Source organism: Elaeis guineensis, chromosome 6 (assembly GCF_000442705.2).
Source record: "Elaeis guineensis isolate ETL-2024a chromosome 6, EG11, whole genome shotgun sequence".
NCBI classification, from domain to species: domain Eukaryota; kingdom Viridiplantae; phylum Streptophyta; class Magnoliopsida; order Arecales; family Arecaceae; genus Elaeis; species Elaeis guineensis.
Window position 1 is genome coordinate 59,838,487 of NC_025998.2, and position 72,089 is coordinate 59,910,575.

The following is a 72,089-nucleotide window of genomic DNA, read 5'->3' on the forward strand; positions in this document are numbered from 1 at the left end:
CCAATGTTCAGAAATCTCTCACTGTCTCCAAATCTCCTACTAACTTGAAGTCCCTACAATAAATTGCAAATATTAATATGACTACTAGTATCCAATACCCAGGTTATTATATCAAAAATTGAGAAGTTACAAGGTGTTATCATATAAATATCTTGTCTAGCAACCTTTTGCTTCTTCTTTGGCTTGTTTGGGTGAAGAAAAGCTATGTATTGAGGATAGTTCTTCTTCCAATGACCTTGCTTCTTACAATAAAAGCACTCTACCTGATTTTGGTCGACCTTGAACTTGAATTTCTGGGTCTGACTCCTAGCACTTTATACCTTTTTATTTTTTTTTCTTAAAAAAATGATGTCCACTCAAAGAAGATCCTCCCACTACATTCACCATCTCTTTGTGGAGCTGGTGATCCTTCTCAAAAGTTTGTAGCAATCCCAACAGACTGTGATAATTCACTATAGACTTCATCATTCGAAAATGACTGAGAAATGATAGGTAGAATTTGGGTAAGGAGTTCAGGATCACATCCTCCCCAAGCTGTTCGTGAAAGAGAAAGCTAAACTTGCTCAGACACTCAATCTGTTTGATCTTGTACAATACATGATTGGTGACTGACACTCCCTCCCTCATCCAAGCATTAAAAATGACACAACTGGTCTTGTACTACTCAACATCGTCAAGAGTACCAAAAGACTCTTTCAACACCTTGAGCATATTTTCTAGCTGAGCTTCTTCAAATTTTTGGCTGAACTCATTGTTCAGGGTAACCCGTATTATGCAACGCACCATGATGCGGTTGTTGAGCCACTTCAAGTAAGTATCTTGAACCACACCACGAGCATTAGGAGCAGGCTCCTCAGGTGCCAGATCTGTAATGACGTACAAGATCTGCTCGTGCTCTAGGATAATTTTTAATTTTTAATACCAGCTATCGAAATTGGCTCCCATCAACTTCTCACTATCCAACAGTGATCGGAGCGACAAGTTTGAGGCCTTAATGTACAAAAAGAAAAATCAAAATCTAATCAGTATATGAATTAATTAAGCTCAGAGATATGGATTTTAATCTAAAGATTCTCTCACTATTTTATACGAATTAGTAACCTCTACCTCCCACTCAAGAAATTACCTTAATTTTTAGGGGTACTAGAATCCACACAGACTGCACACGAGCCCGACTTTGGCCGACTCATCCATATGCATCTATGGGTAGGTTCTTTAATCAATAATTTTATCAAATAATTTTTAGTAATTGATTTAATCTCAAATAATTTTTCAATTGACTTTGATCTTCTCTACAAGCCCTGGTTAGGTCCAACCATTAACATGATCATACATAGGAATCTAACTACCAAATGATCAGGTCTGACTTTGACCGACTAACCTGATCACTTACTAGAGAGACTCGACTGAGTCGTCATATTATGAATGATAATTCTAATAGTACATGAATACTAAGCCTTTGAGCCTTCAATAATCATCATACTAATGGATCCATTATCATCCAACTTAATGGGAGGCTATGATTTAGTTATCATCATAACTATCTCATTTTAGAGACTTAATAATTTAGAAAATTTAAATTATGAATTAAGAGAAGAGAAGAGATCAACCAATAAACCATAATCCTTCCACTGACTTCACCCAGTCATTGAATTGGATTAGGGTCATACTGGTTGAAATGGTACCTAAATTAGTCACACTGATCAATTTTAATGGCATGGGTCAACTCGAATCACTTAGTGTGATCTAATCAAAACATAATCTATCAAATTGGCTAGATAAGTGAAATCGATGGAAGGGTATGCTAAGCTTGCCTTAGACACCATCAAAACAGTCAGATAAGTTTCTTCCAATTAAAAACCACCGATCAAAATGCCAAAATTATCTTAGACACTAATTGATTAATTAATTTTGATTTGACCAACCTAATGACTCGAATTCAACCACTGAGCCTCAATCAAGATCTATTTGATCTAATCAAAGATATGAACTTGACCATCTACAACTATTGTATTGGTTCTAGAGAAAACTCTGATTTAATCTAATTCAATATTTGGTTAGATTTAATCAATTTCTCTACATGGTCCATTAACTCTTTGATTCTAACCTTAAGTCTAACCCAATTAAGAGGATCTGATTTGAGCTAACTCATGCCCCCATGTTTTATGCAATGTTATTAGATCTTAAATCATAATTCTAGATTTAATCGATTCTACACTTAATTCTTAGTTAAGTTCAGCATCAACATAGGTTTAGGTTAAGTTTTTGAAAATATTTTTCTCATGTAAATATTTTACATTAAATCATAAAATCTTTTTAGATCACATCTAAACTTTTTATAGTCTCAAATTAAAATAATTTTAACTATTAAGATTAGATATTATTACTTTTATTTACAACTTGTATCACATACAATAAATCCTAAGATTTCAAGATCTAGTATTTTGCAGAAAGATAAGTTCTTCTTTTCACTTTCTTCTTCACGGGACCTCACACTAGCACCCCTACACGCCATAAGAATACCCCATTAAATGAGAGAAGAGGATCATATAACCCTACTTGCTCCTATGACTGGATGGTCTAGTGATTATCTAATCCGAGTACTTTGCTACTCGGATCATCTAATCTAATATGTACAAGGCTGATCAAATATCAAATTTGAAAATAAAACTTATTTAGATCTAATCTAAATAACATAAAATCATATCTAAACACACAAGATATCATATCATAATGAACAATAGCTCTGATACCAATTGAAGGAAATACTGACAGTTCTATGCATGCAATTTTAAATTTTTGTAGCAGATCTTGTTAGATTAAATGATCTAACCTACATTATATTCACAAGATCTAATCTAAACTATCATATCAAGACCTATGATATAATTTAATATGAGTTTAACATCTAAAAATAAAAATCAGCATAGATCATATCAATGCTGCTGATTAGATCTAACCCTTAGATCCATCAAAATCCGATCTAAAAAGTTCAGAACTCATTGTCGAAGCATGGGTTGCTGATCTCCACAAATGTATCACGTGGAAAAGAGTTTTTTCAGATTGTTTGCAGCCACACAAAGGTGTCCAGCCTCTACAGATCGTCCACACGAAGAATAGATACTGATCAAGCTCCTCAGGAGTGCTAGCTCACAAAGATCTTTGAAGGCTGATCTTCTTCTTCTTCCTTTGATCTCCTAGATGCTCTAGAGAGGAAGAAAATTAATGGAGAAAGAGAGAAGAGGAGAGAGCAATTTAAAAGAAAATAATTTTCAACTTGATCTCATATTAGGCGTCCAACTGTTGGACCCCCTTTAAATAGATAGGCATTAGGGTTTTGGGTCAAGAGGGGGGCGCCAAAAACTCCATGCCATATCCATATGGGGGGTCCCATATTCTGTCAATCTTTGTGATGGCATGAGAAAGAAATTAGATCTCTCTCATGTCTTTCAAAAATTCCTACACACATGAGGAAATTAGTTTTGGCACCACCCATCTTTCCATACAAAATCGATCTCTTCCCATCTTATCTCCTTATCTTTAATTCGGATCGTATTCAAATCAGAAAGGAGATAAGGATCATGACTCATCATGACTGCTGCCCTCCCTCTCTGCGCCCTCTCTTCTCACACCCAAAAATCTCATGCAAATCCTCTTTTGCATGTAGAAAATGGCATGGGTCCAGGACATATGCAAGGGAGAAAGAGTCTTTGTTGGCTGGGACTCTTCTTTTCTAATTTGATTCCAAATCAAATTAAATCTGATTTGAACCCAATGAGAGGAAGAAATCTAATCTAATTAAGAACCCAATCATATCAATAAATTTCTAACCTAATTAAAAATTAGTTGAATTCAAATCTTGATCAAATCAGAAATAATTTTTTCTTGCAATTAGGATTGATCACATCAAACCCAATCTATGTCAAACTGAATCCAATTCAATTAGACTTAATCTGAGCCTCTTTGATCAATCAAATTGAGTCAATTAGCAATCTAATTACTAATAAATCCTCCATTAATAGTGGAGTCTCAGTCCAGTGGGCTTCTAGAGTCCCAGTCCAGTGGGATCTTCACCAGAGTTCCAATCCATTGGGATCATATAATTCATCCTTTTGATCTAAATACTCAAGATAACCTAGGATTGAACTGTCAATCCTAATATAGTCGACCACATTGTATTTTAACCTTTTAAATTTATCACATAGATTATCCTGATCAAGATTTTACTAAATTATAATATACTAATGTATTAACTCCTACTTATTCAACGGGGCCAATCCTATCTTGACTCATGCATTGATTTTATAAGTACTTGACTGCATCTAAAAATCTTTCATCACTAAATTAAAAATTCAGATGGTCTAGCACCAAAGTACAGTGAGTTGCTTACAAGTTACTTTGGTGATCTCAAGTCAGAGGAACACTTATACCCATATCCTTTGCGAGCTACTCTTGATAGTAGAGTGCTTAGCAATTGATCATATTCAGTGTGAATGTACTCCTACATTTCACCTGCATGTCACATCAGTGTCTTTATACTTCTTGGTTAAGGGAACAACCAACCCATATAGCATACAATAACCTATACTTGATATTGTTATCATCCTATTAATAGTATATCATTTAGTCACGAACATGCTTTAAGGACTAAATGACAAATCCTTCTTTGTCGATTAAATATAGTCCTAAGAACTTCATTACAATGTTAGAAATTATGTCCTAAAGCTAATCATCTAAGTTATAGATGATTGTGCTCCATACATGTATATGAATTATAAAATGATAAATATTATCTGGCAAGATTCATAATAAGGAATATATCTTCCTAAATAAAACTTATATGTTATAATAAAGTCCTTAGAGCTACTTTCAAAATGATAAATGAGGATTTATCATATAGTTCTCAAATCTTACTCATAATCAAATGATATAATTATTATAAAGATGATAATTATATCGAGTATAGATCATTGTGTGCCATATTAATTGATTATCCTCTTAACCAAGATGTGTGGTGACACGAGTATGACATATGGATGATTTGTAGGAGTATATTTCACTGAGCGTGACTACTTCTGGAGCACTCTGCTGTCAAGAGTTGCTCTGATGGGATATGGATATATGTATCCCTCTGACCTGAGGCTGTCTTGATGACTGATAAGCTTGCGATGTTGTCGTTAGGATATCGTGCCTATCAAATTTAATTCTAACTTCAATAAAAATTAAAACACGTAGAAAGTAACAAGTCGGGTTGAATTAACAGAGAAAGTAAGATTTTGATTTGAAATCTTTGATTTTATAAAAAAAATAAAATTTTAAAAAAAGTAATTTAAGTTGAAAATTAAAAATTAAAAGTATAAAAAATAAATTTGATACTAAGATCTACTATTTAGATCCTAGCTTCTACTTGTAATAAAAATAAATAATAAAAATTTAAAGAGTAAAAAATAAATTTGTACTAGGATCTACTAACTAGATTCTAGCATCTACTTACGATAAAACTAAAAGGTAAAAATTTAAAAGTATAAAAAAATAATTTTTTTATTAATTAAAATAGAAATTTAAGTATAAAAAATTTAAAAAAATAATAAATTAAAAATAAAATTATAATAAGGATCTGAAGTTGATCAGCACAGCTCCATTGGAAAGATGGTTGATGATCTCTCCTTCTTTCTTCATACTCCGTAGAGCGAACCAACTTCTCTTCTTTCTCCCCTTGGATTCTTAAATCTATCTAATTTTTTTCTCTAATTTTTTCTTGCTTTTTCACTGATTTTTTCTTTTTTTTACTTTTATTCTCGAATCTCTTATTTATAGGTGAATTTTTTATCTTTTTCTGATAGCAAAAGGAGTCCTAAAACCCTTAGAAAATGTATAATACTCATATAAATTAATTCTGGCCATTAGATCTTCAATGGACCATCCAGATCAGCCCAAAAATCAACGTTTAAGTCCTTATTAGGGTCGAAAATGTTTCCATTCGATCATGCTTCAATTTATTTTTGACCATCGATTAGTACTCAAAAATTCTATTCAAAGTTGGAAATGACATTAGCCATTGGATCAAGTCTCAGATGGAATTTCAGTCATCCGATCATGCCCTAAAATCCTTCTTTCAATCGGTAACAAATGTGGACCGTTGGATCTAGTTCTGAATTGATATGAGCCATCGGATCACACAAATAACCTTCCACCCACCTGTAGACCACACTAAAATGCTACGAAATTGTTCCATGGACCGCACCATCGCTTCTATGAAATGAGCGATCGGTCCACCGTGTACTGAAAGCTATAAATTTTATTTTTTAAAGTATTTTTGCTTGATTTTCACTCCAATTTTTACCTAAAAAATTAAAAAAATATGCATTAAATTTTTCAAAAATTTTTCATTATTTTGGTGCTTAAATTTTTAATTAAATCAATATCTATTTTTTATAAATATGCTCTAATTTTATATTTTTTAAAATTATCTATTTTTATAAAAAAATTAATTTATTTATGAAATTAATTTTTTTAGAAGATGTTAGCACCATAAATTATCAAAAATATCTAAAATAAATATAAAAATATACCACTTATCATACCCCCCAACTTGAACTTTGCTCATCCTCGAGTAAAGAAAGAATTTAGAATTAAGTACCATTTAATTTAAAATTTCAAATTTCATCAAATAATTTTCAAAAAGGGTCACTGATGTCCAGTAGAGCCTGAATGAGGTATGTCATTGGGGTATTAATACTAATCAATATAAGAGTTAAACTAAGAGCACTATATATTTTTTAAATTTTTCTAAATTATTCCTACCTTTATCTCCAAATCATTAATCTTCATATGGATAAGTATATTGTTATTTTCATCCTTTATTTATTAATTTTTTTTTAATATTGTACCATTATTGAGTGTCTTAATCCCTTAAACTTTCTATTTGACCCATGTAATGAGTTTTCAGCTAATGACTCCCAAACTAGGTGGCTTTAGGGCACTAGGTATAGAATACCCCTCAGACCTATTTGCTCGAATCAAACAGGCTATGAGTTAAAACTAGCTTTACAATAAAGCTTCTTTGCCCTTCATACCTTTTGACACAAAACTCAATGCTTGTTTAGGCAAAGAGGTCCGATTACTCAGCATGAAGTACTTGAAAACTTCTTTTTTATATCTATATATATATGAAGAAATGTATAGTTATCTTATACAAGCCCATAAGAAGTAAACTCTTCTTCGATGCTAATAAAAAAATTTAAAAATGCTCAAAAAAAATTATTTAAATTCTAAACTTAACTCTTTATTGAGTTTTTTTAATACTTGATCCCTCAATATCTCACAAACTCTCTAGTCTATGCATCAATTTTTTTTAAAAAAAATTTAGTTTAATTCAATTCTTAAGTATAATCAGGTGCTTAAATACTAAATACTAACTTACTTGAGGACTTAAAAAAAATTAAAAAATTTTATTATTCGCCCCCCCAACTTAATCGACATTATCTTCAATGGAGTAAAAAAACTGAAGGATGCATGCAAAGAGAAAGAAAAAGAGAGATGTCACCTGATCCAGAAGTCTTTTTCAAAAGGTTCTCCCCCAACTTAGCCAAAATTATCTTCAGATCCCTATAGAAGGCACAAAGTAAGACTTGATTAACCTAAATAAAATATAAAAAAATAAAAAACAAAAGTTAAAACTAAAACTGGGTTGCCTCCCAAGAAGCGCTAAGTTTATCTTCTTTAGTCAGACCATGTCGATTCTCTTACCTATCCCGTGTCAAATATTGAATTGATAAATTTTAATAATTTTGGATTACCAATCTCAAGAAGATGGTCTATAATAAATTTTAATATTTTATTATCAATCTTCAGAAAGTATTTTACATCCTCCTTAATTTTAGAAAGATAATTCACAAACCTATTCACAGACCCTTATTTGTTGAGAATTTCTCCTATTTATTTTTTTAAAATGCTCATAAATTGAGTTTTTAGGTTAAGAGTTGAGTTTTAAGTAATGGGTGTTGGAAGGATGTCACTTGATTCTAAACATGTGTACTCAAGTATGATCAAAGATGACTTCAGTTCTAGAGGGGATGATGATTCTAAAGTGGAAGAATCGGCTTCTAGGGCTGAAGAAAATGAGACTCTTAGTGAATATATCTCGGATAACTCATCCACTCTCTTCTCTTTATCACTTAGATCAGTATCAGTACTGGGCTCAGGTTCTTCTATTGGGTTAGTCTCAGTACTAATCTCCTCTTCTAAATTTTTTTTTTGGCTAGCATCAATACTAGCCTCTTTCACCTGATCTTAGTATGGGTCCTTAAGAATTCTATCACTTCTAAGCTCAGAAATTACTTTATCATTTTCAAATTAGAGATTCTTAGGTGGGACATTAGATTGATGACTAGGTCCAGATGGTTGGTGGGTTGTTTTTGAAATTCGATATTGGTTGGCTCGATAATTGACCTAGTTCTCTCCTCATGGAAGACTCAGCTAACTGACCTATTTGTACTTCTAACCTGATGAGAGATTACTATTGGATCATAATCATTTATTGAAGTTGCTTAAATCTATCGTCGGCTAGAGGGATCTATTGCGGAGGTGGGTATGGAGGCTAATTGTAATAGCATGGCTGAGTAGGCTAACTAGACTGACCTCTATTATAAGCATAATTTTGGTATTAGGGCCTATTCTAAAAGTTTTGTACAGAAAAAATTTAGGTCTGAGTCTAAGTCTGTTGGAGTCTCCAAGAAAAATTTGGGTGGTTCCTTCAATCTTGGTTATATGCATTTAAGAATGGGTCATTGACAAGATTGGAGTAATCTTGAGCAGCTTGAACTTATTCTTCAATGAAAGGTGAAAACTATGCAGTCGTAAGAATTCACTCACATGATGGGCTGGGCTAGCATAGATAGAACAAATTTACTGATAATTGGAAGGTTGTATGTATTGCGCAGGAGATTGTAGACCTAAGGCTACGTATTTATCTATAAGAAGATCGACTTTATCTAATTTTTGGGCTATCAGGTTCAAATCAACCTTAGGAATAAAATTTGAATGTTTGATCCTATAGAATGATGAAAATATCGATGGGTGATAAGTGGAAGGAATAAAATATTCTTTTATCTGTCTAGATGATTCTTAGAATTTTTAGCCATTTGATTATTAGGTGTAACATGGATCAGCCGTTTAATTTCAGAATTGGGTTCAACTAGGTCAAAATAAAAAATTATACCATGCATGTACCAGTGCAAATTCTAATATGGGATTGAGTTTTTTTTTTTTAAGAAGAAGGAGAAAGAAAAGAGAAGAGAAAGAAGGAGAGAAGTTCTAAAGGTGAGATCCTTAAGAAAGCTCTAGACCTAAAGATGAAAGATGAGAAGAATTAGTTGTGGTTGAGTGTTAATTGTAATCAAATTAGCAGATAATTAAATCTAGACACCTACGGATTTCTTAGACCTAACAGTTTGATGTAAAGTAGCTTAGCCTAAATACAAATTGGGTTTGTTCTCACTTCTTTCAACTAGTCAGGTAAGAGGTGGGTTCATGGGGGTCCCCCCATTGCTTGCCTTAGACACCAATTGAATTGGCCAGGTAAGCTAATGGAACCAATTAAATAACCATGAGTCTACTTAGACTAAGCCTTTGTAACCTCTTGTCTTAGACACCAGTCTCAAGTGTGAGTCCAAACTTACTTTGTACTTGACTTCACCACAATACTCAAACTAAACTCAATTGATCCTAGGGTTCAACGTCTACTTGATTTTAGTTTGGTTTGGATTAATACAGGATGCTGGTTGGTTGTTTTGGGCTAAAGAAGTATGATGAAATCTCCATCTTATCTTGTTATGGGTGTTGTCCTTAAATTGATTTGAGATAAATATGCACAATCAATTTCAAATAAAGGATTCTATGCAACTAAATTAGATGCATGAAATTAATCAAACTTGAAAGCTTATCTTGTCTCCAACTGTTGGTGCAAAAATCCGCTTGCTCCGGAGAAGCTGGAGTCGGGGAAGTCACGGTCGCCGCCGGGACCTGCAAAGGAAGTCTAAACCAGAGGTGGGGTTGCTCCGGCAAGACCCTCCGATGCTCAAGTCAGTTCTCTGCCTCAACAAGAATGGAGTGCTCTAACGAAGAATTTAGCAGAGTTTTTAGATGAAAGATGAAAGCTTATCGAATAACGTATCTGGAGCCCCCCTTTTATAGGCGGAGGGGGCAGTAGCCTGATAGTGACATCTGTAACCGTCTGGCAGTGGGCTGCCCAGGGTCAGGTGGAGTTTACTGCGAAGAGTAGTGGAGTGGACCCGTGGCTATCACCGGGGTGTGCCACGTGGAGTCTACCGCGGGGAGTGGAGCGGCGTCTGTTGTCGCGATTTGCCAGCGGATGGGGAAATCGCGTGGTATCCGTCGCAGGAAGTGGAGCAGGATCGTGGCCGTTATTGTGGCCTGCCAGGGAGTAGTGGAGCTGCGCGAGACCCATCGTAGGGAGTGGAGTAGTGCTGTGACCGTTACTGTGGCCTGTCAGGGAGTGATGGAGCTGCGTAGGGTCCGCCGCAGGGAGTGGAGCAGTGTTGTCCGTTACTGTGGCCTGCCAGGGGGTCCAGACTTGTCGGTCGAAGTTCGGTTGGAGTCGGTAGCGAGGTCCGGTATCCGTAGGAGTTTGGGCGAGGTCTTCCCGCAGTCGGAATAGGAGACAGAGTCTGGCTTCCGTAGGAGTCCGGACGAAGTCTACTTGCAGTTAAAGTTAAAGGCGAAGCCCGGCTCCCGTAGGAGTCCGGGCGGAGTCTTCCTGCAATTAAAGTTAAAGGCGAGGTCCGGCTCCCGTAGGAGCCCGGGCAAGGCTTACCGGCAGTCGATGTTGAGGACGGAGCCCGGCTCCCGTAGGAGTCCGGGCGGAGTCTGTTTGCGGTTGAAGTTGTTAGCGGAGTCCGGACGAAGTCTGTCTGCAGCCATTGGAGTCGAGGACGAAGCCCGACTCCCGTAGGAGTCTGGGCGGAGTCTTCCTGCAATTAAAGTTAAAGGCGAAGTCTGGCTCCCGTAGGAGTCCGGACAAGGCTTACCGACAGCTGATGTTGAGGACTGAGCCCAGCTCCCGTAGGAGTCCGGGCGGAGTCTGTTTACGGTTGAAGTTGTTGGCGGAGTCTGGCTCCCGTAGGAGTCCGGATGAAGTCTGTCTGCAGCCGTTGGAGTCGAGGACGAAGCCCGGCTCCCGTAGGAGTCCGGGCGGAGTCTTCCTGTAATTAAAGTTGAAGGCGAGGTCCGGCTCCCGTAGGAGCCCGGACAAGGCTTACCGGCAGCAGATGTTGAGGATGGAGCCCGGCTCCTGTAGGAGTCCGGGCAAAGTCTACTTGCAGTTGAAGTTGTTGGCGGAGTCCGGCTCCCGTAGGAGTCTGGACGAAGCCTGTCTGCAGCCGTTGGAGTCGAGGATGAAGCCCGACTCCCGTAGGAGTCCAGGCGGAGTCTTCCTGCAATTAAAGTTAAAGGCGAAGTCCGGCTCCCGTAGGAGTCCGGACAAGGCTTACCGGCAGCTGATGTTGAGGATGGAGCCCGACTCCCGTAGGAGCCCGGGCGGAGTCTATTTGCGGTTGAAGTTGTTGGCGGAGTCCGGCTCCCGTAGGAGTCCGGACGAAGTCTGTCTGCAGTCGTTGGAGTCGAGGACGAAGCCCGACTCCCGTAGGAGTCCGGGCGGAGTCTTCCTGCAATTAAAGTTAAAGGTGAAGTCCGGCTCCCGTAGGAGTCCGGACAAGGCTTACCGGGAGCTGATGTCGAGGACTAAGCCCGGCTCCCGTAGTCGTCCGGGCGGAGTCTACTTGCGGTTGAAGTTGTTGGCGGAGTCCGGCTCCCGTAGGAGTCCGGACGAAGCCTGTCTGCAGCCGTTGGAGTCGAGGACGAAGCCCGGCTCCCGTAGGAGTCCGGGCGGAGTCTTCCTGCAATTAAAGTTAAAGGCGAAGTCCGGCTCCCGTAGGAGTCCGGACAAGGCTTACCGGCAGCTGATGTTGAGGACTGAGCCCGGCTCCCGTAGGAGTCCGGGCGGAGTCTGTTTGCGCAGATTCTGCTGAGGACTTCGGCTGTGGGTATTTTATACCCAACACCAACGATCAACAAAAAAAAATCTAAGATGATGAATGCTTCTAACAATTAAGTTTCTACTCTTGTCATACAATTTTTATTAGATTTATGTGGGTGAATTTTAAGTTAATTTAAAAAAATAATAATTAATACTAAAAAAATAGTTAGGGTTAAGGTTAGGATTGATCTCACCAAGCAAAAGTGGAAGCTTTCTATCTCTTTTTTTTTGAATTTTTCTTTTTTTTTTGCATAAAGATAAAAAAATAAAAAAGTTAGTAAGCTATTTTCATAAAAAAATCAGACATCAAAATTGGTACCTTCCCCGACAACGGTACCTAAAATTGATAAACTCACGATATTATCGTTAGGAAACCGTGCTTATCAAATTTAATTTTAATTTTAATAAAAATTAAAAATATATAGAAAGTAGCGAGTCAGATCGAATCCACAGAGAAGATAGGATTTTGATTTGAAATCTTTGATTTTATAAAAAAATAAAATTTTAAAGAAAGTAATTTAAGTCAGAAATCAGAAATTAAAAGTGTAAAAAATAAATCTGATACTAAGATCTACTATTTAGATCCTAGCTTCTACTTGTAATAAAAATAAATAATAAAAATTTAAAGAGTAAAAAATAAATTAATACTAAGATCTACTAACTAGATCATAGCATCTACTTGCGATAAAAATAAAAGACAAGAATTTAAAAGTGCAAAAAAATAATTTTTTTATTAATTAAAATTGAAATTCAAGTACAAAAAAATTTAAAAGAATAATAAAATAAAAATAAAACTATAATAAAAATTTGAAGTGGATTAGCATTGCCTCATCGAAAAGATGGTTGATGACCTCTTCTTCTTTCTTCATACTTCGTAGAGCGAACCAACTTCTCTTCTTCTTCTCCTTGGGTCCTAAATCTATCTAATTTTTTTTTCTAATTTTTTCTTACTTTTTTTGTGATTTTTTCTTCTCTTTACTCTTATTTTCAGATCTCCTATTTGTAAGTGAATTTTTTATCTTTTTCTGATAGCAAAAGGAGTCCTAAAATCCTTAGAAAATGTATAATACTCATATAAATTAATTCTGGCTGTTAGATCTTCAATGGATCGCCCACATCAGCCCAAAAATCAACATTTAAGTCCTTATCAGGGTCGGAAATGTTCTCAACCATCCGATCACACTCCAGATTCATTTTCAACCATCGATCAGTGCTCAAAAATCCTATTCAAAGTTGGGAATGATGTCAACCATCGGATCAAGTCTCAGATGGAATTTCGACCATTCGATCGTGTCCTGATCTTTCTTTCAATCGATAACAAATATGAACCATCAGATCTAATTTTGAATTGATTTGAGCCATCAGATTGTGCACATAACCTTCTGTTCACTTGTAAACCACACCAAAACACCACAAAACTGTTCCATAGATCATGCCATCACTTCTGTGGACCGAGCGATCGGTCCACCATGCACCGAAGGCTATAAATTTTATATTTTAAGGTATTTTTGCTTGATTTTTTTTTTTGATTTTTGCTTGAAAAATTAGAAAAAATATGCATTGATTTTTTTAAATTTTTTTATTATTTTAGTGCTTAAATTCTTAATTAAATCAATATCTATTTTTTATAAATATATCCTAATTTTATATTTTTTATTATAAAAAAATTTAATTTATTTATGAAATTAGGTTTTTTAAAAGATGTTAGCATCATAAATTATCAAAAATATCTAAAATAAATATAAAAATATATCACTTATCAGTGACTTGCAAGCAACTCACTATGCTTTAGTACCGAACAATCTAAATTTTTAATTCGGTGATGGAAGGTTTTTGGGTACAGTCAAGTACTTGTGAAGTTTGAGTGCGAGTCAAGATGGGATTGACCGCTCCAAGTAAAATTGAAGATGATGCATCACTGTGTTTCAATTTAACAAAACTTTAGTCAAAGTAGTCCTAGTAAGGAGTCACAAAATTTTTGAGATGGAGACATAATGTGGACCACTCATCCTGGGTTGACAGTTTAACCCAAAGTCATCCTTGAGCATCGAGTGTCAAAGGGATGAATTATATGGTAACTATATCCACATGAGTTTTAGAGGTTGTTGGATATACATTCGGCCTATCCGGATGTCAGGAACCATTACTAGATGGTAATATCGATTAGTACAAGAATTATTCTTATGCTACCGACTTAGGTTCGAACTTATAGGATCACACACATAAAAGTACCGTCTGATCAAATGGCTGATCAATGATTATGAATCGTTGAAGGGTTTAATTATCAATGTGATTGATGATTAATCTTTTGCAAAGGTTATAATAAATTATTTACTAATGGTTGGTAAATTTAAGAAATAATTAATTAACAATTTGATTGTTATTGGCTTAATTTGATTGAGTAATAGGGATTGGATCAGATCTAATTGAATTGGATTCAGTTAGGTTTGCTTCGGATTGATTGGATGCATCCCTATTGGATAACAAGACTTGTTCTAATTGATCTTAGGGATGCAAATCAAATTTTGAGTTGAATAAAATTTAATTTAGTTTGATATAGACTTTGATTGGATCAAACTATATTAGATAATAGGCTTAATTGGATAAAATCCTATTAATCAATAACTTCTCTGATATCCATTAAGAATCAATCCCTGAATCAATGGAGTTGTAATGTAACTAATTCTCTAATTGGATTGAGATCTAATTGGTTTCATAATTGAGTTATGACCTAATTAGTTAATTTATTATAACTAATTCCTAAATTAGTTAGGATTGGATCCAAGAATTAGTTAGAGTTTGATCAAGATTCATGAGTCCTATTTGGAATAGGACTGAACCAACTCCCTCCACCCATCTATTTAAGTCTCCACACCACATCTCCTCTTCACTGTGGAATATCTCATGCCCCACATAAGGTACCACATCCTCCCCTTTCTTCCATGTAAAAAAGAAGCCATCCCTCCTTTTGGTCACCAAAAAGGAGGGACGTCCAAGAGTTGGTTTAGCCCCATATCCCATGCATCTAAGCTTCCTTCCCAACCCCTTTGAAAGGATTTTGTGAGGTTTTTGCTGCTAGTTCTTAGGCATCAAAAAGGGCTTCTCTTACTGGTTCTATAGTAGAAAATTGGAGAAGAAAAGTTCTTTCTAACAAGAGAAAGAGAAGGAGGAAAAAGAGTCTTCTTTCTTATGCGCAGCCTTGGAGAAAAAGTTCTTCTTCTAGATTTTTTTTCTATTTTTTTCTAGGATGAAAATCAGATTGGATCTGATTTCTAATATGAAAATTTAAAGAAAAAATACTAAAAAAATCTAGTTGGATTTTTGGGACTTTTGGAGTTCTAGATCAAGGAGTAAAAGGGAGAAGAAGAGAGAAAAATGGTTCTTCTCTTCGGTCTCTCTTTTGGGTTCTTCTAGAGCTTAGAATTTTATATGATTTTTAGTATAAAAATTAGATTAGATCTAAATTTTATCATAAAAAATTAGAGAAGAAAGGTTCTTCTTAAAGGTATAAAAGGAAAATAGAAAAGTTCTCTTTTGTGCATGGAAGAATAGAGAAGAAAGAGTTCTTCTCTTGATCTCTATCGTAGAGATCTGCTATGTGGATCCAAAAAAAAAAAGAAAAAATTTTTTTGTTCTTTATCTTTTTTATGTTCCTATTAGATCAGCTAAAATATGGTATCTTCACGAGCTCGCACTCCCAAGGTCATCGATCAACACATGAGCTTCGTTTGGATACCTGTAGAGACCGGATATGTGTGTGGCTATCGAGCATTATAAAGAACCAATACCATAAATTTTGGATATGATGTGATAAACACTTAATTTAAATCATTTAAAGCAAAAAATTATATTTAATTTATTTTATTTATTAAGAATTTGATGCTTTTTTTTATGTTTTATAAGAAAGGTGATCGCCGATACAAAGAGTCCGATTCGCAGATCAAAAAGACTCAAGTTTGAAGAAAATTAGACTTAAAATAAAATTAAAATAAAAAAAAGATGCATATGGTATTATAGAAAATGAAGATACTATGCAAGGAACTCAAAAAGGATATAGACATCATTTTAAAGAAACAAAAGTTTCTTTTTGTAAATCAAAAAAGAGCATTTCCTAACAGCTAGCGCGGCGGTGCGGGCGCGGGCGTGAGTGGGTTTATTATTCTAAACTTTCTTGTATTTCTTTATATGCAATAAAGATTATGCTTTTTATTTAAATTATCATGAGTTCTTTATTTGCTCTCTTTCATATGCTTTTATTTATGCTTTCCTGTTAGATTAATATTATGACCAACTTTTACTTTTCGGAGACGTGCCATGATCTACGGGTATGGGGCGTGTCGAGAAAAAAAGAGTTGTTTACCAAGTACTTTTTGGAGACGCACCGTGATCTATGGGTACGAGATGTGCCGAGGAAAGATAAGTATTTTTTCTAAGATAATAATTTTTTCCTTTAATTTTCAGATCCATCTGCCATCCATCTATTCGCCACTGTGTCCGCCAGCACAACTCTCCGCACACCCACCATGCCGCGTGCCCACGCCCGCACCACCGCACTCACACTACCATGCGCCCGCACCCGCACCGTCGTGCGCTCGCGCCCGCACTGCTGTTAGGAAACGCTCCTTTTTGATTTATAAAAAGAAACTTTTGTTTCTTTAAAATGATGCCTATATCCTTTTTGGGTTCCTTGCACGACCATTACAATACGCAATTACAAGTGAGACCATTATGGAGAAAATCCACTTTAGATAGGGCGTCTTGGTTCTCAGGATGTGACCGAGGATTCGTTCCTTTCCCTAGTATCTTCATTTTCTATAATACCGTATGCATCCTTCTTTTATTTTAATTTTATTTTAAGTCTAATTTTTTTCAAACCTGAGTCTTTTTGATCTACGAATCAGACTCTTTGTATCGACGATCACCTTTTCTGTAAAACATAAAAAGAAGCATCAAATTCTTAATAAATAAAATAAATTAAATATAATTTTTTGCTTTAAATGACTTAAATTAAGTATTTATCATACCTCCAACTTGAATTTTGTTCATCCTCTAGTAAAATAGATATATCAGCATTGTGTACCGACTCGGTCTTGAATAAAAAGTTAGGTTAGGCATCCCAAAAGGTAGATGATACCTGGTCAGACCATTAAAGAGATACTTCATTGGATTATCAATTTGACCCAATTAGTGGCTAAGTATTAACTAAAGAAATTTCAAGAGCTTTTCTTTCACCAACTCTCCACTTTACTCTTTAAATCCTCTAACTTAATGTGAGAGAGGTTTATTATCTTCTTGCAATTTAGTCCCCTTATTATCCACTATTTTTTTTTTAACATTGCCCATCTTTTTATGTGAACCACAATACTTACTTAGGCGAAGGGGCCCGATTATTCAGTAGGAAACCAATATTTTTTTAAAAAAAAATAAAATTTTAAGAAGAATTTTTACATACCTCGACCTTTCTACCCAATCTCTCATGAAGCAGATTCTTTATTGAGATCAGTAAGAAGAGGGTTGTAGAATCACTCCTAAAATTTGATCTAGTCTAAACCCTATCATTCATTGGATTTTCTTAATAATTTATTCCTCAGTATCTCTAAAATTATCTTGACTGTTAATCATTCATTGATTAGAATACCTAATTGACTCTTAATCAAAATAACATTTAGATACACAAAACTAATTATTTCTGACCATACTCGAGGATTTGATTAATTTCCTTTCCCCCCCCCCAACTTAATCTACATTGTCCTCAATAGAGTAAGAAAGCAAAGAAAATAAAAGGAGAGAGTGCACCTGGGATAATTTTGCTTCGAAAGTTGAAGATAGCTTCATTGATTAATAAGCTCTTGTTCTAAATTTCTGCAGCTGTAGTAAAGTAAAAAAATATGAAATCATTGGGTTGCCTCCCAACAAGCGCTAAGTTTTACGTCTTCAGCCAGACGTCAAGTTAATTATTCATTATAAAGTGGATCACACAGATAGATGGTGTCGATTCGTTCTTTATGTGCAATTTCATCTACATATCGCTTCAGACGTTGGCCGTTTACCTTAAATGTATTGTTATTTTGGGGGTCATGAATTTCAATTGCTCCATGTGGGAATATTTGTGTGACAATGAAAGGTCCATCCCATCGGGATCAAAGTTTACCGGGAAAAAGAAGTAACCTGGAATTGAAAAGCCATACCTTTTGATTTAGCTCAAACAATTTTCTAGAGATATATTTGTAATGAAATACTTTGGTTCAAGCCTTGTAAATTCGTGAACTCTTGTATGCATCATTGCGAAGTTCTTTCAGTTTATTGATTTGCAACCTTCGATTAGAACCTGCATTCTTCATATTAAAATTAAACATTCGTATGGCCCAAAGTGCATGATATTCTAATTCAACCACCAGATGGCAAGCTTTGCCATTAACTAGTCGGTAGGGTGACATACCGATAGGAGTTTTAAAAGCTGTACGGTAAGCCCATAATGCATCATCTAAGTGAAGAGACCAATCCTTTCTTTCGGGCCTAACCATCTTTTCTAAGATATGTTTAATCTCCCTATTTGACACCTCTACCTAACCATTAGTTTGGGGGTGATATGGTGTGGCCACTTTGTATGTAATATTATATTTTTTCATAAGTGCTTCAAAATGTTTATTCGTAAAATGAGTCCCCCCATCACTAATGATCACCCTTGGAAAGCCAAATCGACTAATGATGTTTCGTTGGATAAAACTAGTTACAACTTTATTATCATTAGTCTATGTAGCTATTGCCTCCACCCATTTTGACACGTAATCAACTGCCACCAGAATATATTCGAATCCAAATGAGGCTGGAAAAGGTCCCATAAAATCAATCCCCCAAACATCGAAGATTTCTACTACTAAAATGGGAGTCAACGGTATCATATCCTTCTTGGATAAATTTTTTATTTGCTGACATTGCAGACAACTTCGGCCAAATTCATGTGCATCTTTGAAAAATGTTGGCCAATAAAATCCACTCTGCAGTACTTTTGCTACAGTTTTTGTTCTACTAAAATATCCCTCACATGCCGAAGAATGGAAAAAAGTGAGAATGCTTTGGAATTCACTCTCGGGGACATAACGGCGAATAATTTGATCAGGACAGTATTTGAATAATTCAGGTTCCTCCCAGAAATAATGTTTAATTTGCGAGAAAAATCGATCTTTTTCTTGTTTTGTCCCATGAGAAGGTACTTGTCCTGTTGACAAGTAATTGACAATATGGGCAAACTATGGAGGACAGCTAGAGGAGATTGCGAAAAGTTGTTCGTCAGAAAATTTCTCTTTGACCTCATCTATGCCTATCATGTGTTCAACTAAGATCCTGGAGATGTGATCAGCTACCACATTCTCTAAACCCTTCTTATCTCGGATTTCCACATCAAATTCTTGTAAAAGAAGGATCCATCTGATCAAATGCGGTTTAGTATCTTTCTTTGAGAGGAGATGTTTCAGAGCCGCATGATCTGAGTAAACTAGAACCTTAGACCCTAACAAATATGAGCAAAATGTTTCAAGGGTGAACACTACTGCTAGTAGCTCTTTTTCTATTGTGGTGTAGTTTAATTGGGCATCGAAAAGAGTCTTGCTAGCATAATAGATTATGTTGCCCAGCTATGCAACCCAAGAGAGGGGGGGGGGTGAATTGGGTTTCTAAAAATTTTAAGCTTAACTAATGACTTATAAAAATGTTTGTCAATAGCAAAATGAATGAGGAGAAAAAACTTTAGTTCAAGATTAATTGCCTAAAGCAAGAGAGCAAGGAAATAATGAAGAGTTAAAGAGAAGCAATTATGCACACCACAAACACAATGATTTATAGTGGTTCGGTGCCAACCTTGCACCTACATCCACTCCCCAAGCTCCTACTTGAGAATTCCAATCCACTATACTTATATTCAACCCGAATATAAACGTCGGAAACTCTGACACTAGCTATCCCAAGCTAGTCCACTTGTTTCCCGGGTACAAGCCAACCCAATACACTCCGATTTCAGGTTCGGATCAACCATCCCTTGTTTTGGAAATCCTCCAAAACAAAAATAACTACTCAAAATGAGTAAAATAATTTATAGCACAAATAAGTACAAGAAAAGCTCCTTTAATGAGCGAATATAACTATAAATACACTTTACTCAAGAGAAGAAGCCCCTTTTTGGATTTCCTCAAAGTGGATGAAGAATTGATTGAGCGCTTGAGGAGTTGGTGAGCTTTGATTGTTGGCTTCTTGAAGGCTTTAAATGAGCTCTTGATTAGGGCTGAAAAGTTGGCTTGAGAAACCCTTTCTCTTTTGAATGCTCTTGAATGCTCTCTTGAATGCTCTTCAAATCTCTTTCTTTCTCTTCTTAATGTCTTGCAAATCTCTTCTTTGTTTCCCACCTTTTGAATCCTTTTATAGCTTTAAGAAATAGAGGAAAATATTCTAGGCAGAAAAAGAGCCGTTAGAGCACATTAAATGAGCATTAAAAGCACTTAAAACGGGTTAAAAACTAGTCGTTGCGGAAAAATTCCGTCGCAGGGGTCGACTCATGAGTCGACTCATGCCTCAGGGGTCGACTCATGAGTCGACCTCTGTTGCAACAACCAAAAAATGAGTTTCTGTAATTTTTGGCCCAAAACTGCAGAAGTCGACTCATGAGTCGACTCATGCCTTGTGGGTCGACTCATGAGTCGACTCACAGGCCGTGCCAAGCCAAAAATTTAGCGTGCCAAACTGAAAATTCAGCGTGCCAAGCTGCTCATTGTGCCATGAGCTGACTCATGAGTCGACTCATGGATTTCAAACATTCATAACTTCAAAAATACAAGTCCAAAAATAATAAAATTTTCGCCAATAGATCACAAATCTTTTGTTCTACCAAATGATACTATTAAATCAGGGTTTTGGTAAAATTATGATTTTGCCCCTGAAGAGCACAAAGACATTTTCAAATAAAAAATATTGGTACCCCTTCAATCTGCTTTGTAATCATCAAAATCAATCTAGGAGCAACAATCTCTCCCTTTTTTATGATGACAAAATACTTGAACAAAAGCATTTATGTGAATCATGAATTTTAAAAGGATGCATTTGCTTGAAAAGAATATTGATCCTTTTGGCATGTGATACAAATGGTCATATGCATAAATAGTTTGCCCATTTGCTTAAAGATTTGAAAATTTGCTCATTAGATTATGTGATTTTGGTGTTAGAGCAGAAAATTTGTTTTTGTTATCAGAGCAAGCTGTATCTTGAAAATTTGCTCATTCTCATTTGATTTTAGTTTTAGTATCAGAGCAAAAATAATTAGGTGTGCCAATGCATGTCTAAGAGTTAATTTGGAAAGTGTATCAGAGCATTTTAAATTTAAGATGTATCAGAGCAAGTAAGAATTTTAAAGCATATCAGAGCATGTTTAAAGAAGTAATTTTAAAGGTTGCTCATTTGCATTGTACTTAGCAATTTACTCATTGTATTTTTCAGTCATTTAATAATGTTACTTCTGATATTGTTCTTTAATTTCTCCCCAATTCATTCATTTTATTTCAAAGAATTTATAATTTTGCTTTTGATGGGTTTCTTTTTCTTTAATTTCTCATAATTTGTAATTTTGCTTTTGATGGGTTGCTTTTTCTTTAATTTCTCCCCCTTTTTGACATCATCAAACATTGTTAACTCCCCCTCTTTTTCTGAATATGTTTTCTCTTTAATACTTTTAGTGCTAATCATTGATGTTTGCTCCCCCTTAATACAGCAATCATTAACAGCAATCATCAACAAAGAGAAGTTGTTTCAACAAAGAGAAGATATATAACCAAAAGATGATTGACATCATTACAAAGAGTAGATATATAAGTAAAAGATGATTAAAACCATAATTATTTCAATACAAATTTCATAACATAAAAGTCAACTAGCTAATGTCATTACATGGCCCCAAAATACAGATCCTAGAAAGAACAAGAGACTAACACCTAGGATCTAGTAAAGATCATGATTGGATGGATCGGAGTCATCAGAGATAGGATGAGGAGATGATGGATCTCGACCAGAAGAACATCCTCTACCCCGTCTGCCTCTGGCACGAGCAGGTGAGTGAGATGAACTAGGAGGCTGAGAACGCTGCGAGGCCAAGGACTGGACAGAAAGAGTGAGTCTGATGGAATCAAGAACGTTCAGTGCTCTGGAAACAGACTGAAGTAGAGCAGTGAACTGAGTGGATGCATGCTCACTCGAGCCTCGGATCTCTCTCCTCAGTAACTCATATCCACCCTCCAGTGCACCTCTGAGCCTGCCAGCCTCTGCAGTAAGGTCTGTGACCTCAATAGTGGACTCCTGTGGCTGAGGATGGGCCAAGGCTAGGACTTGCCCCTGCAAGTCAAGAACTCTCCCAGTCAGTCTCCAAACAGTGTCCTCAAGCTGCTGAATCCGGATAGACTGATCTGAGATCAACTGAAACACAGTGGAGATATGGGGAGTCATGGTCTGATCAGATGAAGTGGCCCCTGGTGTAAATGTAGTAGTGCTCCACTGTCTAGATAGCAAGGAAACCACATGCTGTGATATCTGCTCGATCTGATCATCAGCTAGTCTGAACTCTGAAGAAGGTGCACTGCTCTCTGGCTGATGTACTGGTGTGGGCCTCCTGGTGAACTCTGAAGGGCCAGCCTCTGGGTCTGAAATGAACTGGATATCTGGTGATGCTGCCCTGAAGTCATGGATAGGAGATGATGGACCTTCTTCTTCAGCTCTGTCTTCTACTCTGTCCTCAGCTCTCTCCTCAGAACCCTTGATCCAACCACCATCAGTTTTTGTAAATCACATTCGGTGCAGAGTGTGTTGGTTGAAGGTGTCTACATGAGAAAGCTTAGTAGATGCCTCCCCCTCAAAGCTAACTCCAAACCTCCTAAAAACTCGAGTAAGGGTCATACCAAAAGGCAAATGTGCCTTGGATCTGTTCAGTGTCTCTCTCATGGCCTCAATCATTAATGCCGGGAGGTTCAGGGGGGTTTGAGTGATAACATGAAACATAATACAAATATCTCTGCTGGAAAGTAGATCATGCCTACCACTCCTAGGGAAGAAGAGCTTTGTCACTAACTGATGTAAGATTCTCATCTCAATAGATAAAATTTTTGCTTCCAATTTATTTAAACTCCCTGTGTAGGTTCCCCCTAGAATAACACTGATCCCCTCTTCCTTTACTGGGAGTTCCATGTAAGAGTAACCCTCACAGGGCAAATGTAGTATTTCTCCCAATATGACAGGATTCAAACAAATATCAACACCCTTAACTGTCGAAGTCACTGACCCATTCCCATAATGTAGATTCTGATAAAATTCTCTAACTAGGTCAACAAAAGTGACTTCCTTAAGAGAGCAGTAGAAACCCCAACCCTGGTTTTTAATTTTTGTTCCAAAGGTGAAATCCTCTTTTTCAAAGAATCGAAAATCCATATTTTTTTCGGTTTCAACTTTCCTATCAGATAGAGGGTTCTTACTGGGGCTTAGGGATGATTGAGAAGGACCTTGAGCTGACACAGAAGCCGGAGTGGGAGCAGTGGAGGACTGAGCAGCTTGCCTTTTTCTTCGGATATTTTCTTCTAGCTCACGGACCGACTTTCTTCTTTGAGGAAGCTTCATCTTCGGAGCCATTCTCAACACAACAGCAGGCAGAGAGACTTGGAGGATTAAGTGGATGAGTGGAAGAAGGATTACAAAAGAATGGAGAGGGATTTTGACGGAGAGAAGAGGCGGATTTGAGAAGAACGGTGGAGGCTAGGGCACGCTCCAACCATTTCAATCAAAGGGAGAAGATGCGAAAATCCCCTTTCCCAGGCGGTGATTTGTGGTGGAGAGGAGAAGGGAGAACAACCTTGAGCTAGATCCTTGATTTTGGAGAGAATGGAAATGGAGATGGCGGTTCTTGGAGGGAGGAAGACGAAGAGATGAGTCGGCTCACGAACAGGATTCCAATTAAAAAGGAGCCTGTGGGAAGTTGGCAGAAATTACAAGTTTGCCATAGGGTCGACTCAAGGGGGTCGACTCATGAAACTCAGAAATTCAGAAAAAATATGAATAAATTCCAGAAAATTTTGAAATTTTGGGAGAAGAATTTTGCTCAATGACAAGTTGTGTGAGTGATAATCTTGAGCTTTTGGGACCAAGAGAGATGATGGAAATTGAGCTCAAAGAATTTTTTTTTTTACATCAAATCTTTAGAATTTGAGAAATATTTAGGCATATGGATCAAGAATTCTTAGATTTCTTCTAATTTCACAGAATCTGTCCTCACTAAGGGCCTTTGTAAAGATATCAGCTAATTGATTTTCAGTGCAAACATATTCAAGAATTATATTTTTGTTTTGAACATGTTCTCTTATAAAATGATGTCTTATTTCAATGTGTTTGGATCTTGAGTGTTGAATTGGATTTTTAGATAGATTTATGGCACTTGTGTTGTCACATCTTATTGGTGTTTCATTAAGTTTGATTCCAAAGTCTTCGAGTTGTTGCTTAATCCACAAGATTTGAGCACAACAACTTCCGGCTGCAATGTATTTGGCCTCAGCCGTAGACAGTGCTACCGAATTTTGTTTCTTGCTAAACCATGAGATTAGGTTAACTCCAAGAAATTGGCAAGTTCCACTTGTGCTTTTTCTATCTAATTTACATCCAGCAAAATCAGCATCTGAATATCCTAATAAATCAATTTGTGAGTCCTTAGAGTACCATAACCCTAGAGTTTGAGTACCATTCAAGTATCTAAGGATTCTTTTAACAGCATTCAAATGAGATTCTTTAGGATTAGATTGATATCTAGCACATAAATAAATACTAAACATGATATCAGGCCTACTTGCAGTTAAATATAATAAAGAGCCAATCATACCTCTATAGTATTTTAAGTCTACACATTTACCTTCATCATCCTTGTCAAGCTTACATGAGGGGCTCATTGGTGTGCCAATTGGTTTGGAGTTCTCCATTCCAAATCTTTTGAGTAGTTCCTTGGTGTACTTGCTTTGGATGATGGAGATTTCCTCTTTTGTTTGTTTGATTTGGAGTCCGAGGAAGAAGGTAAGTTCTCCCATCATGCTCATCTCGAACTCCCCCTGCATGAGCTTAGCAAAGTCTTGACAAAGAGATTCATTAGTAGACCCAAAAATTATGTCATCAACATAAATTTGTATTACTAACATATCATTTTGATTTCTTTTAATAAAGAGGGTTGTATCTACATTGCCTCTTGAAAAACCATTATTTAGTAAAAATTTGCTTAGCCTATCATACCAAGCTCTAGGTGCTTGTTTTAATCCATATAAAGCTTTATTTAATTTAAAAATATGATCAGGAAAAGCATGATTTTCAAATTTTGGGGGTTGTTCTACGTAGACTTCTTCAGTAATATATCCATTTAAAAATATACTTTTGACATCCATTTGAAATAATTTGAATTTCATAAAGCAAGCATATGCAAGTAGAAGTCTAATGGCTTCTAATCTAGCAACAGGAGCAAAGGTTTCATCAAAATCAATTCCTTCTTCTTGATTATATCCTTTAGCAACCAGTCTTGCTTTATTTCTAATTACATTACCATGCTCATCTAATTTGTTCCTAAAGACCCATTTTGTGCCAATTATTGAATAATTTTTAGGTCTTGATACTAAAGTCCAAACATTATTTTTTTCAAATTGATTAAGTTCCTCTTACATTGCATTAATCCAATTATGATCATTTTCAACTTCTTCAATAGTTTTTGGTTCAAGATGAGATACAAAAGCATAATGATTAAATACATCTCTAAGTGAAGAACGAGTTTTTACCCCATGCATGGGATCACCTATAATTAACTCCTTAGGGTGGTTGTGAACATACCTCCATTCCTTGGGTAGGTCATTTGTACCTTGAGGTTGTTCTTGAATTTCTTCACCTCTCTTATCTTGTTTGTCTTCTTGTTCCTCGTCCTCTGGAGTTGTTGAATCTTTCAGAGTGATCTCCTTCATACCTTCTATTAGTGGATCTGCATCATCAACACCCTCATTCTTTCTTGAAGGAAGATCGTTAGATTCATCAAAAACAACATGTATGGACTCCTCAACTACTAAAGTTCTTTTGTTAAAAACTCTAAAAGCTTTACTAGTGGAGGAGTAACCTAGAAAGATTGCTTCATCTGATTTTGCATCAAATTTACCAAGTCTTTCTTTACCATTATTTAATACAAAACATCGGCAACCAAAAACATGAAAATATACAATATTTGATTTTCTTCCTTTCCAAAGTTCATAGGGGATTTTCTTTAAAATTTGTCTAATCAAAGCACGATTTAAAATGTAACATGCTGTGTTAATTGCTTCCGCCCAAAAATATCTTGGAAGGTTGCTTTCACAAAGCATGGTACGGGCTATTTTTTCTAAGGTTCTATTTTTTCTTTCAACTACCCCATTTTGTTGGGGTGTCCTAGGAGCAGAGAAGTTATGGCCAATTCCATTTTCATCATAAAAGTTTTCAAAGTCTTAATTTTTAAATTCAGTTCCATGATCACTTCGAATATTTTGAATTGAAAATCCTTTTTCATTAGTGACTTTTCGGTGAAATTTAGTGAAAATATGAAAAGTTTCATCTTTGTGTGCTAAAAAGAAAACCCAAGTAAAACGAGAGTAATCATCTATAATTACAAAATCATATCATTTTCCTCCTAGACTAGTGGTTCTAGTTGGTCCAAATAAGTCCATATGCAAAAGCTCTAAAGGTCTAGAGGTTGAAACAATATTTTTGGATTTAAAAGAAACTCATGTTTGTTTACCTAGTTGGCATGCATCACAAATTCTATCTTTTTTAAAATTCAGTTTAGGCAAGCCAAGAACTAATTCTTTCTTAATTAATTTTGAAAGAGAGTGCATGCTAATGTGTGCAAGTCTACGATGCCAAAGCCAACTAGTCTCATTAACTTTAGCATTCAAGGATACTAGGCATTGCATGTCTATTTTGGCTAAATCATTTAAATCTACCATATAAACATTGCCATGTCTATATCCAATAAATTTAATGCCATCGTTAATAGGACTAGTCACAATGCAAACAGATGATTCAAAAATAACTTTATACCCTTTATCACAAAATTGACTAATGCTAAGTAAGTTATGCTTTAAACCTTTAACTAACAAAATATTTTCAATATATTTGGAGGAAGTGATACCAATGTTACCTATCCCGATGATCTTTCCTTTGCCATTATCTCCAAAGGTGACCATCCCTCCATCCTTAGCATCAAGCGTGATGAATTATGATTCATCACCAGTCATGTGTCTCGAGCATCCACTGTCAAGATACCATTTCCTGTTTTCTCCTTGGGATGCTAGACACACCTGCAAACAAAAGTCAAGTTTTTGTTTTAGGTACCCAAGCTTTCTTGGGTCCTTTTTGGTTAGTCAAAATGGTTCCTTTTGGAACCCATATTTTCTTTATAGTTGAGTTTGCAGATTTGTCAAAGAAGCAAGTGTATGACTTATGTCCTACTCTACCACATTTGAAACAAGTAATATTGGTAGACTTGTTACTTAAAGAATTTACATAAATATTTTTCAGATATTTTTGTTTCTTTAAGGGGTTATAGCCAAGTCCAGCCTTATCATATACAGCTTTTTGATTATCAAGAATCATATTGAGTTTGTTTGAACTTAAGGTGAACTTTTCTACTATTGGTTTCAGCTTGGCAATTTCGTTCTTTAAGCTTTGATTTTCTTGAAGCAAGGTGGATTTTTCAATTGAAAAGCTTTCAGCTTGTTTCACTAAGGATTGATTTTTCAATTTCAGCTCTTTGTTTTTCATCCCTAGTTTCTTTAATTCACCAATTAAATCATAGAATGCTTCATGCAATTCTTCAAATGTAAATTCACTAGGGGTTTCAAAAATTACCTCATTTTCGTGTGCCATAAGGCACAGGTTGGCTTGTTCGGTTGAGGTTTCCTCATCGGAGCTTGAGTCATCACTCGCACTCCATGTGGCCATTATTGCCTTCTTCTTGAACTTCTTGGGACCTTTCTTCAGTTGTGGACATTCGAATTTGAAGTGTCCCGGCTTCTTGCACTCGTAGCAGATAAGGGGTTGGTCTTTCTCTTTTTCTTTGCTTTGTTCCCCTTTTGTGAATGGCCTCTTTCTCATCCCCTGTTTCCTTTTTCTCAAAAATTTCTTGAATCTTCGGGTGATGAGAGCCATCTCTTCATCCTGTTCTTCATCTTCAGTGTCATCAGTTTCTTCATCAGGATGAGCTGTGGATTTGAGGGCAATGGTTCTTTTCTTTTTGATTTCATCCTCTTGATGTTGCTTCATGCTTAGCTCATGAGTCATCAAAGATCCAAGAAGCTCCTCTAGAGGTAGAGTGTTTAAGTCCTTCGCTTCTTGGATGGCAGTCACTTTGGCTTCCCAAGTTCTTGACAATGACCTGAGAATCTTTCTTACAAGCTCACTGTTAGTATAGGACTTACCAAGACTCTTTAAACCATTAATTATATCAGTAAAATGAGTAAACATTACAGTGATGGACTCATCATGCTCCATTTTAAATAATTCATATTTATGCATAAGCATGTTTATTTTAGACTCTTTTACTTGATTTGTTCCCTCATGGGTTACTTCTAACCTATCCCATATTTCTTTAGCAGATGAACAAGTAGAAATGCGATTAAATTCGTTAGCATCAAGAGCATAATAAAGTATATTCATTGCTTTAGCATTTAATTGGGCCATCTTTTTATCAACCTCATCCCATTCTTTCTCGGGTTTGGTTGATTCCTCACCATCTATAATTTTAGTGGGTGTGTGAGGACCATTCACTATGATACTCCACATATCATAGTCGAGTGCTTGAATGAATATTTTCATCCGAGCTTTCCAATAGGTGTAATTAGACCCATTGAAAAGTGAAGGTCGGTTGGTGGATTGCCCCTCGGCTAGAGAAGTACCGACGTGGGTTGCCATAGATCTTTGGCTCTTTGATTGTTTAGATCAAAGATGGGCTAGAGCACTGGGCTCTGATACCACTTGTTGCCCAGCTATGCAACCCAAGAGGGGGGGGTGAATTGGGTTTCTAAAAATTTTAAGCTTAACTAATGACTTATAAAAATATTTGTCAATAGCAAAATGAATGAGGAGAAAAAACTTTAGTTCAAGATTAATTGCCTAAAGCAAGAGAGCAAGAAAATAATGAAGAGTTAAAGAGAAGCAATTATGCACACCACAAACATAATGATTTATAGTGGTTCAGTGCCAACCTTGCACCTACATCCACTCTCCAAGCTCCTACTTGGGAATTTCAATCCACTATACTTGTATTCAACCCAAATACAGTCGGAAACTCTGACACTAGCTATCCCAAGCTAGTCCACTTGTTTTTCGGGTACAAGCCAACCCAATACACTCCGATTTCAGGTTCGGATCAACCTTCCCTTGTTTTGGAACCCCTCCAAAACAAAAACAATTACTCAAAATGAGTAAAACAATTTATAGCATAAATAAGTACAAGAAAAGCTCCTTTAATGAGCGAATATAACTATAAATATACTTTACTCAAGAGAAAAAGCCCCTTTTTGGATTTCCTCAAAGTAGATGAAGAATTGATTGAGCGCTTGAGGAGTTGGTGAGCTTTGATTGTTGGCTTCTTGAAGGCTTTAAATGAGCTCTTGATTAGGGCTGAAAAGTTGGCTTGAGAAACCCTTTCTCTTTTGAATGCTCTTGAATGCTCTCTTGAATGCTCTTCAAATCTCTTTCTTTCTCTTCTTAATGTCTTGCAAATCTCTTCTTTGTTTCCCACCTTTTGAATCTTTTATAGCTTTAAGAAATAGAGAAAAATATTCTAGGCAGAAAAGGAGCCGTTAGAGCACATTAAATGAGCATTAAAAGCACTTAAAACGGGTTAAAAACTAGCCGTTGCAGAAAAATCCCATCGCAAGGGGTCGACTCATGAGTCGACTCATGCCTCAGGGGTCGACTCATGAGTCGACCTCTGTTGCAACAACCAAAAAATGAGTTTCTGTATTTTTTGGCCCAAAACTGCAGAAGTCGACTCATGAGTCGACTCATGCCTTGTGGGTCAACTCATGAGTCGACTCACAGGCCGTGCCAAGCCAAAAATTTAGCGTGCCAAACTGAAAATTCAGCGTGCCAAGCTACTCATTGTGCCATGAGCTGACTCATGAGTCGACTCATGGATTTCAAACATTCATAACTTCAAAAATACAAGTCCAAAAATAATGAAATTTTTGCCAATAGATCACAAATCTTTTGTTCTACCAAATGATACTATTAAATCAGAGTTTTAATAAAATTACAATTTTGCCCCTGAAGAGTACAAAGACTTTTTCAAATAAAAAATATTGGTACCCCTTCAATCTGCTTTGTAATCATCAAAATCAATCTAGGAGCAACAGATTACATGTGGCTCCTTATTGATTTTTTGACCTAAGACGGCACCTATTGCAAAGTCATAAGCATCACAAATAATCTCAAATGGAATGGACCAGTCAGGGGGTTTTATTATGGGTGTTGTTGTCAGAGCTGTTCGTAATGTGTTGAATACTTTCAAACAGTCTTCGTCCAAGATAAATGGTGTATCCTTGGCCAACAGATTGCACAGGGGTCTTGAAATCTTGCTAAAGTCTTTGATGAAGCATCTATAAAATCCAGCATGACCTAAGAAGGATCGTATTTGTCGGACCGAAGTTGGGGGTGGTAGTTTTGAAATGACCTCAACTTTGGCTTTATCTACCTCGATCCCTCTTTCAGAAATAATATGCCCTAATACAATTCCTTTCCGCACCATAAAATGGCTCTTTTCCCAACTTAGGACGAGATTTGTCTCCATACACCATTTAAGAACTTTGGAAAGATTATGGAGACAATCCTCAAAGGTGGTTCCAAACACAGAAAAATCATCCATAAAAACTTTAAGATATTTGTCCACCATATCCGAAAAAATGGCCAGTATGCATCATTGAAATGTAGCGGGTGCATTGCAGAGCCCAAATGATATATGCCGAAAAGCGAAGGTGCCATAGGGGCAGGTGAAGGTAGTCTTTTCTTGGTCATCCAAAAATATAGGTACTTGATTGTACCCTAAATAACCATCAAGAAAATAGAAGAAACTTTTTCTCGCTAATCGTTCTAAGATTTGGTCGATGAAGGGCAATGGAAAATGGTCCTTCCTAGTAACGATATTTAATTTTCTATAATCTGTGCATACTCGCCATCCAGATGATATGCGAGTGGGAAGCAGTTCACCTTCTTCGTTCTCAACCATAGTAATACTTGATTTCTTAGGTACTACTTGAGTGGGACTGACCCCTTTACTATCGAATATGGGGTAGATGATTCCAGCATCTAACCACATTACCAACTCTTTCTTTACTATTTTACACATGTTTGGGTTCAATCTCCTCTGCATATCTCGATGGGGTTTGGCATTTGCCTCAAAATGAATATGGTGCATGCAAATGGAGGGGTCAATTCCTTTTAAATCAGCAATGGACCAACCAATAGCCTCTTTGTGTTCCTTTAGAATACCAACCAATTGTGCTTCCTGATTAGGGGTCAAGTCTGATGCAATGATTGCCGAGAGGATGTCATTGGGTCCTAGAAATACATACTTGAGCGGAGCAGGAAGGGGTTTCAATTCTAACGTAGGTGGTGATTCTAAAGATGGGACTATTGGTGTACTGGCTAATGTGGGCAATGGCTCATACTTGATTGTCCATGGAGGAGTGGTTTTATCGTGTGGTGTATCCAACAAGGTGTTAACTTCTTTCATATATCCCTCAAAGTCATACACTCCAAAGTGAGCCAAGCAAGTATCTAAGGGGTCTGGTGCTAGAATTATGGGTGTTGCATCTTCTATAATGTCTTCTAGTGTATCTACTTCGAAGCAACTATCCATTGATGGTCCTTGAGAAGCATCAAACACATTCAGTCTCAGTTTCTTATTTCCAAATGATACATCCATGACTCCTGTCCTATAATTAATGCATGCATTTGCTGTAGCTAGGAAGGGTCGTCCTAAGATAATGGGAATTTGTCTTGGGTTGCCACTTAGTTTCATGTCGAGAACCAAAAAATCAACTGGAAAGTAAAACTCATCTACCTTGATCAAGACATCCTCAGATATTCCACGTGGTTCCTTAATTGATCTGTCGACTAATTACAGTGTGACTGATGTGGGTTTCAGTTCTCCAAATCCAAAAAGTTCATACACCGAACTAGATAAAAGATTCACACTTGCCCCTAAGTCCAGAAGAGCTTTTTCAATGTGATAATCTCCTATAACACAGAAAATGATGGGGGCTCCTGGGTCCTTAAGCTTTGGAGGAGTGGCATACTGGAAGACAGAACTAGCCTGTTCAGTGAGACATACTTTCTTTGAGATTTGTGATCTAGATTTATGTTTTTGGGTGCACAAATCTTTCAAAAATTTGGCATAAGCAAGGCCTGTTTGATTGTGTCTAGAAGGGAAAGATTAATTTGAACTTGCTTAAACAATTCCAACATCTCGTCGAGTCTTTCTCCCTTCTTATCTGCAGAAATAGAGGCTTTCAGGGCATCCAAAAATGGGGCTTTAGGCAAGTAAGATGATTCTGGTGCAGTTAGTTCATTCTCTATTTTAAGGTCCTCCTTGTTCTTGGGTGATTTGGCTTCAGTTAAAGGTTTAGGGTCGGTCTCATTGGTTTTACTAGTGTGTTCAATGACCTTCCCACTTCTCAGAGTCATGATTGATTTGGCATGTTTAGAAAAAGCTTCTGGGGTATTAGAGCTCTCAATCACAAATTGTCCTCTTGGGTTGCTCTCAGGTTGGCTAGGTAATTTTTTTCCTTCCCTCCTACTGAATGCAGTCGCTAGTTTACCTATTTGGGTCTCTAGCTTAGCAATGGATTGTATGTGGGAGTTAAGGGTCTGAGTGTAGACTTCTTAATCGTTCTAGTGCTTTCAGAATTTTTTCCTCAAAAGCGAAGCTGTGACCAGTAGTAAACGGTTGAGGAGCATTTTGAAATTGATGGTATGGTCCATGCCTATATGTTGGGTCCTAATATTGAGGTCAAGATGCGGTAGGGCCAACCACTAGTTGTGGTCTCCAGAAAAAATTTAGATGGTTTCTCCAGCCAGGGTTATAAGTGTTCGAATATGGATCGTTTCCTGATCTACGAGCTTGTTGGACTTGAGCTTGCTAAACCTGCTTGTGCACAAACTCAGAAAATTAAGGTGCGGCTGGGCATTCACTAACAAAATGGTTCGGACTTCCACACAATGCACAAACTTCTTGGATTGGATTAGGTGGAATCGGGGATTGTCCAGTATTCAGAAGACGGTCTAATTTTTGGGACAGTTCATCTACCTTACTGTGGATATCCATGATATTTCCAATCTGATAAATTCCACTTCTTTTTTGTTGAAGCATGAGTTGTTCTCTAGAGGTGGCAGACATATGATGTAGGAAATTCTCACTAAGTATTTCAAAGAGCTGCCAGGCTTCATCCTCACTCTTTAGCATGAATGTCCCACCACATATGCATCAACCATTTATCAGTGTTTCTCCAATAGACCATCAAAAAAACACTGACAAAGTTACCATTTAGGGACAGCATTGTGTGGACATTTACGAATGAGGTCCCTTAACCTTTCCCATGTCTCATGAAAAAGTTCACCCTCCAATTGGAAAAAACTAGTGATAGCTTTTCTAATTTGATTTATTTTTTCAATTGAAAAGTATTTCTTGAGAAATTCTCTCTGAAGATGATCCCAAGTTGAAATGGTTATAGAGTCTAAGGAGTTTAACCAATGCTTGGCTTTATCCTTAAGTGAGAAAGGGAACAGTTTCAACCTAAGGGCATCATCGGAGAAGTTTTGGATTTTTACTGTGGAACAAATTTCAAGAAATTCATCCAAGTGTTTGTATGGGTCCTCATTACTAAGTCCATAGAATGATGGCAACATTTGAATAATGCTAGACTTAATCTCATATTGGGTAGCTTCTACTGGAGGTGCTTAAATGCATGGAGAGTAGGTATACGAGGATGGAGTGAAATATTCTTTCAATGAGCGTGGAGGATTAGCCTCACTAGGTGCAGCCATGTTTCTAACTTGGATAGTCCTAAGAGTCTTTTCTAATTCTTCGTCTAATGGTTGCAAGTCAGGTTTTAGTGATCGTCAACCTAACATGCAACTAAAAGGTCTATGTAGGACTATCCTAGTCTGTTAAGGATTATTTTTTTTTTATTAAGAGGAGAAGAGAAGAGAGATAAGAGTTCTAAAGAAGAGATCCTAAAAAATCCTAAAACTAATAGAAGAATTAGTTGTGGTTAGATTTTAATTACAATCAAGTTAGCACGCAGTGGACACTCTATCCTAAAGTTACTCTAGTTCTAGATAGCTCCTAACTGTAGTTAGCCTTCAAGCCTTCCAAGTCGGAGCTTGACCAACCAGCTGGCCAGATAAGTGTAAGGTTGGTGGGAGTCCCCCCGTTGCTTTTCTTAGACACCAATTAAATTGGTCAGGTCAACGAACGGAACCAATTAAAAACCACCTTCCTTCGGGCTCGGTCGTCCTGCAAACCACTTGCCTAGACACCAGCTAGCTGACCAAGTCTAACCTGGTTCAACTCTCAGGGTCACTTGTCCTAATGAGCTCGAAATCCTTAGGGGTCAATGTCTAATTAATTTTAGATTAAGGTCTAGGTTATACAAATGCAAGGGAGTGATTTGTGGGCCAAAGAAGGGTGATCAAATCCCCACCTTATCTTAGTTAATAGGTTGCACCCTTAAAGTTAATTATGGAGATGCAATGCAAAGAAACAAGGTGTCCAATCAAGTTAGAAATTTTTATATTTGAGATTACGCTATTTTAGTTAAGTGTTATGAAATGTCAGTGGTTTTTTTTTTTTTTTAATTCAATCGTGCCAAGATCCCCAGCAACGGTGCCAAAATTTGATGCATAGTCATTGATAGCACCAAAAATAACTCTACTCACTACGTAGGTAGGATGAGTCGAGATCGTATCCTCAAGAACCTTGGGCTAAGTTGAGATTGCAAAATAAAAGAAAGAAGCATTATTTTGATTTAAAAAATAAATTATCTTAAAATTGATGTAATTAGAAAATAAAGAGCTCGGGAGTTTTGAATTAATTTTGCACTAGTACAGTTGTATCTCTTTTTTTTAATTAAATAGATACGATTAATCTTAGAAAAAATACCTATCTTTCCTCGGCACACCCCGTACCCATAGATCACGGTGTATCTCCGAAAAGTACTAGGTAAACAACTCTTCTTTCCTCGGCACGCCCCGTACCCGTAGATCACGGCGCATCTCCAGAAAGTAAAAGTTGTTCCTAATATTAATTTAACAGGAAAGCATAAATAAAAGCATATGAAAGAGAGCAAATAAAGAACTCATGACGATTTAAATAAAAAGCATAATCTTTATTCCATATAAAGAAATGCAAGAAAGTTTAGAATAATAAATCTACTCTGTGTTTTTACAAAATTTCTTCTCCACTCCCGAGACTACTAGCCTAGCTGCTCATGGAGTAGTCCTTTTCTCTTCCTCTATGCAAGGCTCTAGAAAAATTTCTGAGATGATCTTCAAATGAGAGTACAAGAGACTTTTTATAGGTGTTAGGAGGGAGGAGTTTTACATCGTTTTCAGATATGGGACTAAAAAAAATACTAAGGACTAAAAAATGGATGGATGAGATGAAAAGATCACAAGCAGATAAAGAAAATACAAATTCTTCCTCTTGAAGTATTTCCAAGTATTATATTTTTTTCTTTAATTTTCAGATCCATCTGCCGTCCGTCTGATCACCATTGTGTCTGCCAGCACAACTCTCCGCGCACCCGCCATGCCACGCGCCCGCGCCCGCACCGCCGCGCTCGCACTGCCGCGTGCCCCACCTGCACCGCCGTGCACCCGCGCCTGCACTACTGCTAGGAAACATTCCTTTTTGATTTACAAAAAGAAACTTTTATTTCTTTAAAATGATGCCTATATCCTTTTTGGATTTCTTGCATAGTATCTTCATTTTCTATAATACCGTATGCGTCCTTCTTTTATTTTAATTTTATTTTAAGTCTAATTTTCTTCAAACTTGAGTCTTTTTGATCTGCGAATCGAACTCTTTGTATCGGCGATCACCTTTTCAGTAAAACATAAAAAGAAGCATCAAATTTTTAATCAATAAAATAAATTAAATATAATTTTTTACTTTAAATGACTTAAATTAAGTATTTATCACACCCTCCAATTTGAATTTTGCTCATCCTCGAGTAAAATAGATATATCAGCATTGTGTACCGACTCGATCTTGAATAAAAAGTTAGGTTAGGCATCCCAAAAGGTAGATGATACCTGGTCAGACCATTAAAGAGATACTTTATTGGATTATCAATTTGACCCAATTAGTGGCTGAGTATTAACTAAAGAAATTTCAAGAACTTTTCTTTCACCAGCTCCCCACTTTACTCTTTAAATCCTCTAACTTAATGTGAGAGAGGTTTATTATCTTCTTGCAATTTAGTCCCTTATTATCTTTAACAGACTAGGATAGTCCTACATAGACCTTTTAGTTGCATGTTAGGTCGACGATCACTAAAACCCGACTTGCAACCATTAGACGAAGAATTAGAAAAGACTCTTAGGACTATCCAAGTTAGAAACATGGCTGCACCTGGTGAGGCTAATCCTCCACGCTCATTGAGAGAATATTTCACTCCATCCTCGTATACCTACTCTCCATGCATTCAAGCACCTCCAGTAGAAGCTACCCAATATGAGATTAAGTCTAGCATTATTCAAATGTTGCCATCATTCTATGGACTTAGTAACGAGGACCCATACAAACACTTGGATGAATTTCTTGAAATTTATTCCACAGTAAAAATCCAAAACTTCTCCGATGATGCCCTTAGGTTGAAACTGTTCCCTTTCTCACTTAAGGACAAAGCCAAGCATTGGTTAAACTCCTTAGACTCTATAACCATTTCAACTTGGGATCATCTTCAGAGAGAATTTCTCAAGAAATATTTTTCAATTAAAAAAATAAATTAAATTAGAAAAGCTATCATTAGTTTTTTCCAATTGAAGGGTGAACTTTTTCATGAGACATGGGAAAGGTTAAGGGACCTCATTCGTAAATGTCCACACCATACTGTCCCTAAATGGCAACTTTGTCAGTATTTTTGTGATGGTCTATCGAAGAAACACTGATAAATGGTTGATGCATTATGTGGTGAAACATTCATGCTAAAGAGTGAGGATGAAGCCTGGAAGCTCTTTGAAACACTTAGTGAGAATTTCCTACATCATATGTCTGCCACCTCTAGAGAACAACCCATGCTTCAACAAAAAAGAAGTGGAATTTATCAGATTGGAAACATCATGGATATCCACAGTAAAGTAGATGAACTATCTCAAAAATTAGACCATCTTCTAAATACTGGATAATCCTCGATTCTACCTAACCCAATCCAAGAAGTTTGTGCATTGTGTGCAAGTCCGAACCATTTTGTTAGTGAATGCCCAGCCGCACCTTAATTTTCTGAGTTTATGCACGAGTAGGTTCAGCAAGCTCAAGTCCAACAAGCTCGCAGACTAGAAAATGATCCATATTCGAACACTTATAACCCCGACTGGAGAAACCATCCAAATTTTTTCTGGAGACCACAACCAGTGGTTGGCCCTGTCGCACCTCGATCTCAATATCAAGACCCAACATATAGGCATGTACCATACCATCAATTTCAAAATGCTCCTCAACCGTCTACTACTGGTCACAGCTCAGCTTTTGAGGAAAAAGTTCTGAAAGTACTAGAATGATTAGAAGTCAACACTCAGACCCTTAACTCCCACACACAATCCATTGCTAAGCTAGAGACCCAAATAGTTCAACTAGCGACTGCATTCAGTAGGAGGGAAGGAGGAAAATTACATAGCCAATCTGAGAGCAACCCAGAGGGCAATTTATGATTGAGAGCGCTAATATTCTAGAAGCTTTTTCTGAACATGCCAAATCAATCATGACTCTGAGAAGTGGGAAGATCATTGAACACACTAGTAAAACCAATGAGATCGACCCTAAACCTCTAACCGAAGCCAAATCACCCAAGAACGAGGACCTTAAAATAGAGAATGAACCAACTGCACCGAAACCATCTTACTTGCCTAAAGCCCCATTTTTGGTTGCCCTGAAAGCTCCTATTCCTACAGATAAGAAGGGAGGAAGACTCGACGAGATGTTGGAATTGTTTAAGCAAGTCCAAATTAATCTTCTCCTTCTAGACGCAATCAAACAGGTCCCTGCTTATGCCAAATTTTTGAAGAATTTGTGCACCCAAAAACGTAAATCTAGATCACAAATCCCAAAGAAAGTATGCCTCACTGAACAGGCTAGTTCTATCTTCCAGCATACCACTCCTCCAAAGCTTAAGGACCCAGACGCCCCCATCATTTCCTATGTTATAGGAGATTATCACATTGAAAAAGCTCTTCTAGACTTAGGGGCAAGTGTGAATCTTTTACCTAGTTCGGTGTATGAATTTTTTGGATTCGGAGAACTGAAACCCAAATCAGTCACACTGCAATTAGCCGACAGATCAATTAAGGAACCATGTGGAATGCTTGAGGATGTCTTGGTCAAGGTAGATGAGTTTTACTTTCCAGTTGATTTTCTAGTTCTCGACATGGAACTAAGTGGCAACCCAAGATAAATTCTCATTATCTTAGGATGATCCTTTCTAGCTACGGCAAATGCATGCATTAATTGTAGAATAGGAGTCATGGACGTATCGTTTGGGAATAAAAAACTGAGACTGAATGTGTTTGGTGCTTCCCAAGGACCATCAATGGATAGTTGCTTCGAAGTAGATACACTAGAAGACATTATAGAAGATGCAACACCCATAATTCTAGCACCAGACCCCTTAGATACTTGCTTGGCTCACTTTGGAGTGTATGACTTTAAGGGATATATGAAAGAAGTTAACACCTTGTTGGATACACCACACGATAAAACCACTCCTCCATGGACAATCAAGTATGAGCCATTGTCCACATTAGCCAGTACATCAATAGTTCTATCTTTAGAATCACCACCTACATTAGAATTGAAACTCCTTCCTACTACGCTCAAGTATGTATTTCTAGGACCCAATGACACCCTCCCGGCAATCATTGCATCAGACTTGATCCCTAATCAGGAAGCACAATTGGTTGGTATTTTGAAGGAACACAAAGAGGCTATCGGTTGGTCCATTATCGATTTAAAAAAAATTGACCCCTCCATTTGCATGCACCATATTCATTTTGAGGCAAATGCCAAACCCCATCGAGATATGCAGAGGAGATTGAATCCAAACATGCGTGAAGTAGTAAAGAAAGAGATGGTAAAGTGGTTAGATGCTGGAATCATCTACCCTATATTCGATAGTAAATGGGTCAGTCCCACTCAAGTAGTACCTAAGAAATCAGGTATTACTGTGGTTGAGAACGAAGAAGGTGAACTGCTTCCCACTCGCATATCATCTGGATGGCAAGAATGCATAGATTATAGAAAACTAAATGCCGTTACTAGGAAGGACCATTTTCCATTGCCCTTCATCGACCAAATCTTAGAATGGTTAGCAGGACAAAGTTTCTTCTATTTTCTTGATGGTTATTCAGGGTACAAGCAAATACCTGTATTTTCGGATGACCAAGAAAAGACTACCTTCACCTGCCCCTATGGCACCTTCGCTTTTCGGTGTATGCCATTCGGGCTCTACAATGCACCCGCTACATTTCAACGGTGCATACTGACCATTTTTTCGGATATGGTGGACAAATATCTTGAAGTTTTTATGGATAATTTTTCTGTGTTTGGAACCACCTTTGAGGATTGTCTCCATAATCTTTCCAAAGTTCTTAAATGGTGTATGGAGACAAATCTCGTCCTAAGTTGGGAAAAGAGCCATTTCATGGTGCGAAAAGGAATTGTATTAGGACATATTATTTCTGAAAGAGGGATCGAGGTAGATAAAGCCAAAGTTGAGGTCATTTCAAAACTACCACCCCCTACTTCGGTCCGATAAATACGATCCTTCTTAGGTCATGTCGGATTTTATAGACGCTTCATCAAAGACTTTAGCAAGATTTTAAGACCCCTATGCAATCTGTTGGCCAAGGACACACCATTTATCTTTGACGAAGACTGTTTGAAAGCATCCAACATATTACGAACAGTCTTGACAACAGCACCCATAATAAAACCCCCTGACTGGTCCATTCCATTTGAGATTATATGTGATGCCTCTGACTTTGCAATAGGTGTCGTCTTAGGCCAAAAAATCAATAAGGAGCTACATGTAATCTATTATGCTAGTAAGACTTTTTTCGATGCCCAATTAAACTACACCACAACAGAAAAAGAGCTACTAGCAGTAGTGTTCGCCCTTAAAAAATTTTGCTCATATCTGTTAGGGTCTAAGGTTCTAGTTTACTCTAATCATGTGGCTCTAAAATATCTCCTCTCAAAGAAAGATACTAAATCATGTTTGATCAGATGGATCCTTCTTTTACAAGAATTTGATCTAAAAATTCAAGATAAGAAGGGTTCTGAGAATGTGGTAGCTGATCACATCTCCAGGATCTTAGTTGAACACACGATAGGCATAGATGAGGTCAAAGAGAAATTTTCTGACGAATAACTTTTCGCAATCTTCTCTAGCCGTCCTCTATGGTTTGCCCATATTGTCAATTACTTCTCAACAGGACAAGTACCTTCTCACTGGACAAAACAAGAAAAGGATCGATTTTTCTCGCAAATTAAACATTATTTCTGGGAGGAACCTGAACTATTCAAATACTGTCCTGACCAAGTTATTCATCATTGTGTCCCCGAAAGTGAATTCCAAAGCATTCTCATTTTTTGCCATTCTTCGGCATGTGGGGGATATTTTAGTAGAAGAAAAACTGCAGCAAAAGTGCTGCAGAGTGGGTTTTATTGGCCAACGCTTTTCAAGGATGCACATGAATTTGGCCGAAGTTGTCTGCAATGTCAGCAAATAGGAAATTTATCCAAGAAGGATATGATGCCGCTGACCCCCATTTTAGTAGTAGAAATCTTCGATGTTTGGGGGATTGATTTCATGGGACCTTTTCCAGCCTCATTTGGATTCGAATATATTCTGGTGGTAGTTGATTACGTGTCAAAATGGGTGGAGGCAATAGCTACACTGACTAATGATAATAAAGTTGTAACTAGTTTTATCCAACGAAACATCATTAGTCGATTTGGCTTCCCAAGGGTGATCATTAGTGACGGGGGGACTCATTTTACGAATAAACATTTTGAAGTACTTATGAAAAAATATAATATTATACACAAAGTGGCCACACCATATCACTCCCAAACTAATGGTCAGGTAGAGGTGTCAAATAGGGAGATTAAACATATCCTAGAAAAGATGGTTAGGCCCGATAGAAAGGATTGGTCTCTTCGCTTAGATGATGCATTATGGGCTTACCGTACAGCTTTTAAAACCCCTATCGGTATGTCACCCTACCGATTAGTTTATGGCAAAGCTTGTCATCTGTCGGTTGAATTAGAACATCGTGCACTCTGGGCCATACGAATGTTTAATTTTAACATGAAGAATGCAGGTTCTAATCGAAGGTTGCAAATCAATGAACTGGAAGAACTTCGCAACGATGCATATGAGAGTTCACAAATTTACAAGGCTTGAACCAAAGTATTTCATGACAAATATATCTCTAGAAAATCATTTGAGCTAAATTAAAAGGTATGGCTTTTCAATTCCAGGTTATGCCTTTTTTTCGATAAACTTCGATCCCGATGGGATGGACCTTTCATTGTCACACAAATATTCCCACATGGAGCAATTGAAATTTATGACCTCCGAAATGATAATACATTTAAGATAAACGGCCAACGTCTGAAGCCATATGTAGATGAAATTGCATATAAAGAATGAATCGACACCATCTACCTGTGTGATCCACTTTATAATGAATAATAAACTTGACGTCTGGCTGAAGACATAAAACTTAGCACTTGTTGGGAGGCAATCTAATGATTTTATATTTTTTTTACTTTACTGCAATTGCAAAAATTTAGAACAAGAGCCTATTAATCAATGAAGCTATTTTCAACTTCCAAAACAAAATTATCCCAGGTGCACTCTCTCCTTTTATTTTCTTTGCTTTCCTACTCCATTGAAGACAATGTAGATTAAGTTGGGAGGGAAGAAAATTAATCAAATCCTCGAGTATGGTCAGAAATAATTAGTTTTGTGTATCCGAATGTTATTTTGATTAAGAGTCAATTAGGCATCCTAATCAATGAATGATTAACGATCAAGATAATTTTAGAGATACTGAGGAATAAATTATTAAGAAAACCTAATGAATGGTAGGGTTTAGACTAGATCAAATTTTAGGAGTGATTCTACAACCCTCTTCTTACTGATCTCAATAAAGAATCTGCTTCATGAGAGATTGGGTGAAAAGGTCGAGGTATGCAAAAATTCTTCTTAAAATTTTATTTTAAAAAAAAATATTAGTTTCCTACTAAGTAACCGGGCTCCTTCGCCTAAGTAAGTATTGTGGTTCGCATAAAAAGGTGGGCAATGTTAAAAAAAAAAAAAAGTGGATAATAAGGAGACTAAATTGCAAGAAGATAATAAACCTCTCTCACATTATGTTAGAGGATTTAAAGAGTAAAATGGGGAGTTGGTGAAAGAAAAGCTCTTGAAATTTTTTTAGTTAATACTCAGCCACTAATTGGGTCAAATTGATAATCCAATGAAGTATCTTTTTAATGGTCTGACCAGGTATCATCTACCTTTTGGGATGCCTAACCTAATTTTTTATTCAAGACCGAGTCAGTACACAATACTGATATATCTATTTTACTCGAGGACGAGCAAAATTCAAGTTGGGAGATGTGATAAATACTTAATTTAAGTCATTTAAAGTAAAAAATTATATTTAATTTATTTTATTTATTAAAAATTTGATATTTTTTTTTATATTTTACAGAAAAGGTGATCGCCGATATAAAGAGTCCGATTCGCAGATCAAAAAGACTCAAGTTTGAAGAAAATTAGACTTAAAATAAAATTAAAATAAAAGAAGGATGCATACGGTATTATAGAAAATGAAGATACTATGCAAGAAACCCAAAAAAGATATAGGCATCATTTTAAAGAAACAAAAGTTTCTTTTTGTAAATCAAAAAGGAGCGTTTCCTAACAGCTAGCGCGGTAGTGCGGGCGCGGGCGCGCGGCAGTGCGAGCACGGTGGTGCGGGCGCGGGCGTGCAGCAATGCGCACGCGGCGAGTTGTGCTGGCAGACACAGTGGCGAACAGACGAACGGCAGATGGATCTGAAAATTAAAAAATATATATATATAATACTTGGAAATACTTCAAGAGGAAGAATTTATATTTTCTTTACTGCTTGTGATCTTTCTATCTCATCCATCCATCTTTTACTCCTTAGTATTTTCTTTAGTCCCACATTTGAAAACCATGTAAAACTCCTCCCTCCTAATATCTATAAAAAGGCTCTTGTACTCCCATTTGAGGATCATCCCAGAAATTCTTCTAGAGCCTTGCATAGATCAAGAGAAAGAGACTACTCCATGAGCAGCTAGGCTAGCAGTCTCGGGAGTGGAGAAGAAATTTTGTAACGACACAGAGTGGATTTATTGTTCTAAATTTTCTTGTATTTCTTTATATGCAATAAAGATTATGCTTTTTATTTAAATCATCATGAGTTCTTTATTTGCTCTCTTTCATATGCTTTTATTTATGCTTTCCTGTTAGATTAATATTAGGACCAACTTTTACTTTTCGAAGATACACCGTGATCTACGGGTACGGAGCGTGTCGAGGAAAGAAGAGTTGTTTACCTAGTACTTTTCGAAGATGCACCATGATCTACGGGTATGGGGTGTGTCGAGAAAAGATAGGTAGTTTTCTTAAGATTAATCGCATCTATTTAATTAAAAAAAAGAGATACAACTCTACTTGTGCAAAATTAATTCAAAACTCCCGAGCTCTTTATTTTCTAATTACATCAATTTTAAGATTATTTATTTTCTAAATCAAAACAACGCTTCTTTCTTTTATTTTGCAATTTCAACTTAGCCCAAGGTTCCTGAGGATACGATCTCGACTCATCCTACCTACGTAGTGAGTAGAGTTATTTTTGGTGCTATCAACAACTATGCATCATGGTGATCTGCTATCCATACTCAGGTATGAAGTTTTGAACTCAATTCATATTTAGATATGATCTAAATATAATTTAGATATGATCTAATTACATATAGATATAATCTATACTTGCTGAATTTTAGATTTTAGATGTACATACATGCATATTAATTTATGTCATAGATCTTGTTTGATAGTTTTAGATTTGATCTATGCATGTATTGTAGATTAAATTGTTTAATCTATATTTGCTCCTCTGCAAAATTTTAAAAATACATAAATCTAAAATTTTATTTGACTTGATTCTTGATTCATATATGAGATATGTGATTACATATTTAGGTCATAAAATTTATTTTTAATATGATTCATGATTAGTATATGAGATATATGATATCATGTATTGATTTAAATTTTTATTTAGATCTGAATTCTATATACATATATGAGATATATCTTTGTATGTTAAATCTGAAAATTATTTCATGATTTAAAATTTACTTTTTATGCAAAGAATTTAAATCTAAAATTTAGTTTTGGAATCTAAAATTTAAATTTATGCATGAGAGTTTTGGTTATGAAAAAAATCAAAAAGTTAGGTCATGTAATTGGATTGCATCTAAGATTTATAATTTGAACATTATGGGTCTAATTCAATTAAGCAATTGATTAAATTGAGTCAAGTATTGATTAGGATTAGATCAATTAAATTAAATGATCATGTAATTGTTATTGATCAAATCGATTAAATTTCATATGTAGAATCGATTAACCTAAGGACCTAATTTGGCTCGATAGTTTGAGCCTGATTTGCTTGAGTCAACCTATTTGGATCAATTAATCTATTGGTGTCTAAGATAAGTAATTCAGATATGGTTATTTAATTAGTTTCATTAGCTGATCTGATTAATTTATTGGTGTCTAAAGAAAGCAACGGGAGGACCCCCTTCGATCTCTACTTATCTGGTCAATTTGGAAGATTAAGTCTTCAATTGAGTTACTTGGCATTTTTAGTTTAGCCCATGTCAATTAGATCGGTCATATGATGACTGATTAGATGAGACCTAAACCTAAATTTCTCTATAAATATTAAGTCCATAGGTCTTCCATCATTGTAGATGTGCAGGTGTGCTACTGATGTTGGTTGTTCTCGACTAGTTACAGTGGTTCAGTTACATCGAAAACATGCAACCACTCTATTAGCAAAGAGTTGCTCCAGGGTGAGGATGGGGTTGGGCCTAATAATTATTAGGTGAGGGATCCAATGATGGCCTTGCATCTGCTTGTGAATGATGGATCGGGCTTAACTAAGAAGTGTGATCAATAACTGTTAGGTGAGCCCACTGTTAGATGTATGTCCTAGAAGTCAATATAACTGACACATTGTAATTAATCTAGGGCATAATTTTATACTTAATATATTGATATGATCAATAAAAGAGTAAATTCTTTTTCATTCAAGTGTAATGTGTCTTTGAATCATCCATAAAATTATTTTTAATACATACTCTTAAGGTATTGAGAATTAGAGACATGTATTTAATTCCTAAAGGCTCTCGATCATAAGATCATCATGAGGATGGTGACAGATCCGGATAGACTGACATATAATCACTTTCTTTAGGATAGATGGGTCTTTAATCTACTATGTAGAGACACAGAGCGATGAGTGCAGGTGGTTGTTAGAGAACAACTAGCACTGAGCGTGACCATACGAGAGATTACTTAGATTTTTATTCAATCGTCAGTGATTGTCTCAATGCTGTAGTTATGTGACTGGTCTTTTGACTTGAGATGGTACTATTACTCGTAGTGAGGCTGCTGGAGTTTGATTGACATATAAACATGAATCTCAATAAGCCCTTGTAGTGGATATTGACGATAGTTGATCCACTGTAGAAGTAGGATGTACATCAAGATAGGATCTATCAATCTTGATAGAGAGGAGTAGTCCTATGAGATTTGAGAAGCTAAGTCCATAAATCTGTGGCCACAGTAGAGTGATTGATGGAAAAGAGTTTCCATATACACCACATCTGGACTTGAGCTAATCGAATCTATCATATGAGTAATATTAAGGTTTGACAATTTATCAATGACCTGCCATCTAGTTGGGACTCACAATAGAGGGACTGAATCATACGTTAACTATACCTAGAGGTTCATTTCAGTTCTACTGAGTTGCCCCTACAAACTGCAAGGTATCACTGGTGGATTGTGAGAGCTCACTAGGGTTGTTTCGGATCAACAATCTTTATTGAGTTAAAGTAAAATTATTCTGATCCATTGAAAAGAATTTTAATGATATAATGATAGAGATCATTGTATATCTCACTACCAGATAGAATTGAACCTATAGGGACACACAACAGAGGGATTAGGTCTGAAATAAAAAATTGAGCTTATGAAGTATCAATTGGGTTTAGAGAAATCCATTGGGTCCATGGTAACCTTGCTAGCACATGGTTAGACCCAATTTCTCTTTCCATTAGGATTACTTATTTGATAAGCTAATTCTAACTTAATTATCTACTAAAAAGTTATAGATCACATAAATTAAGGGTGCAAGTCTCTTATGAATCTCCTTGATAGTTATTATGGGATGTCACTTTGATTTGATCAATTTGGATGTATCCATTAATTAGAGGGCCTTTGATTTTCATATGAGATATCTCTTGGGTGCAAAAAAGGATGTCTAATTATGGGTGCAAGGGCTCCAATAGTTGATGCCTAATGGGCTTCCTAATGTAAGTTGGATAACTTAAGTTAATAGGAATCCTAATGCAAGTAGAACTTGTATTATATGATTGAATAGGATTCAATCTTTGTGCCTATAAAAGGGGACCTCTCCTAAGATCTTAAGATCATCCAAGCTAGCCCGTCTCCACCCCAAAAGAACCTCCCATGCCCTCTCTTCCTCCCTCTTTCTCTTCTCCTTAGGCATCCCCATGCCATACCACTTGGGATGCATGTCCCAAGTGTTACACATGCCCAAGGTGTTGGGCGGCCCTTCATCTACTGATTATTGGTCTCTCGTAGCACTATAAGGCAAGGAGAAAGGCTAAAGAGGAAGAAAAGATAAGGATCAAGGAGAAAGATCAAATGTTGATCACGATCCAAGCTTCGTTCAGATTTAGTAGGCTAAATTTTAGAGAATCAAAATTCAGATCTTAAAAGATTGTTCTAGGCTGATCCTGAGTGGATACTCATTGAGGCCAAATACTTGTGCGATTAACAGAGAGCCTCATCTCTTTCAGATCCAGATTTGAAGAAAGAGATTGCAAAAAAGGTATGTGATTTGATCACAATCTAAATTTCAGCATATATCAATTTTAGCATATGAAATAGATCCATATAATTTTATATTTTTATGCATGTAAAATTTAGATTAAAATTATTTTAATCTTATTCTTCACTGTGATGTTTAGAAAATTAAGTTTTGAAACATATATGCATGCTTCAAATCCCAAATTCCAACAAATGACTTAGAGACCAAGTCGTTGCAATATGCTTAAAGAAGCATCTGGGTAAGGAGTTGCCTACATGTTAGTGTGCATGTTACCAATAACTATTAGGTGAGATGCATGCATCGGTGGAACCACAGCACCCACTAGGGATCCTTCTGTCACGTTAGGATTTTCGTTTTCCATCCGGAGAGTGAAGGGATCCGAAAAATTAGTGAGAGTTATTGTTTGTATCTTAAAGTCTCTAGAAGCAAATATAATATTGAAGTATAAAAGTCTAATTTGAATCTCTACTCTCATAGTTAAACAATGTCAGTCTCAAATCCTCTAATCCACATCCTTGAAACCAATTATTTGACTAGAACCAATTACAAAGACTGGCTCTAAAACCTTAGGATTATTCTGACCACAAAAAAATTAGATCATATACTCAACCAGAAACCTATAGTGTTACCAAACCATCCTACTGTTAAGCCAAGAGCTGCTTTTAAAAAGTGGACGGAGGAAGATATTCGGGTCAAGTGCTATATGCTGGCATCTATGTCAAATGAGTTACAAAGCCAGCATGAGCATATGCCCACTACCAGGGCTATGATAACTCACCTGCAAGAGTTGTATGATGAGCAGAGTCATACTGCATGCTTCGAAGTATCCAAGAGACTTTAATTTGAAGATGCACGAAGGGTAGTCAGTCCATGAGCACTATATGACAGTGATCAAGGATATTGAAGAGCTTGAGAAGCTCGGACTTGATATGCAAAAGGAATTGCTGATGGATTTGATCCTTCAATCCCTTATGAGTTCATATAGTCAATTTATTATAAATTTTTGTATGAACAAACTCGATTGCATTATACTCAAATTGGTCAACATGTTGGTCACTATAGAAGGAACCTTGAAGAATTCAAGATGTACTGTTCTCACTGTGGAGCAAACTTCTTCCAAGAGAAAGTCTACTTGAAAGAAAAAGAATAAATCTATTAAGAAGCAAAAAAAAGAGAGCAAGCCATAGACGGATGTTCCTAAAAAGACTGAAGCAAAGGAAAAGTATTTCCACTGTGATGCTGAAGGCCACTGGAGAAGGAACTGTCCACTTTATCTGAAGAATCTAAGGACTAAGAAGGATGATAAACCTTTAGAAGGTATGCTCGTAATTGAATCTAATCTCACAGTTTCTTCTACTTCTAGTTGGGTATTAGACTTTGATTCGAGTGCTCATATATGTACCTCAATGTAAGATCTAATAGAAAGTAGGAGGTTGAGAGAAGGTGACATGATTCTTCAAGTTGGTAATGAAGTAAAAGTTGTTACAGAAGCTGTTGACACTTATCCTCTTCGATTAATGTCTAGATTTATATTAGATTTAAAGGACTGTTATTTTGTTCTTATAGCTAGTCGAAATTTGATTTTTGTGTCTGTGATAGTATAGGAAGGTTTCGAAATTAGTTTCAATAAAGATTTTTGTTTCATTTATTTATAAAATAAATTGGTTGCATGAGGTTTTTTAATTGACAATCTATATCACTGCATATTGATGCAAATATGAATTTAAACGAATAAATAGTGAGTATCGTCGGTCAAAAGAGATCCAGAGATAAAATTAATCAGAAGTACTAGTGGCATCATAGACTAGGTCATATTGGAGAGAGCAAGATAAACAAACTGAAAAAGAATAGAATCTTTGGCTCTCTTAATCTGAAGTCGTATCCAGCTTGCAAATCTTGCCTTCGAGAAAAAATGATCAAGTTATCCTTTATAGGACATGGAGAAAGGGCCACTGAGTTACTTGCCTTGATATACATCGATGTATGTAGGCCATTTGATGTACAGGTCAGAGGTGGTTACAGCTATTTCATTACTTTTATCGATAATCTATTTAGGTATGGATATGTGTATCTGATGAAACACAAGTCTGAAGCCTTTGAAAAATTTAAAAAATTCAGAACTAAAGTAGAAAAACAAACAGACAAGTCCATTATGGTTCTTTGATCTGATCGAGGAGGTGAATACCTTAGTTGAAAATTTTTAGAATATATTAAGGACAGCAGTATAGTCTCTCAATAGACTCCTCCCAAAACATCTCAGCTCAACGGAGTATCCGAAAGGAGGAATAGGACCCTATTGGATATGGTCAGGTTTATGATGAGCTTCACTGATCTATCCTTACATCTTTGGAGACATATCTTATTAACCACCATTCACCTGTTGAATAGGATTCCATCAAAGTCCGTTCCTACCACATCGTATGAGATATGTTATGGTAAGAAGCCAAGTTTAGATTATCTTAAGACTTGAGGATGTCCGACCTATGTCAAGAGATAGATGGTAGATAAATTAGAGGATAGATTTGTAATAGCTCATTTTATAGCATATCCAAAAGAGTCCATGGGATACTACTGCTTTCCACAAGATCACAATGTGATTATGAATCGAAACACTATATTCTTAAAAAAATAGTTTATCCAAGATGGTGGCAGTGGGATGTTAGTTAAGCTCGAAAAGAAGGTCTCTGAAGAGCAAAGTGCTATGATCCTCAGGAACTCATTATTCGTGAGCCAGTAGTAGATGTTCTTCCACCACCTCATAGATCTAGTAGGATCTCCCGACCTCCTGAAAGGTACATAGATATGCTTACGGAAGAAGTAAAAAAAATATTCCTTATAGGAGATAAGGGTCATGGTGATGATCCTAACATCTTTGATGAGATGATGTCTGATATCGATTTCGAAAAATAATTAGATACAATAAAGTCAGAAATTGACTCGATACACTTGAACCAAGTATGGACCTTAGTGGATCCACCTAAAGGTATTGTACCCATTAGATGTAAATAGATCTATAAAAAAAAAATAGGTACCGATGATAAGGTAGAGACCTATAAAGCTAGACTTGTGGCAAAAGATTATAGTCAGCACGAGGGCATTGATTATCAAGAAACCTTCTCACCCATAGTCATGCTGAAATCCATCCATACTCTCCTTGTTGTTGCAGCTTATAATGATGAAATTTGGCAGATGGATGTGAAAACTGCTTTTCTGAATAGATATCTTAAGGAAGATATCTATAGGGAGTAGCCTTTGAATTTTACATCTGGTGATGGTGATCACAGAGTCCGCAAGCTGCTAAGATCCATATATAGATTAAAGCAAGCTTCTCAAAGTTGGAATCATCATTTTGATGATGCAATCAAATCGTTTAATTTCATCAAAAATAAAGAGGAATCTTGTGTATACAAAAGAATCAGTGGGAGTGGAGTAATATTTCTCGTATTGTACGTGGATGATATTCTCCTCATTGAAAATGATATTCCTATATTGACCATGGTCAAAAGATGGTTGTCCAAAAAATTTTTTATGAAAGACTTAGGGGAAGCATCCTATATTCTTGAAATAAAGGTCTATAGGGATAGATCTAAAAGGATGCTAGGTCTGTCACAAAAATTATACATAGAGAAGGTGCTGAAGTGGTTCAGCATGAAAAATTCTAAAAGAGGATTTTACTTCTTAGGCATGGTATTAATCTTTCTAAGACGATGTGTCTGACCACATCTGAAGATGTTCAGCGTATGAGTAGGATTCCTTATGTCTCAGCCATAGGAAGCCTCATGTATGCCATGCTATATACTCGACCTGATATTGCCCTTGCTGTGAGTATCACGAGCAGATATCAATCGAATCCAGACGAAGAACATTGGATAGCTGTAAAGAACATCCTTAAGTACTTGAGAAGGTTGGTCTTTAGAGGAGATTCAGAGTTGCGATTCAGGGGTATACTGAATCAGACTTCATGTCTGATCCTAATGATAAAAAGTCTACATTAGGATATGTGTTCATTTACAATAGTGGTGCAGTCAGCTAGAAGAGTTCCAAGCAACCCATCATAGCGGATTCGACCACAGAGGTTGAGTATGTCGCTGCCTCGGATGCTACAAAAGAAGGCTTCTAGTTCAAGAAATTTATCGTAGAACTTGGGATTATGACATCAGATGCCATACCACTTTACTGCGACCATAATAGAGCCATAGCACTTGCTAAGGAGCCGAGGTCTCATCAGAACTCAAAGCACATTGAACGGTGATATCATATCGTACGTGACTACCTTGAAAAGCAACATGTCGAAGTGTGAAGAGTAGACCCTGCAGACAACGTGGCAGACCCACTGATAAAGCAATTGAGTCAGTTAAAAATGAAAATCCATCTTGAGAAGATGGGACTTAGATTAGTGGCCAATTGGCTTTAATCCATGTTCTAGAAGCCAATATAGCTGACATATTGTAATAAAGCTAAGACATAATTTTATACTTTATACATTGTTTGATCAATAAAAGGATAAGTTTATTTTTTATTCAAGTGTGATGTATCCTTGAATCATCCATGAAATTAACTTTCGATACATATTCTCAAAGAGTTGAGAATTAGATATATGTATTTAATTTTTAAATGCTCTCAATCATAGGATCATCATGAGAATGGTGATCGATCCGGATAGACCGACACACAGATCACTTCTTTCAGGATAGATGAGTCTCTAATCTATAGTGTAGAGACACTAGACGATGAGTGCGGGTAGTTATTAAGAACAACTAGTACTGAGTGTGACCATACGAGAGATCACTTAGATTTCTATTTGATCGTCAATGATTGTCTCGATGCTGTAGTTATGTGAATGATCTTTTGATCTGAGATCGTATGACTGCTCACAGTGAGGCTACTGGAGTTTGACTGACACATAAATATGGGTCTCAATGAGCCCTTATAATGGATGTTGATAATAGTTGGTCCACTGTAGGAGTAGGATGTGCATCAAGATGGGATCTATCGATCTTGATAGAGAGGAGTAGTCCTATGAGATTTGAGAGGCTAAGTCCGAGAGTCTGTGGCCATAGCAGTGTGATTGATGGAAAAGAGTTTTCATAGAAATTATAATTGAACTTGAGTTGATCGGATCTATCATATGATTGATGTTAAGGTTTGACGATTTATCCATGATCTGCCATCTAGTCGAGACTCACGATAGAGAGACTGAATCACATGTTAACTATACCTTGAGGTTCATTTTGGTTCTACTGGATTGCCACTACATACTACTAAGTATCACTGGTGGATTGTAAGAGCTCACTAGGATTGTTCTGGATCGACAATCTTTGACGAGTTAGAGTGAAATTGTTCCGACCCATTGAAAAGAGTTTTAATGATACTTTGATAGAGATCATTGTATATCTTACTACCAAATAGAATTAAATCTATGGGGTTACACAATAAAAAATTAGACCTGAAATAAGTAATTGAGCTTATAAAGTCTCAATTGAGTTTAGAAAAATCTGATTGGGTTCAAGATAATCTTGCTAGCACATGGTTGGACCCAATTTTTTCTTTATATTTGAATTTTTTATCTGATAAGATAATTTAAATTTTATTACTTGCTAATAACCTAAATGAATTAGATTCATTGGACTCCAATTTTTGGATGTCTAAGATTTTGGATCAAATGAATTAACGGTGCAAGTCCTTAATTAATTATTTTGATAGTTTAGTTGGGGTGCCACCTTGATTTGATCTAGTTAGGCGTGTTCCATCTTTAGAGGGCATATGGATCCTTATTGAGGCATCTCTTGGGTGCATTTTGGGGTGTGATTTTGTGGGTGCAAGGGCTCTAAGATTTGGCGCCTAATAGGTTTGCTAAAAGAAGTTGAATAACTTAAGTTATTAGGCAACCTAATTTAAGTAGGACTTATATTAAGAGATTGTTAGTTTTGAATAGGATTCAAATCTTATGCCTATTTAAAGGAACCTCCCCTAAAGTCCCTAGATAATCAAAATCAGTAGCCCCTATGCCCCTTTAGAGTGCCTCACGCCCTCTCTTCCTCTCCCCTTCTCTTCTCCCTTGGACATCCACACGCCCCCTCCCTTTGGGCATCCCTCCTTCTTCCACATCCAAGGCTGTTGGGCATCACCTCTTGTGCTGGTTTCTACTCCATAATAGAAGCATAATCTAAGGAAGAAAATCAAGAGAAGAAGAGAAGAAGAAAATCAAGAAAAAGATCAAAGAGTTGATTGTGATCCATGCTTCATTCAGATTCACAGGCTGATTTTTTTGAAGAAAAAAAATTAATTTTAAGAAGACTATTCTAGATTGATACTTAGTGGATATCCATAAAAGCCGGACATTTATATGGCTAAGAGAGATCCTCTTCTCTATCAAATCTAGATTTGAAGAAAGAAATTGCGAAATAGGTATGTGATTCGATCACATATTAAATTTCAGCATATGTTTAATTTCAGTATATGAAGATCCTTGTGGTTTATGTTTTATGCATGCATGATATAGATTAAAAGTATTTTAATCTACTATTTTATTGTGATGTTTAAAAAATAAAATTTTGAAACATGCATGCATGCCCCGACATGAAAATTCCAACACTTAATTAGTTTTATAATTGGATCAGGATCTAATTAGTTAGTTTGTTATAACTAATTTCTAAATTAGTTAGGATTGGATCCAAGAATTAGTTAGAGTTTGATCAAGATTCATGAGTCCTATTTGGAATAGGGCTAAACCAACTCTCTCCATCTATCTATTTAAGTCTCCATGCCACATCTCCTCTTCACCGTGGAATATCTCATGCCCCACACAAGGTACCACGTCCTCCCCTCTCTTCTGTGTAAAAAAGAAGCCATACCTCTCTCTTTTGGTTGCCAAAAAGAAAGGAGGGGCATCCAAGAGTTGGACGCCCCATATCCCATACATCTAGGCTTTCTTCCCAACCCCTTTTGAAGAAATTTTGTGAGGCTTTTGCCACTAGTTCTTAGGCATCAAAGAGGGCTTCTCTTGTTGGGTCTACAACAAAAAAATTAGAGAAAAAAAGTTCTTCCCAATGAGAGAAAGAGAAGAAGGAAGAAGAGTCTTCTTTCTTGTGCATAGCCTTGGAGAAGAAGAAATTCTTTTTCTAGATTTTTTCTCTATTTTTCTCTAGGATGAAAATCAGATTGGATCTGATTTCTAACATGAAGATTTAGATAAGAAATACTAAAAAAATCTGGTTGGATGTTTGGGGCTTCCTAGAGTTCTGGATCGAGAAGTAAAAGGGAGAAGAAGAGAGAAGAACGGTTCTTCTCTTGACTCTCTCTTTCAGGTTCTTTTAAAGCTTAAAATTTTATATAATTTTTAGTATGAAAAATTAGATTAGATCTGATTTTTATTATAAAAAATTAGAGAATAAAGATTCTTCTTAAAGGTATAAAAAGAAGAGAGAAAGATTCTCTCTTGTGTATGGAAGAATTGAGAAGAAAGATTTCTTCTCTTGATCTCTATCGTAGAGATTTGATACGTGGATCCAAGAAGAAAAGAAGAAGTTCTTTAATTATTCTTCATCTTTTTCATGTTCTTCTTAGATCAATCAAAACATAATGTCTTTATGAGCTAGCACTCCTAGGGTCATCGTCAGCACATGGGCTTCGTTTGGATACCTGTAGAGGCCGGACATGTGTGGCTATCGAGCATCATGAAGAACCAACTATCATAGATTTCAGATGCGATGATCTACTACCCACGCTCAAGTATGAAATTTTGAATTCAATTCATATTTAGATATGATCTAAATATAATTTAGATATGATCTAATTACATATAGATATGATCTATACTTACTGAATCTTATATTTTAGATGTACATACATGTATATTAGTTTATGTTATGAATCTTGTTTGGTAGTTTTAGATTTGATCTATGCATGCATTGTAGATTAAATTATTTAATCTATATTTATTTTGCTATAAAATTTTAAAAATACATTCACAAAACCACCACGCTTCCCTTCATACAACGCAGGAGTTCAAATAAGATGGATAAAATATGATGAAAAAGCTAAATAATTTTTTTTAATAAAAATTTATATATAATTTATAAATATGAGCACAATCGTCAACAGGCTGACGATTAGCTTTGGGGCATAATTTTCAATACAAACAACTCAAATCTAGATCTGTGGATGCCTTCATGTTAGGATCTAAATGCTGGTGTGAGGATCTAGAGATCAGCCATGATCTCCTTGTGGAAGAGACTTAACATGGAAAATCAATTCGAAAACACCTAACCTAGTTGTCCAGCGATAAGAGACCTCCACACCTAATCCTAGGCATGGAGAAAGAGGGCAAACACTACCTTGGGCAATTTGAATGCCTGCCTTAGATGGGGTGCCTCCTTGAGGGAGGTGCCCCCCCTTCTCCTAGATCCTCCTAGAAGGAACGGCTATCCTAGGAGAAGAGGGAAAGATTGTGGGAGAAAAGTCATATTGTATTCCTTGTTATAATAATTATTACAATACTAGGTTTGTATACCCTAGGGTTTTCCAAATCCTAATAAACCCTGGTACAAAAACACCCCTGGCTAACCCATATGAAAGCACTCACCGAGCCCATATACACCCATGTCTCACATACTCTCATCCCCTTAGACTAAACCCTAGTCCATACATAAATTAGCCACCCTTGGAACTCATAAATCCAAGCCCCAAGCCCCTAGGATCAAAGCCCAATCTTAGACCCGAACAAAAATCTTGTGCAATTTTGTTCTCATAGTTTGAGTTGACTCGACTACACTCGAGCTGGCTCAACCAAATCTCGATCGACTCGGATGCCATGCCACCAGTGTGCTAGCGAAACACTACACTCTATCTGGTATTCGAGCCAGCTCTCTCAGAGCTCGAATCGATTTGACCTGATCCGAGTCGACTCCTCCTGGAGTCAAGTCGACTCCTCTACAGGCAGAAGTCCTTTGCTTAGTTTTTTGCTCCACCTTGTGTCTCAGATATTCAGAGCCTCAACCAAGCTCCTTGAAGTCCTCATCACTGAACCTCAAGCCCATAGAAACTATGCACCACCTCCACCCTAAGATCACTCCTATTCTAGCCTATGATCACATCCATCATAGTGTACTTGAAGTCAATTGAACTGACTCCACCTATAGTCATCTCCAAGGCTATGGGGGCACCACAAAATTCCTACAATCTCTACCTTGGTGCCCCCAAAGCCTTGGCAAGCACCACTCTTCATCGAGTTTTGATCCTCTGCATGACCTGACCAATGAGGAGTGAAGCCAACTGTGCAGATCTCCTCACCACCATAGTATATCTCAGCTCTGGAGCTGTCTGAGAGATTGCCACCACCTCCCTTATGGCTAAAGATCTCATCCTGCATCTATGCACCTCTCCTGTAGGTCCTATCTTCAATGGCTGTGCCCATCGATGATCCAGCAGCTACTCCCACTGTTGTCTTCATGACTCCACCTATTTCACCACTAGCTACTCCACCTACAACTCCCAACTATCATAGCTCCAAGACACTGCTCGTCACTGCTCTCAGTGGCTCTAGTCATCACTGGCCCTGAAAGGAATATGCCCTACAAGCCAATCGAAATTTATATTTTGATGGGTTTTCCTTGTAATCTTTCAAACTTATGTATTGACTCTTTAAATAATAGAAGGTATTTTTCATCATATATTGCATCTTACTTTAGTAATGATTATGATGAACTCCATAAATCAAGAAAATGAGTTTAGGATTATGATGAGATCATACCTATGAGACCTAAAATCCTAAAAGTCCTGATTTAGAATATTCCTAGTCATAGGAGTATTGAGTCAGGGATCAATGTTCCAGATAGATTAGCACTTTCTATATATGCTCGATGGAGAGGGTGACAGATCTCATAAGCCACTTGTGCGACACTAATACAAGAAAGTGTGTGCTCATTAGAGAATGAGTTCACTGAATTGATCTGACTTAAGAAACATCTTATAGAATTTACTTACCTGTCAAGAGATATTTTTTTATAGTGGGAGTTGTGCATGTAATCCTTTGACCTGACACTACCATAGAACCTTGTATATATGAATCTATATTTTTTGATTCATACTCATTCATGAATTAGTCATGTATGGGGTATTTTAGATATGGTAGAATGTGTATGAAGGTTATGAGTAGGTCAACATAGAATCAATCACTCCTGATAAGAGGAGATCGCATCCTATTTGCTCTGACGATTGATGATTCAGGAAGCCTTTGATCAAAGCAGAATAAAAATTAGAAAGAGTTTCTAATATTTTATTAATTAAATTATCATATAAGATTAAAAAAAATATGAGTATGATATTGGATTTGACATCATTCCATATCTAGAGTCATATTCGAGGTGTAGGGAGATCGCAGGATCAAATTGCACGGTAACTTTTCACTGAAGGGTATTTTTGATATTTCTATCAATAATTTTATATCTTCCAAATAGATATGATACGTTGTATCAATTTTGTCTTATGAGTTTGATCGAATTAAAGAGTTTAATTCAATCACCAATTAGAAAGAGTTCTAATTACTGAAATCAGGTTAGCTCGATTGGATCTAGATCGGTTAGATTAATTTTTAATCAAATCAAATTGACTTAAACTCGGATCTATTGCTGACTAGATGTGGAACCCAATGGGTCACACATAAAGAGTATTGATCAGGAGTCTAATTGGATTAGATCATGTTTGCAAAATTGACATGCTAGCATATGTTGCAAAAAACTAGCTCCTTGTTTCAAATTGAATTTGAAATTAATTCCAGATTAGGCTAATTAAAGCTAAATTAATTCAAATTAATTTTGAGTTTGAGTTGGTTCAGCCATTGGCTATATGTACCAAAAATTTGGAGTCAGGAAGCCAAGTCTCCATGAGTCAAGAATTTTTCTTGTGCATAGGTGCAGTTTTTGTGTGCAGAAATAGCTTTCGCATCCCATGAGATAGGATGCCTCATCCTTGAGCTTATCCTATGTTCCATGATGAAATAAATTTTTGGATGATTCATAACTTTATTTTGAGCATAATAAATTTTTTCAAAGTTAAAATTCTTTCTGGTTTAATCGTGGAAATTTGTTGAAGTTAAAAATTCTGTCAGCCTGATCCATATGCCTGACCAAGAGTCCAACTTGTGAAGGACTCTAACCCATATGTCACGCCACTTCTTAATCTAAATTTTTTTTCACGACATTCTCATGTTAGTGCCTTAATTATTGGCCATTGGATGAATAAAATTATATTTATGTGTGGTGAAAAAAAATTATGCCATGAGAAGCTGCATGACTCATTGGAGAATCATCGAGAAAAATATTCTGAAGAGTCCTTCTGTATGAAGTGTCTCTTGGATTTTTTCCTGATAATTGCCATGTGTCAAAAACTTTTAGATGGGTATGAGAATTCATCAGGAGGTGTGAGATTTTTTGATGGATGAGAGATGGCACATGGAAGGGGCGTGAAAAATTCCCAAAGGCAACCCATCACTAAGTATTTAAAGGGGTTGCGCCGGGGGATTGGATTTATTCAGATTTCTAATTTCTCCTTTCTTTCTAACATCCTCTCCCTATTGTCCAATTAGTCTCTTTCTTCTCTTATTAGGATAAGTCCAAAAATAGTAAGGACAAGTCTGATTTTAGGATAAGAGTCTAGGAAGAGAATTAAGGAAGACAAGGAGAGAAGAAAGGTAGGGATAGGAAGGCTAGGAGAAGAGGAAGAGGGTCATGAGGTTCTGGTGTTCAAGAAAATTCTCAGAGTGAGAATTTTGGAGGAAGAATCCTCTCAAAGAGTTGGTGTCCTGATCATAGCCCTGTGTGGATCACCGTTGGAGGGCGAACACTTGGGCACCTAGTGGAGGTTTTGCTGAAATTTAGATTAAGTACTGCAGGTATTCTTGTATAACTTAAATTTAATATTAAATTTATATTATATATGATTGTTAACTATCAAAGAGATGCTGGTTTAAGGGTTTAATATTTAAGATTTTTTTATTAAAATTTTGAAATCCATTATGTTTCCGCTGTGCATGCCCACCCTGAAACCCTACAGTGGTATCAGAGCCGGTCTTGTTTGGTTCAATCATATATACGTAATATTTATGTGATCCATAGTATGATTTATACTATAAAATAATTTATGCTTTCATATGATGATATAAAATAATGTATATATGATTCACCACTTCATCATCTTGACATAAGGTTGTCCTAGCATAACGGAGTTATGCTGCAAGGTTATCCTAGGATGATGAATATCCATATGTTACACTTGCACACGTAGAAAGTTTTAATGTTGATACATAAATAGGTATTATGTAGTTAGAATGTGCATGAGACCAAATAAAAGCCCTCATTAGAAAATTATATTAAGTGGTAGTGATATGCAACTATGGCTTTACTAATTCTTGATCAATTGATCAATTGATGTTTAGAAAAGTACTATAGGTGGTTATTTAATTAGTTTCGTTGTCTGACCTGATCAATTTATTGATGTCTAAGGAAAGCAACGGGAGGATCCCCATCTTACTTACCTGGCCAATTTGATTAAGCGATCTTGATATTGAAAAATCCTAATGTTGAAAATACTAGTAAGGGCCTTCCTTCATGCTAGGTTAATGTTACATCATGAACTATGGCTAGTTTGTTGTGTTAACATGAGGCTTGTCATAAGGATTGATATAACATAATCCTGGTGCATAGAAGATGCTTACGGTAATTTTAAATATACTGCTTTGTTGTGTTAACACAAGGGCAATTATATTAGAATTTGACTGTATTGAAATGAAGGGTCTAACTTAACTAAAATATTATAGCTTGTTGTGTTAACACAAAGCTAATAATATTTTAGAGGTCAAGATATAATATTAAAAATTGTATGAGATACAATTGGAAAGTGTTTTCTACTTATGAACTCATAAGGGTTTGTTGTGTTAACACAAGATCATTATGAAGAATTAGGGTCTCAATCCCACTAAGATAAATATGAAATATGTCTCGTTCATCATAGTAGAGGGTTATGATGTTTGATAAAATAGTGAGAGGCACAATTAAATCTAAAGATCTTATTTAATTATATGAGTCAATATGAGTTATTTGTTTATGTATTCTTTAATTATTGTAGATTAAATTCTACAAATAGCATCTTCACTATCATTGTGAGAAATTTTAGATTTCAACAAGTTGACCGATCCCAATTATGTGGACTAATTAAGGAATTTAAAGATCGTACTCACTCAGAAGAAGCTCTTCTATATTTTTAACATCCCTAAACCACAAGAGGTTGGGGATGATGCCACGGAAGAGGAGGTATTCACATACAGGATGTGAAAGAATGACAGTTTGACTATCAAGTGCATCATACTGGCCTCTATGAGCAATAAGTTGCAGAGGCAGCATGAGAGCATGGATACTCAATCCATACTCCTCAATCTTAAAGAGTTGTATGGAGAATAGAGTAGAACTGCTAGATATAAGATATCTAAGCAGTTATTCCGTGCTAAAATGACTGAGGGATCATCCATACAAGATCATATCCTGAAGGTCATTATCTGATCACTAGATTGGGTCAACTTAATTTTGTGATGGATGGAGAATTAAGTCAGGATTTGATCCTGCAATCTCTCCCTGAGTCATTCGCTCAATTTGTTGTAAACTATCATATGAACAAACTGAATACCTCCTTACCTGAGCTGTTAAATATGCTTAAGATAGTTGAGAGCCATATTAAGAAAGAAAAGGCTCCACTTCTTCTTGTGGGTAAAATCTCTAAGAAGAAGTCAGGTTTTAAGGGTTCAAAGAAAGCACTAAATCCTAAGGGTGGCAAGATGAAGAAGAAGGGGAAGAAAATCTCTGAATAGGATACCTACTTTCACTGCGGCAAGACAGGATACTGGAAAAGAAATTGCAAGTTATATCTTGCAACTGTAAAGGCAGGTGCAAGCGATGCACCAAAAGGTATGTATGAGATACATACAATTTTGTCATTAAGTTCTTCCAATTCAGACTCTTGGGTATTAGATACCGCCTACGGTTCTCATATCTGCAAGTCGTTGCAGGGGCTGCAGAATATTAGAGTGCTAAAGAAGGATGACTTCCAGCTCTACGGTGCTGGAGGAGAGTCAATCCAAGCAGAGGCTGTAGGGACATATATGTTAAAGTTATCTTCTGAAAAGATCTTAGAGCTAGAAAACTATTATTATATATCTAAAATCATTAGAAATATTATTTCTGTATCGTTACTATTGCAACAAGGTTATGAAATAAATGGAAAGAGCAATAGTTGCTCAATTTCTTTTTCTAATGAAATTATTTGTCATGGCGTTATTAATAATGATCTTCTAATTCTATCTAATGATAATATTTTTCATATTAATGAAAGTAAAAAGTGAAAGAGAGAAGAGTTGAATAATACTTTACTTTAGCATTGTCGACTTGGTCATATAAGTAAGACAAAGATTAACAAGTTATACAAAGAAGAGTTCTTTGATCCTTATGATTATGAATCATTAGGTACTTGTGAATCTTATCTTATGAAAAAATGACTAAAACTCTATTTAGTAGACATGGAGAAAGGATAAGTGAGTTATTATGACTTGTACATATTGATGTATGTGGTCCTGTGATAACAAAAGCCAGAGGAGGATACTTTTATTTTATAACATTCACTAATGATTTATCTAGATTTGGATATATGTATCTTATGAAACATAAATTTAAAGCCTTTGATAAATTTAAAGAGTATCAAAGTATGGTCGAGAAACAAACTAAAAAAAGTATTAAAATCCTTCGATCTGATCGAGGAGGAGAATACTTATCCAATGAATTTTTAGATCATCTTAAAGAAAATAGAATTCTCTCAGAATGGACCCTCCCTATACACCACAGCTAAATGGTGTAGCAGAAAGGAGGAATCGTACTTTATTAGATATGGTGCGGTCCATGATGTGCCTTACAGATTTGCCAATTTTCTTTTAGGGATATATCCTAGAAACTGCTGTCTATATCCTGAATAGAGTACCTTCAAAATCTGTGCCAAGCACTCCATATGAGATATGGAGAGGAAAGAAGCATAATCTTAAGTATCTTAAGATATGGGGCTGTCCAGCTTATGTTAAAAAAAATTTTGGATATAAGTTGAGTGCTAGGGCAGATAAATGCTTGTTTGTAGGTTATCCTAAAGAGAGAATAGGATACCTCTTTTACCATCCTACTGAACATAAGGTGTTTGTCAGTAAATATGCCACTTTTATGAAAAAAAAGTTTATCCTAGAAAGAGGCAGTGGGAAGAAAATTGAACTTGGAGAAGTTCAAGATCTACAAATGCAAGCACAAGATGATCCTCAATCAAAAATATCCATTAATGAAGTACAAACACAAAGTACACCTCCTCTCCAAAGGTTGGATAGGATACGAAATGCACCTATAAGGTATGGGTTCGTTATTGAGAATAATGAAGCCCACATCATTGAGAATGATGAACCTTTGACCTATACGGAAGCCATCATGAGAAGGGACTCAAACAAATGACTAGAGGCTATGAAATCCGAAATGGACTCCATGTATTCCAACCAAGTGTGGACTTTGGTTAATGCACTAGAAGGTGTGACCCCTATTGGATGCAAATGGGTCTATAAGAAAAAGATTAGAGTGGATGGCCAAGTTGAAACCTATAAAGCTAGATTAGTAGCTAAAGATTTTAGGCAAAAATAGGGTTTTGATTATGATGAAACATTTTCACCTGTTGCCATGCTCAAATCTATACGGATTATGCTTGCAATAGCAGCATACCATGATTATGAGATTTGGCAAATGGATGTAAAAACCATCTTCTTTAATGGTTATCTTGAGGAAGAGGTTTACATGTCTCAGTCAGAAGGGTTTGTCTCAAAAAGGAGAGAAAATCAAGTATGCAAGCTTAAGAAATCTATTTATGGATTAAAACATACCTCGAGGAGTTGGAACATCCGATTTGATGTTACAGTCAAAGAGTTTGGCTTTATTAAAAATATGGATGAACCTTGTGTATACAAGAAGACTAGTGGGAGTGCCATTGTCTTCTTAGTTTTATATGTGGATGACATACTTCTTATTGGGAATGATATCCCAATGTTATAATCGGTCAAGACATAGCTATCAAGTAAGTTTTCCATGAAGGATTTAGGTGAAGCATCCTATATACTAGGTATAAAGATCTATAGGGATAGATCTAAGAGGATGTTAGACTTGTCCCAATCCAGGTACATAGACTTAGTGCTAAAGAGGTTTAGCATGGATGGAAGTAAAAGAGGTTATTTACCCATGAGTCAAGGCATACATCTCTCTAAAAGGATGTCTTCTAAAACATCGGAAGAGAAAATAGAATGAGTTCTATTCTCTATGCTTCGGCAATAGGGTCGATCATATATGCTATGCTATGTACTAGGCCTGATGTTGCCTATGCCTTAGGCATAGTTAGTAGATTTCAAACTGATTCAGGAGAGGATCATTAGAAAATAGTGAAAATTATTTTTAAGTACCTAAGAAAAACTAAAGATATTTTTTTGGTATATGGAGGATCTGATTTAAAACTAGAAAGTTATTCTGACTCTAGTTTCTAATCAGACCCTGATGATAGCAAGTCTACTTCAGGATATGTCTTTACTCTTAATGGTGGAGCTGTTAGTTGAAAAAATTCTAAGCAGCAGACTATAGCTGACTCAACCACTGAGGCAGAATATATAGCTACAAGTGAAGCTGCCAAGGAAGCTATCTGGATGAAGAAGTTCATCACTGAGTTGGGTGTCGTTCCTAAGATGAAGAATCCAGAACCACTTTAATGTGATAATACTGAAACAGTTGCTCAAGCAAAGGAACCAAGGTCTCATCATAAATCCAAGCACATTCTAAGATGCTTCCATCTCGTTCGTGAAATAATCAAAAGACAAGATGTTGTCATTGAACGAATAGAAACAAAGAATAATATAGCAGACCCATTCACTAAGGCTCTACCACAGCAGTAGATCGATCGCCATCTCGATTGTATGGAGATAAAATATAAGGGCGATTGGCTTTAGTGCAAGTGGGAGATTGAAAGAAATATGTCCTACAAGTCAATCAAAATTTATATTTTGATGGGTTTTTCTTGTAATCTTCCAGACTTATGTATTGACTCTTTAAATAATAAAAGATATTTTTCATCATATGTGCATCTTACTTTAGTAATGATTATGATAAACTCCATAAATCAAGAAAATGGATTTAGGGTTATGATGAGATCATACCTATGAGACCTAAAATCTTAAAAGTCTTGATTTAAAATATTCCTAGTCATAGGAGCATTGAGTCGGGGATCAATGTTCCAGATAGATTAGCACTTTCTATGTATGATCGATGGAGAGGATGGCAGATCTCATAAGCCACTTGTGTGAGATACTAATACAAGAAAGTGGATGCTCATTAGAGAATGAGTTCACTGAATTGATCCGACTTAAGAAACATCTTATGGAATTCACTTACCTATCAAGAGATGTTTTCTTATAGTGGAGTTGTGTATGTAATCCTTTGACCTGAGACTACCATAGAACCTTGTATACATGAATCTATATTTTTTGGTTATACTCATTTATGACTTAGTTATGTACGGGGTGTTCTAGATATGGTAGAATATGTATGGAGGTTGTGAGTAGGTCAACATGGGATCGATCACTCCTGGTAAGAGAAGATCACATCCTACTTGCTCTGATCGATTGATGATTCAGAAAGCCTTTGATCAAAATAGAATAAAAATTAAAAGAGTTTTTAATATTTTATTAATTGAATCATCATATAAGATTGAAAAAATATGAGTATGATATTGGATTTGACATCATTCCATATCCAGAGTCATATTCGGGGTGCAGGGAGATCGCAGGATCAAATTGCACGGTAACTTTCCACTGAAGGGTATTTTTGATATTTTTATCAAAAATTTTATCTCTTCTAGGCAGACATGATACGTTGCTAATGTCAATCTTGTCTTATGATTTAATCGAATTAAAGAGTTTAATTCAATCACCAATTAGTAAGAATTCTAATTACTAAAATCGGATTAGCTCGATTGGATCTAGATCGGTTAGATTAAATTTTAATCAAATCAAATCGACTTGAACTCGACCTATTGCTGACTAGATGTAGAACTCAATGGGTCACACACAAAGGGTATTGATCAAGGGTCTAATTGGATTAGATCATGTTTGCAAAATTGACATGCTAGCACATGTTGCAAAATACTAGCTCCTTGTTTCGAATCGGGTTTGAAATTGATTCCAGATTGAGCTAATTAAAGCCAAATTAATTCAAATAAATTTTGATTTTCAGTTGGTTCAGCCCTTGGCTACATGTATCAAAAATGTGGAGCTAGGAAACTAAATCTCCATGAGTCAAGAATTTTTCTTGTGTGTGGGTGCAGTTTTTGTGTGCAGAAATAGTTTTGCATCCCATGAGATGGGATGCCTCATCCTTGAGCTTATCCTAAGTTCCATGATGAAATAAATTTTTAGATGATTTTTAACTTTATTTTGAGCATAAGAATTTTTTTTAAGTTAAAATTCTTTCTGTTTTAATCATGGAAATTTATTGAAGTTGGAAATCCTGTCAGCCTGATCCATGCGCCTGACCAAGAGTCCAACTTGTGAAGGACTCTAACACATTTGTCATGCCACTTCTTAGTATGAATTTTTTCCATGATATTTTCATGTTAGTCCTTGATTTTTGGCTATTTGATGGACAAATTATGTTGATGGGTGGTATAAAAAATTATGCCATGGGAAGCTGCGCAACTCATCGGAGAATCATCGAGAAAAATTTCCGAAGAGTCCTTCTGCATGAAGCATCTCTTGAATTTTTTTTTGATGATTGTCATGTGTCAAAAACTTTTAGATGGTATGAGAATTCATCAGGAGGAATGAGATTTTCTGATGGATGTGAGATGGTGCCTGGAAGGGGTGCAAAAAATTCCCGAAGGCAACCCATCGCTAAGTATTTAAAGGGGGTGCGCCGGGGGATTGGATTCATTAGATTTTCAATTTCTCCTTTTTTTCTAACATTCTCTCCCTATTATCCAATTATCTTTTCCTTCTCTTATTAGGACAAGTCCTAAAATAGTAAGAACAAGTCAATTTTAGGACAAGAGTCTAGGAAGAGAATTAAGGAAGACAAGGAGAGAAGAAAGATAGGGATAGGAAGGCTAGGAGAAGAGGAAGAAGTCTTGAGGTCCTGGTGTTCAAGAAAATTCTCAGAGTGAGAATTTTGAAAGAGAAATCCTCTCAAAGAGTTGGTGTCCTGATCATAGCCCTGTGTGGATCACCGTTGGAGGGCAAACACTTGGGCCCTGGTGAGATTATACTGAAATTTAGATTAAGCGCTGCAGGATTCTTCTATAACTTAAATTTGATCTTGAATTTATGTTATATATGATTGTTAATCATCCAAGAGATCGGTTTAAGGTTTAATATTTAAGATTTTTTATTAAAATTTTGAAATCCATTATGTTTCCACTATGCATGCCCACCCTGAAACCCTACACATGGCATCAGTGGGACCGCAGCACCCACTAGAAATTCTTTGTAACTTTAGGATTTTTGTTTCCCACATGAGGAGTGGAGGGATTTAAAAAATTAGTGGAAGTTATTGTTTGCATCTTAAAGTCTCTAGAAGCAAATATAATATTAAGTACAAAAGTCTAACTTGAATCTCTACTCTCACAGTTAAACATGTCAGCCTTAAACTTTCTAGCCCACATTCTTGAAACCAATCATTTGATTGATACAAATTATAAAGATTGGCTCAAAAAATCTTAGATTGTCCTGACCTCAGAAAAACTAGGTTATGTACTCGATCAGAAATCTATAGTGTTACCCAAACCGTCCTACTACTGAGCAAAGGGCAGCTTATAAAAAGTGGACGGATGAAGACCGTCAAGTCAAGTGCTATATGCTGACATCTATATCAAATGAGTTGTAAAGCCAACATGAGTATATACCCACTGTAAGGGCTATGATAACTCATCTGTAGAGTTGTATAGTGAGCAGAGCCGTATGCATACTTTGAAGTATCCAAGAGACTCTTTAATTGAAGATGCGTGAAGGACAGTCGGTCTATAAGCACCATACGATAGTGATCAAAGATATTGAGGAGCTTGAAAAGCTTGGACTGGATATGCAAAAGAAATTACAGATGGATCTGATCTTTCAATCTCTTATGAGTTTATATAGTCAATTTATTATAAATTTTTATATGAACAAACTCGATTGCACTATACCTGAACTGGTCAACATGTTGGTCACTACAGAAGAAATCTTAAAGAGTTCAAAGGGCACTGTTCTTGCTGTGGAGTGGACTCTTACAAGAGAAAGTTACTAAGAAGAAGAAAGTTAAATCTGCTAAGAAGCATAAGAAAGAGAGCAGACAAAAGAAGAAAGTTTCTAAGAAGGTCGAAAGCAAAGGGAAAGTGCTTCCACTGGGATGCTGAAGGCCACTGAAAGAGGAACTGCCCACTATACCTGAAGAGCCTAAAGACCAAAAAGAATGACAACCTGCCGAAAGTATGCTCGTGTTTGAATCTAATCTTACAGTTTCTTCTATTTCTAGTTGGGTATTGGACTCTGGCTTGAGTACTCATATATGTACCTCAATGCAGGGTCTAATAGAAAGTAGGAGGTTGAGGAAAGGTGACATGATCCTTTAGGTCGGCAATGGAGCAAAAGTTGCTGCAGAGGCCATTGGCACTTATCTCTTCGATTATCGTTTAGTTTTATATTAGATTTGAAGGAATATTATTATGTCTCTGTAGCTAGTCAGAATTTGATTTTTGTGTCTGTGCTAGCATAGGAAGATTATGAAATTAGTTTCAATAAAGATTTTATTTCATTTATTTATGAAATAAATTGATTGCACGAGGTCTTTTAATTGACAATCATTATTACTTGCATGTTGATGCGAATGTTAACTTAAATGAGCAAATAGTGAGTACGTAGGCCAAAAGTGATTCAGAGATAAAATTAACCAAAAGTACTTATGGCATCATAGACTAGGTCATATTGGAGAGGATAGGATAAAGACTAAAAAATGATGGGATCCTTGGCTCTCTTAACCCAGAGTCATATCCAGCTTGTGAATCTTACCTTCGAGAAAAAATAACCAAGTTATCCTTTGTAGGACATGGAGAAAGGGCCACTGAGTTACTTGCCCTGGTACACACCGATGTGTGTAGGCCATTTGATGTGTAGGTCAAAGATGGTTACAGCTACTTCATTACCTTCACCAATGATCTGTCTAGGTACGAATATGTGTATCTGATGAAACACAAGTCTGAAACCTTTGAATAGTTCAGAAAATTCAGACATGAAGTAGAAAAATAAATAAGCAAGCCCATTAAGATTCTTCGATCTAATCGAGGAGGTGAATATCTTAATTAAAAATTTTTGAGATATCTTAAGGATAATAGCATAGTCTCTCAATAGACTCCCCTGAAATGCCTCAGCTCAGTGGGTTATCTGAAAGGAGGAACAAGACCCTATTAGATCTGGTCAGGTCTATGATAAGCTTTCACTGATTTATCTTTATATCTTTGGGGACATGCCTTATTAACTGCCATTCACTTATTGAATAGGGTTCCATCAAAGTCTGTTCCTACCACACTGTATGAAATATAGTCCAATAAGAAGCCGAGTCTAAGTTATCTTAAGACTTGGAGATGTCCGGTCTATGTCAAGAGACAAATGGCTGATAAACTAGAGGATAGATATGTAGTAGCTTATTTTATAGGGTATCCAAAAGAATCCATGAGATATTACTTTTACTTTCCACAAGATCATAATGTGATTGTGAGTCGGAATGCCATATTTTTAGAAAAATATTTTATCTAGGATGGTGGCAGTAGGAGGTTAGTTAAGCTCGAAGAGAAGATCTCTGAAGAGCAAATAGCTATAGATCCTCAGAAATCCATTATTCATGAGCTAGTAGTTGACATTCCTCTACCACCTCATAGATCTAGCAGGATCTTCCGACCTCCTAAAATGTACATGAGTATGCTTGTGGAGAAGTAAAAAAAATATTCCTTATGGGATAGAAGTCGTGGTGATGATCCTAATACTTTTGATGAGGCGATGTCTGACATCGATTTCAAGAAATGGTTAGATGCGATGAAGTCAGAAATTAACTTGATGTACTCGAACCAAGTATGGACCTTAGTGGATCCACCTGAGGATATTGTATCCATTGGGTGTAAATAATCTATAAAAAAAAAATAGGTACCGATGGTAAGGTAGAGACCTATAAAGCTAGGCTTGTGGCTAAAGATTATAGTCAGCGTAAGGGCATTGACTATCAGAAATCTTCTTATCCGTAGTCATGCTAAATCCATCCGCACTCTACTGCTATTGCAGCTTACTATGATTATGAAATCTGACAGATGGATATGAAAACTATTTTTTGAATGGATATCTTGAGGAAGATATCTCTATGGAGCAGCCTTTGGGTTTTATGTCTGGTGATGGTGATCACAGAGTCTGAAACTGCAAAGATCCTATAAGATTAAAGCAAGCTTCTCAGAGTTGGAATCATTATTTTGATGAGGTAATCAAATCATTTAATTTCATCAAAAATGAAGAGGAACCATGTGTATATAAAAGGGTCTGTGGAAGCACGATAACATTCCTCATTTTATACGTGGATGATATTCTCCTCATTGGAATGATATTCTCATACTGACTAGATCAAAATATGGTTGTCCAAAAAATTTTCTATGAAGATCTAGGGAAGTATCCTATATTTTTAGAATAAAGATTATAGGGATAGACCTAAATGGATGTTAGGTCTGTCACAAAAGCTATACATAGAGAAGATGCTGAAGAGGTTCAGCATGGAAAAACTCCAAAAGAGGACTCTTACCTCTTAGGCATGGTATTAATCTTTATAAGACGATGTGTCCGACCACATCTGAGAAAGTTCAGTTCATAAGTAGAATTTCTTATGCCTCAATCATAAGGAGCCTCATGTATGCCATGCTATGTACTCGACCTGATATTGCCCTTGCTGTGAGTGTCATGAGCAGGTATCAGTCAAATCCAGGCAAGAAACACTGGGTAGCTGTGAAAAATATCCTTAAGTACTTGAGAAGAACTAAGAATTTATTCTTGATCTTTGGAGAAGATTTTGAGTTGCAAGTCGAGGGATATACTGACTCAGACTTTATGTTTGATACTGATGATAGAATGTCAACATCAGGATGTATTCTTGTTCAATATATTGGAAGGGTTCTGAGTAATCGAACAGTGGAAGCTGAGTATGCTGTAAATGTATAGGATGAATTCTGATTCTAATGTTAGTTGTAGAACTAGATGTCATGCCATTAGATGCCATGACGTAGTACTGCAAAGACAATAGCACTATAGCCCTTGCAAAGGAGTCAATGTCTCATCAGAAGTCCAAACACATAGAGCATCGATATTTACAACTACCTCATGCTGAGGTGCGAAGAATAGACTCTAGGATAACATGGCAGACCTACTGACAAAGCAGTTGAGCCAACTGAAAATGAAAGTCCACCTTGAGAAGATGGAACTTAGATTTGTGGCCAATTGACTTTAGTCTAAGTGGAAGATTGTTAGATGTATGTTCTAGAAGCCAATATGGCTAACACATTGTAATAAATCTAGACATAATTTTACTTAATATATTGATATGATCAATAAAAGGATAAATTTATATTTCATTTAAGTGTTATATATCCTTGAATCATCTATGAAATTACTTTTTGATACATATTCTCAAGAGTTGAGAATTAGAAATATATATTTAATTTCTAAATACTTTCGATCATAGTATCATCATGAGGACAGTGATTGATCCGGATAGATCGATGCATAGATCACTTCTTTCAGGATAGATGAGTCTCTGATTTACAGTGTAGAGATACTGAATGACAAATACGGATAGTTGTTAGAGAACACTAGTACTGAGCATGACTATACATGAGATCACTTAGATTTCTATTCAATCGCTAGTGATTATCTCGATGCTGTAGTTGTGTGATTGGTCTTTTGATCTGAGATAGTATTACTACTCGTAGTGAGGCTACTGAAGTTTGATTGACACATAAACATGAATCCCAATGAGTTCTTGTAGTGGATGTTGGCGATAGTTGGTCCACTGTAGGAGTAGGGTGCGTATCAAAATGAGATCTATTGACCTTGATAGAGAGGAGTAGTCCTATAAAATTTAAGAGGCTAAGTTCGAGAGTCTGTGGCCACAGCAGTGTGATTGATGAAAAAAAATTTTATAGAAGTCACAATTGGACTTGAGCTGATCGAATCATTATATGACTGATGTTGAGATTTGACGATTTATCCATGACCTGCTAACTAGTCGGGACTCACGATAGAGGGACTGAATCATACATTAACTACATCTAGAGATTCATTTCAGTTCTACAGGGTTGCCACTACATACTGCTAGATGTCACTGGTGGATTGTGA

At 36.3% G+C, this 72,089-nt stretch overlaps 2 non-coding genes across 2 annotated transcripts; one reads left to right on the forward strand and one right to left on the reverse strand.

The window, feature by feature from the left end:
* The first annotated feature begins 33,677 nt into the window (after positions 1-33,677).
* On the forward strand, positions 33,678-33,783 carry LOC140858949 (small nucleolar RNA R71). Its single transcript, XR_012142353.1, has one exon. It is a non-coding gene; the product is annotated as a small nucleolar RNA R71 (small nucleolar RNA).
* Positions 33,784-37,139: 3,356 nt separating this feature from the next.
* On the reverse strand, positions 37,140-37,245 carry LOC140858881 (small nucleolar RNA R71). Its single transcript, XR_012142286.1, has one exon. It is a non-coding gene; the product is annotated as a small nucleolar RNA R71 (small nucleolar RNA).
* Positions 37,246-72,089: the final 34,844 nt, after the last annotated feature.